The 72089-nt window shown below is 36.9% G+C and overlaps 2 protein-coding genes across 4 annotated transcripts in view; both read left to right on the top strand.

Moving 5' to 3' along the window:
• Positions 1–21335: 21335 nt before the first annotated feature.
• LOC110099535 (DNA replication ATP-dependent helicase/nuclease DNA2) lies at positions 21336–70677 on the top strand. Of its 3 annotated transcripts, none has more exons than XM_020826727.2 (34): positions 21336–21873; positions 21975–22133; positions 22216–22419; positions 22561–22623; positions 22718–22918; positions 23011–23064; positions 23161–23222; positions 24251–24380; positions 24617–24727; positions 24828–24924; positions 25160–25242; positions 27650–27715; positions 28534–28689; positions 34004–34059; positions 34445–34505; positions 34563–34673; positions 34751–34807; positions 36989–37123; positions 37207–37458; positions 49678–49752; positions 49905–50023; positions 50121–50193; positions 50297–50401; positions 50554–50721; positions 63521–63590; positions 63681–63826; positions 63977–64054; positions 64130–64222; positions 64317–64454; positions 66887–66926; positions 67004–67077; positions 68087–68221; positions 69927–70046; positions 70316–70677. In XM_020826727.2, the coding sequence occupies exons 1-34, from the start codon at positions 21511–21513 to the stop codon at positions 70475–70477; spliced, it is 4017 nt and encodes a 1338-aa protein (XP_020682386.1). In that variant the 5' UTR covers positions 21336–21510; the 3' UTR covers positions 70478–70677. The 3 variants fall into 3 exon arrangements, with proteins under 3 accessions (XP_020682386.1, XP_020682387.1, XP_020682385.1); XM_020826728.2 differs by having other exon boundaries at positions 21963–22133; positions 50121–50178; XM_020826726.2 differs by having other exon boundaries at positions 21963–22133.
• Positions 70678–71961: 1284 nt separating this feature from the next.
• The window catches only part of LOC110099529 (haloacid dehalogenase-like hydrolase domain-containing protein Sgpp), a 5766-nt gene continuing 5638 nt past the window's right edge, over positions 71962–72089 (top strand). The window contains exon 1 of the mRNA XM_020826720.2: positions 71962–72089. This exon is cut by the window's right edge and continues 6 nt beyond it. Coding sequence (XP_020682379.1) covers positions 72049–72089 — 41 coding nt within the window. The 5' untranslated portion in view covers positions 71962–72048.

Below are 72089 nucleotides of genomic sequence, written 5' to 3'. Positions count from 1 at the left end.
TTAATAAGAGTACACGTTTTAGATATCTTGGATCTATTGTTTATTAGAATTTAAGTTGGATGGTTAAAGTGGAGGAATACATCCGTGTATCGAGCTTGTTGTGTGATAGAAAAGTCAGCCCTCAAACTTAAGGGAAAATTCTATAAGATGGTGATGTAACCTGCAATGTTTTGTGGTGCCGAATGTTGGCCATTAAAAGAGAAGCATAATACTAAATTAAGTGTTGCATATATGATGTTGCTCATGTGGATGAGTGGCTTTACCCTTAGAGATCGTATACGAAATGAGCATATACGTGAAAAAGTTGGAGTAGCTCTAGGTGGTAGATAAGATTAGAGAGAGTCGCCTTAGATGGTTTGGTCACATGAAATGGCGGACTTCCGATGACCCGTTTAGGAAAATAGAGGTAATAGATTTTACTTATATTAAGAAATGTATAAGTAGATTTAAAAAAAAAAACTTGGTCAGAAAATATTAGAAATGATTTTTCTTTATTAGATTTAAACTAGAATTTGACTTTTAATATGACAGAATGAAGAAAAAGAATTCATGTAGCCAACCCACGCAGTTGGACAAAGGCTTGATATTGTTGTTGTTGTACATTATAATTATATAAAAAAAAATTATTCAAATCCAAGTCTACTTCTTGTATGTTGTGATTTCCTGAGACCTAAGACTAATTTTTATGATTTATTTAAACATTTATTAGCTTCATATCTAAATGTAATTAACTTTAATTTTAAATTAACCCAACGGCTAATTAATTAATTAATTAATAATTGTATGCCTTAATCAGTTGCCAGTAACAAACAAATTGGAATTTATGATTGAGTGGAACTCTTTCAGAAACTTTACTTCCATTACAATTAAATAGATAGTTGATAATGATAGCTGCCATAGGCTTCCTTCTCTTAATTATTACTACTTCGTCAACCGTTTTGCTGTCGAGACAGCATCAGCACACTACAGCAAATGCTCGTCTCTTTCCTTCTCAACTGTGTGGATTACAATAATAAGCAAGGAAAGCGAATCTTCTCATCATTCTTTTATTGTTCTCGTTAGGTGGTTTTTGTAATATGGGGGTGTAAGTGAGTTAAGTTGATTCTTGATTCGCCTCGAGCTCGGATCAGTTGCGAGCCGAGCTCGATGAGCAAAAAATGAGCTAAGATTAAGCTAGAATCGACTCAACTTGTTAGCTCGTGTGTCGTCTTGTTTAAAAAATATTACTATAAAATAAACCTTATTATTTCTCAATTTCTTATTGAATTGATTTTTCACTCTTTATTTTCCTTTTTTTTTATAATTTTATTATAATAATTGATTGAATCATAATCGTTTTTCTCTTTTATTATAAACAAACATGACGTGAGTTGGTGATGAGGATCATCTCCAGCTAAGGGAATACTTTACCTTATATTATTACTACAGTATTATTACTTTTATTTTAGCCTGCAGTAGAATTTTCTCCACTACTTAACTTTCTGTTTTTATGTTGCTGCCGTGCATAAAGCACTTTAGTTAGTTATTCCTATTTCTAGTACAGAGGAGAAAGGCATATATGTGAGTATACAGGCAAAAGAGAAGATAGAAAGAAATATAGAATTTCCCTTTGAGAACCCATTTCCAGTGTTCTTGTGCTCTTGTGATTTCATTTTGCTTGCTTACTGATTCCTCCACCGATACCCTACGTCAGTTTTGGTATCAGAGCTCAGTGCTTGGGGGTAATGACGGAAAGCAGCAGGCGAGGGGCCGGCGACGACGTTCGCAGCCTTGACAATCTTTGGGAGCTCCATAGTAACCTTGAGCAAAGGTTAGATGAGCTAAACACCGATGTGCGACGGCTGTCCCTGGAGATGCGGAGAGAGTTCCAAGCTATCCGACGGGAGCTGGGTAGAAATCACCACAATCGAGCGACGGTGCAACCAACATAGGTCCAGGAGCGACGGAATCGGGGTCGCATACAAGGGCGTCGGCGTGAACCCATAATCCCAGACTTAACCGATTCTGAGGAGGATTGATCAGATCAGTTGAATGCAGAATTGTCGACCGACTACGAGGAGGACCAATCGCCCGATCAATGTGAAAGAAGGCGGCGAGGAGCAACCTATGGACGACCACACAACGAGTTTCGCGTAAAGCTCGATATACCGTTTTTTTATGGCCGCCTACACATTGAGGACTATTTGGACTGGGAGAGGTCAGTAGAAACTTTTTTTGAATACATGGACATCTCACATGACAAGCAGGTGAAGTACGTGGCGTGCCGACTGAAGGGAGGCGCTAGTGCGTGGTGGCAACAACTCCTCCAGTCAAGAAGATGAGAAGGCCGTGGTGCTGTTCGTAACTGGCCGAGGATGAAGCAGTTACTTCGCTCTCAGTATTTACCCACAGATTATGAGCAGATCCTCTACCACAAGTACCAGCATTGCATTCAGGGCAATAGATCTGTCAGCGAATATACTGAAGAATTTCATCGACTTAGTGCTCGCAATGATCTCAATGAAAGCGCCAATCATTTGGTTGCTCGATATATTGGAGGACTCAAGGATGTCATTCAAGATAAGCTGGAAATGAATTCAGTTTGGTCACTCTCACAGGCAGTCAATTACGCTTTGAAGGCCGAACTCCAACTGTCCAGAGGAGGCAAGCAGTATGTAAATAGACGCCAGTTCTTGGAGACCTCACCCGACCAGGCGAAAGCCAATTTTAATCAGAACAAGCCAGCAGTGAAATCTCTCAGTCCAAACATGGCTAACCAGGCCTCGGCACCAAATACTGCTCTGGGAGGGTCCAGTGACCCGAAGATGGCCCCAAAGTGGAAACAGACTGTTAAGGATAATCCTTATGCTAAACCAAATACTATCAAGTGTTTCCGTTGTTTTCAGGTAGGCCACAAATCCAACGAATGCCCGAGTCGTCCCCAATTGCAGTTCACCAATGCTGAGAATGAAGAATTGCAAGATGATATTGATGAACAAGAGAGGGAACCGGAAGAGGAACTGGCACCAGATACGGGCGAACCCCTTGTGTGTGTCATGGGAAAAAATTTATTGGCACCCCGTCAACCACAGAACTCCTAACGGAATTCAGTTTTCAAAACTCGTTGCACTATCAGTGAAAAGGTCTGTGACTTATTAATTGATAGCGGCTGTACCGAAAATGTCATTGCATGGTCTGTGGTGCAAGCACTTCAGCTCAAGACATCCAAGAACCCTCATCCTTATAAAATCAGTTGGGTGAAAAAGGGGATGGACATTTTGGTCTCCGATATGTGTCGAGTCACTTTTTCTATAGGGAAGCAATACGTGTGTGAAGTGCTTTGTGACATATTAGATATGGATGTGTGCCATATCATTCTTGGCCGTCCATGGCAGTACGATGTGGGAGCCGTGTATGATGGCCGATCCAATTCGTATTCATTTGAATGGAAGGGTAGAAGGCTCAAACTCCTTCCTTATCATATTGAAAGTCAGGATCAACAAAGGAATAAGGGGGCTGCTCTGAATTTTGTCACGGGCTCGGCATTGTTGCAAGACAGTAAACAAAACAGAGTATTGTTTGCATTAGTGGTTAAGGAGAATACCCACTTGAGCAGTGAAGGAGTCATGCTTCCTGAAGTGCAGCAGTTGCTTCAGCAGTTTCCGGAAATTGCCCCCAATGCATTACCAGCTACGCTTCCTCCTCTACGTGCTCTACAGCACCAAATTGACCTCATTCCTGGGGCCAATTTACCTAATCAGCCACACTATAAGTTAAGTCCAAAGGACCATGTGACCTTGCAGCAACTTGTGGACGAGCTACTGGAGAAACAATTGATACAACCTAGTCTGAGCCCTTGTGCCGTTCCCGCACTACTGGTACCGAAGAAGGATGGCTCATGGCGGATGTGCATGGATAGCAGAGCCATCAACAAAATCACAGTCAAGTTTCGGTTTCCAATTCCCCGACTAGAGGAGCTGTTAGAACGGATCGCGGGATCAGTTGTATTCTCAAAACTGGACTTGCGCAGTGGATATCACCAGATTAGGATACATCCCGGGGACGAGTGGAAGACAGCATTCAAAACTCGTCAAGGACTGTACGAATGGAGGGTCATGCCCTTTGGGCTCTGCAACGCACCAGCCACTTTCATGAGGCTCATGAATGAAATTCTGAAGCCATTTTTAAACAAATTCTGCGTCGTATACTTCGACGATATCTTGATCTTTAGCAAATCCTTATCGGAGCATTGGCAGCATCTGCACCAGATTTGTGAAGTGCTACAATCAAACAAACTGTATTTGAATTTGGCCAAGTGTGAATTCGCTACCAGTACTGTTTATTTTCTTGGATTCATTATCTCGGCTGAAGGAGTGCAGGTAGATCCACAGAAAGTTAGAGCCATCACTGATTGGCCCACACCCTCGTCTTTCTTTGACGTCCACAGCTTTCATGGCCTTGCAAATTTTTATCGACGTTTTATACGTGGTTTTAGTATCTTGGCTGCCCCCTTAACCGATTGCTTAAAGAGTAAACAATTTATGTGGACCGAAGCTCAGCAGGCCAGTTTTGAAGCAGTGAAAACAGCATTGGCAACGGCTCCTGTTCTTGCTTTGCCTGATTTTGAGAAGTCGTTTGTTGTTGAAACTGACGCTTCATTAGTAGGAGTAGGCGCTGTTTTAATGCAATGCGACAAGCCCATTGAGTACTTCAGCGAAAAATTATGCCCTGCACGCCAAAAATGGAGTGTCTACGAACAGGAGCTTTATGCGGTGGTGCGTGCGCTTAAACAATGGGAGCAATATCTGTTGCACCAAGATTTTGTTCTCCACAGTGACCATAAGGCTTTGCAGTATATTAATACTCAAAAAAACACTTAACCGGATGCATGCTAGATGGATCTTGTATCTACAATGATTCACTTTTGTGCTCAAGCACAAGTCTGGGTCGCAGAACAGGGTAGCAGATGCGTTAAGCCGTCAATCAACACTCTTAATTCAATTAAGTACCGAACTCACAGGCCTGCAGTGTTTAAAGGACTTGTATGCAAACGACAAGGACTTCATGAAGATCTGGGCAGAGTGTCTGGAACAACCAGCGGTGGGAGAATACTCCATACGCCATGGTTTCTTGTTTAAACAAAATGCTCTTTGTGTGCCTGATTCGTCTTGGAGGCAACAGCTGATCCGTGAGTTACATTGTGGGGGTCTAGCCGCCCATGTTGGCCGTGACAAGACCGTCGAGCAGTTGCAGCTCCGTTTCTTTTGGCCGCACCTGCGGCGGGATGTCTCCAAATTCATTGAAAGATGCTCTGTGTATCAATCGTATAAAGGCAGTGGACAAAATATCGGGTTATATATGTCATTGCCGGTGCCTGACACAATATGGGAGGATCTCAGCCTGGATTTCGTGCTCGGCTTACCACAGACTAGACGATGTAATGACTCTATCATGGTGGTAGTAGACAGGTTTTCTAAAATGGCGCATTTCATAGCATGCAAGAAAACCTTTGATGCCCTTAATATTGCCCGTTTATTTTTCAACGAAATTATTCGTTTACATGGCATCCCACGGAGCTTGACATCAGATCGTGATGTCAAATTTGTTAGTCATTTTTGACGCGAATTGTGGAAGCGCCTTAAGACTGACATTAAATTAAGTTCGGTGTATCATCCCCAAACGGATGGCCAAACCGAGGTGGTCAACCGTACTTTGGGCAATATGTTGCGATGTCTTGTGCAGGAGCAGCCGAAAATTTGGGATGATGTTTTAAGTCAGGCGGAATTTGCCTATAATAGTATGCCCAACAGATCAACTAGATCATCACCATTCCATGTCGTATACACTAAAGCGCCGAACCATACAGTTGATGTGGCGGTATTGCCTAAGTGCAGCAACCGGAATGCTGCTCAACTTGTTGATCAATTTACAACCATGTTAACTGACATCCGTCATAAGCTCGTTGCATCTAATGAACACTACAAAGCTGCAGCTGATTGTCATCGCCGGGAGAGAATTTTTAAGCCAGGAGAATTGGTTATGGTGTGCGTACGCCGGGAGCGCTTGCCTCAGGGTGCTTATTCCAAGCTCGGTCCCAGGAAGTTGGGGCCATTTCCTATTTTGAAGAAGATAAATGAAAATGCTTATGTCATTGATCTTCCATCTGACCTGGGAACAACGTCTACTTTCAATGTTGCTGACATCTACCCGTATTTCCCTGCGGATGAGGCTGATATCTCTACTTCTGCTGAGACAGCAGATCCTTCGCCGGCGAGGGACAACTGATGAGGATCATCTCCAACTAAGGGAACACTTTACCTTATATTATTACTACAGTATTATTACTTTTATTTTAGCCTGCAGTAGAATTTTCTCCACTACTTAACTTTCTGTTTTTATGTTGCTACCGTGCATAAAGCACTTTAGTTAGTTATTCCTATTTCTAGTACAGAGGAGAAAGGCATATATGTGAGTATACAGACAAAAGAGAAGATAGAAAGAAATATAGAATTTCCCTTTGAGAACCCATTTCATGTGTTCTTGTGCTCTTGTGATTTCGTTTTGCTTGCTTATTGATTCCTCCACCGATACCCTACGTCAGTTGGCTTGAATCCAAACTATATTAATTAATCAAGTTCAAACTCAAGTTAGGGGACCGTGCTCGACTCGATTCGACTCATTCGCTGCATGAATGTTTTTATACAATAGGTTATAACAGAAGTAAAAGGAGCAGTCTACCTTGATATGATATGGGTGTAAAACTTTCAATATCTTTTGCAATTTCAATGTTGCAATGAAACTTCAAATATCTTTTGCTGCCAACTCTTTGTCTTTGCAGGGATAGTCATTTAAGTTTGATACTCGATCATAAAGGATTATGCTCTCTACTCAATGCAGAAAGCCATATATTATTACAAAAGGGGGAGTCCAAGTTCAGATATAAGAAAAGATTAAGGCACCAAGCCTGGCGTTTGGGATGACTTTCTAACAATTTTTTTAAAGTAATTTTTTAGTATAAAAATTTTCTGTTCTAAAACTTTTTGTATGAAAAGGCTATTTTAAGAAGCTGCTTCATTTAGAACGGCTTTTTTATTGCTTATTAAAACAACTTTTAGCATAAATTTTTTATTTTTTTAGTCAAAAGATGCTTTAAAAAACAGTAAGAAAACCGTCTCAAACGAAACCTGAGTATCACCAAGTCTTGGAAAACCTCTTCTTCTATTTCATTGCAATATCAACATCTTTGAAAAAATAGTTTGCTTGCTAGTCTTTTCCACTTAGCTAGTCACATTGCCCCTTGATTCCCTTCATCTAAGCCTCCTTTAATGCATTGTTGGACCATTCTCTCATTTGTCATCATCATGAAAGAAAAGAATCGATACTATCATCATCATCTTAGTTGTTAGTCTTATCCCATCTATTTATATATTGTTGGCTTTATAGAATTCCTCACCTACTCATTCAATCTATGTGCTCCAATATGTAATTGCTAGTTTTATTCATTCAATCTATCATTCATAATTTTTCACATGTTTATTTATTTATTTTATTTCATTGCCACACTCAAAATGGCTTCATATTTATCCACAACTTCGAATAATATAGGTTTAAGTAATAGAATATCATCATAAAATATTCTCAAAATAATTATCATATATAATAAATTAATTTAATATCTTTTGCTTACCACACGATTGTTTGAATGAATAAAATAAATCATTAGGGCTTCGTTTGGGATAATTTTCTTACTAATTTCTAGTATAAAAAAATATTTACAACTGTAAAAAATAATGACAAAAAACCGTCTCAAACGAAGTCTAGATAGATGAATAAAATGAAAAATTATATCTATTGAAAATGTTGTATCGCAGAGAGAAAAATATTCTGAATTCAATGTATATATAGTGAAGCATAAAAGTAGTCCAAGTAGACACTTTGTCCTTTCTGACTTTGAATATGATACATTGAACATAGCATCCAATCTTGAACAAATGGTTATGTATTGTCACCAACATCTCTCCTAAATGTCTTCACAATTTCAAATTTTCAAGAATCACTTATTGAAAAAATGCATTGAAGGGAAAAAGTAGAGGACATAGAAGCAAAAGCTTTGTCTAGTCAGCCTCCCATGAGTTCAAGTTGGTAAGGATACATTGTCATGAAGACCATGTTGAGTTTGATTGAGATGAAATGGAGGTTTTTGAATTGCTAAGGTATCAAAAGGACATTTTGTTTTGTAGTTTTCTAATGTATCTATAGAAGATGGGGCCCTTATTTTATGCATTGCTTACAATGAAGGTTGAAAGTTTTCCAAAAGGTAAGGGTTAGTACAAATGATGCGGTTTTTTATCCTTTGATGTATTCAAAAATTAAGGTCGGAATGATACTTTTCTCATAACAATTTCACAACAAATTTTATAAAATGATACAGTCCTCCCAAATAATCCTTAAAATAAGCTTATAAAAATGTTAAGCACAAAAAATCTAGAAGAAAGAAAGTAAAAAAAAAAACTTCATTCATAATCTTTATTTATTTATTTTTAATTATATTATAGTTTAGCAAGTGACCTCTAATTTTACATAAATTCCTCTAATTTTCTATGGAAATTTCCACCAAAAAATTATAGTATTTTTTAAATTTCCCAAACCAAGCCATTGATTCCATTAGAGCCAACCCATCTGATGATTTGATCTGCCACCACCACTCTTTTATGTTATAGCTTCACATGTTCGAAGTGCAAGTGATTGAATATTTACTATTTTTATATATATAGAAGATATTAAATTAGGTTATTTTATTTTGAAGTTAGGATATCTTACTGTAGCAAGTGATTAATTAAAGCCTTAATTAAGAATTGCTTAATGATTGATTAAAAGTTTAATAACGTTGTATTCAATTTGCTAAATTTTGATTAAGATTTCATTGTAAAAAAACAGAACTTGGATTGAGTATTATTTAATTGAATTTAATTAATGTAACTTAGGCTTCGTTTGGGACGGCTTTTTTATTGCTTCTGAAAACAGAGTTTTAGTACAAAAATTAAAAAATTTGTACTACAACTCCGTTTTAAAAAACAATAAAAAAGCCGTCCCAAATGAAGTCTTAATAAGATAGATTAAAGTGCTTTGATGAATTTTAAATTTGTTTAAATTTTGATGTTTCTTAATTTTATGAAATTATAAAAATTCTTTTTTTGAGAATATAACTTTTTCAAAATTATAAGCATTTTGAAGCAAAAAAAAAAAAAAAATTGTATCCATAAAATTAGTCAGTTAGATCTTTTTTAAGATGAGAGGGATAGATTCTTGCCCACTTGTTAAAACCTCATAACTTTCATATTTTTTTGGTGGAAAATTCTGATTAGACTATGATTTTGAAAGTTATGTGGAACCTTTGAAGTTATGTGGTTTTAAAGGTTTCAAAAATTTTTGGTGGAAAAATAATTTTGAATCCTTTAAAACCACATAACTTTCATATTTTTTTGGTAAAATTTTGGCTTCAAAGTTATGTGATTTGTGATGAGTGCAGATGAGTATTATTGAAGGTTATGTGATGCCATCATATTCTGATTTTGATCCCACATGTTATATGCAGATGTTCGAGGTAGAAGGGAAGCATAAGTGGAAATAAGTTATAAATATTCATTAAAACATGTCTACTATATTCATTGCATTGCATATGTTAATATTTTAAAAACTTAAGCATAAATGAGGTTCTAAATTGAATGATTGAAGTTTTTGAGTCTTGCTCTATATAGCTCTTAGGGGTGTCAATTTCGGGTCACGGGTCGGGTTCTTGTCGAACCCGGAACTGACCTGGGTTTAAACGGGTCGACCCTAACCCGACCCGGTTAGGTAAACGGGTCGGAAATGCCAACCCGGCAAGACCCGACCCGGCGGGTTGCCGGGTTGACCCGACCCGACCCGGGAAAGCTGGTCGCGGGGCGGGGGCGCGGGGTCGTCGCAGCGGAGCGGTCGCAGCGGGGCAGTCTGTGAACGGTAAGGGAAGAAATCTATTGGGTTAGTTGTGCTCGTTCTTTTTATTTTTGAAAATATTTCACGAAAAGAAAAGTGTTCGGAATAGTAGAAAAATGCAAGAGCAGGATATTCTAAGTCCGGGTAATCAAAGAATTAAAATTTTTGTAATCCAATTTTATTTATTCTGATATATAGATAATTACAAGCTAATTAGATTATGATGTTTATATTTTGGTGAAATGAATCATGTCAATTTGCTTTTGTATTTTGTATTTTTGTAACTCTAGTTGTTTTTTGGTTAATTAATGAGTAAATTAATTATAGGTTTCAGAAGATCAATCCTTTCATTAGATCCTATGCCATCACAACGAGTCCATGAATCATAGGTAGAGATCATCATCAATCTAAGTTGCGATCGTTATGTTAAGGTCAATCCAAGGTTTAAGCAACCAATTAAGGTTCATAAGGTTTTGAAAGATTAAGATTGCGTTTGGGACGAGTTTTTTACTACATTCTAAAACAATTTTTTAGTACAAATTTTTTAAAATTAAAAATTTTTGCACTAAAAAGTTGTTCCAGAAAGCAATAAAAAAGCTGTCTCAAACGAAGCCTAAATAAAGTTGCTTGAGTTTATATAATGGAGAGCGCTATAATCGTAAATCACATGCACAAATAGAATTAATATTGAAGAAAAATATATACATCAAATGAAACATTGATATAAATTGTGCAAAAAAATAAACTTTAGAAAAAAAAAAATGTTATCCCAATAATATTTTATCGAGAAGCAACACTCATAAAGCTAATCTTATAAAGTTATGATAATGCTACTAATGATGTTGTTGTAAGTGATATAATCAAACTTTATTTATTGATGATGATGACAAAATAAGACTATGATCCCATAATAATCTTATTTGATATTGAAAGGGAGAAAATCTTACTATAAAGGAAATCATGGGGCAAATTGCTCATTGTGATATTATTTCTTTGGTTGAAATATTAGACTTTTTTGCCCCAAAGATGCTGATAGTTACGGGCTGGGCTGAAACTGCAATAAATGATCCATAGCTATACATTCAGTTGGGGAACTCTTATGAAACTGTTTTCAATCAATCAGTATAAGTTCATAGCCTTATTTGTGGAATAAAAGCAGAGGTAAAATTATGAAAAAAAAAAATTATATCTAAATTTATCACTAATCTCAAAATAAATTAGATGATTTGAAGCCCATTTGATGCGTTCCGTATCAGAGTATATTTATATTTTCTTCCTAGAATTATCTGGGCTTTGTTTGGAATAGAAGAGTTCTTAATATTTTCTTAAGTATTTATTAAGTACAAAAAGTTTTTAAACCTTAAAATTTTTAACAAAAAAACTGCTTTAAAAAGTAGGGTGTCAGAATCTGACACGACCCTAAAAACGATTTGGATCCGACACGGAAAATTTCTGGCTCAGGTCAACTTGTTTACAATACGGGTCGGGTTTTGGTTCGAGTTTTTGACCCGTTTGCAAATCGGGTATGGTTCGGATTGACCCAGAAACCCGAAATCAACCTGATTTGACCTGGGGAAATGGTTGTCGAGTGCTGCGTTTGGTGTGTGAGTGTGACCTTGTCTGGACGTATGGTTGCATTCATCGTTCGGTCTGTTGGCGCTCACGTGTCACATGACCGTGTCTAGTCCAGTAGTCCAGTCCCTGCCATTGACCATCATTGTCGCTAACCCGCTATGCCTCGTCTCGTGACTCTCACGCGACCCAGCAGGTCCCCTGCACTTTGCCACTTCGCGCTCGACGTCGACCCCACACCTACAGGCTGCACCGGCACCGCCTGTCACCATGCCACCTCGCTGTGCACTTGCCCATTTTTTAATTAAATAGGTCAGTGGGTCATGTCGGGTCAACCCGATAACCCGCACGAGTCAAATCTGGGTTGAAACAACTGACCCGTTTATAAAAATGGCCAGTATTTGGGTTCACCCATTTAGATCCGGGTCAACTCGGGTTCGACCCGAACCCGACCCATCAACCCGTTTTGACCCCTTATTAAAAAGCTGTCTCAAATGGAGCTAAGTCAACATCAGTTCGTATTGAAATCCTACAAAACTATGCACAAATTAAAGAATCAAACCTAGCCCCCTGCTACCAAATTCTGTCAACTGGTATATGATGTGCAAAATTTATTTATTTATTTTTTATTTCTCATATGGTTTCACCAACAAAGACAACAACCGCAGAGCTACATAAGCTAAATATTTAAAAGGCTTTCTGTAAAGTAATATGACAAAGTGAAAGTTCTGTTAAGTAAAGCATTTACTTTTCAATGTTTGTATTTTCTTTTCATTCAGCAGGAGAAGGAGAATGATGGGAATCAGACCGAATCAAGAAGAAACATAACACGACAACGAGCAAAGTTGGAACATAGCTATTAGCAAGCAGTGCGATGATCTAACTTCAGAGAATGGCTACATCAATGATAGTTGCAAAGCAAATCGGAGACCTCCTACAACAAAGATATTTTACTTGGTTCACAGCATCGACGGTGGTACACGTTAACATCTAATGAGTGATATTGCCATATATTTTTTTCAAAATTGTAATTTTAATCTATAAATATTTTCGAAGACTCATTAAATTTTCGAACTAAATTTATTTTGACATTCAAAAATAGGGGCAAACGATGCATCATCATCTGATCAAGCATGTATGTGAATGCGATATTTGAGTTGAAAACTTTCTTAATTGAATTAGGAATATCTATACTATGATTTCAACAAATTTCCACTCCAATTGAAGCATCAATGAGATGAGTCCAATGACGAAAAGATTCAATTGAGTCCAAATAAGTTTAAGGTTTTCTTTGGGACGACTTTCTTATTGCTTATGAAACCAACTTTTTAGCATAAAAATTGTAAATTTTTAACTAAAAAATTGCTTTAAGAAGCAGTAAGACAACTCTTCCAAACGAAACCTAAATCAAACACTTACATTATAATTAAAAAATTGTGAAGCTATTTAAAGAATGAAATGATCTATAAACATCAAATGTCAATTTCTTTTCAAGTTAACTTGAGTTCAAACCATCTAAAGAAGGACAATTAACCGAGAGTATAATTAAGGCTTCGTTTGGGACGGCTTTTTAATTGCTTTCTAAAATTGAGTTTTAGAACAAAAATAAAAAATTTTGTACTAAAACTCCATTTTAGAAAGCAGTAAAAAAGCCGTCCCAAACGAAGCCTAAGCAACCAATCATGATTTATACCACTCAATAGCTCCATTTCCTTTTATTTTATCGTTTAAACCCAATGAGAACCATTTGCACTTTTACTTTATGATAAATGTTGAAATTCTCAAGTATTTGTTTTATTAAGGGGGTGTTTGATTGGCTAAACAAAGAATGCATAGTAACATCTAAATATATATATAGTGAGCAAATCATTTGAGGAGCATACCTAGCTAGAATAGTGAACTCTGTCTTATATTGTATCATAGATATGAGTTTGTTTATCACACATGAAATATAAACATATAGAAAATAGCTTTAGACTGCCCCAACTTTCTCTCAATTATTTGTAATCATTTCCTACAACTATAGTTATAATTCAATTCTTCCAAACAATTGCTCTAATACCAACAATTATCATCCCCAAGATCTAATAAAAGAATGATTTTTATTCCTAATTAGTTTCATTGTCAATAAATAAATTTAGAGCCAACAAAAACATCCAATTACAAAATTTTAAATAACACACATTCCATCAAAACAATAATCTAATATGTCTTTTTCCACATCTCAACTTGCATATATGAATGACTAGATTGAAAAAGAATAACTCCAAAAATAATCACACACTTACAACATGAAATTTTGACAGAAATATTTTCTCTACTTAGCTTAGGCTTTACATTTCCTTGAAATAATATGTAAACATATATAGAGTGAGAAAATCACTTGCTTAGTAAGTTATTCTAAACCTACTAAATATTTTAATATTTATAATTAAAATAAATTGCATTAGAAATCAATAGAAAGTTTTATAGTTTAGTTAAAGGAATATGATATCTATGCAATATTTTGATCATAAAATAATTAAAATAATACACTTAATTGATAACAACAATTAAATGTCAATAGTTCACATTTATTGAGCTTATAAGTGATAACATCATGAACTTGTAAGTAGCAACAACATGATCAGTTCTTGAACATGTATGTGGTAAAATCTTGAACTTTATTTAAACTTGAACTTAACTTTGGGGTGCATGTAATGCGATTTGTATGCACATTATGCAAAACATGATTCACATGCATGGCTCGTTGGAGTCTTATATCTCCTCTTCCACTTGATCATCTGACATATGTTCATAACAAATGACTGAATTATGCATAGCCAAAATTTTCTTATAACTCCACTTCCATTTATACCTCCACTTATTCAACTCATATATATTCAATATAGATGGAGGAAATACATGTATACATAGGCCCTTGTAACTCCACTTGTATTGCACATAATATAAAATAGCAGCCACTTGTATCACTTCCTTTCTCCCCAAAAAAATATCCACCATATGAACATGATATGTATATGTTATGACATAGAAACATCAGCATATTCACATGTATTAATGACATTTAGCATGATGCATGAATGCATGCATGTATGTCAATTTCAATAGTATACATGGAATAGAACTTGTACACACTCAACAATAACAATTTAGAAAATTATTCTTGGAAAATATTTATAATATCACTTTGGGGCTTTTACTGCTCTATAGCACATTCAATTAGAATAAAACTAAGTAACAAAACACATAAAAAATTGCAAATTTAGAACTACTTGGTGAAACTTTGAGTTTTTCCCATCAAAATATTCAGAAATATCTATTCTACAACCAAACTAAGAAGCTACACAGTGGAAAGTTTTCCAAACTTATTTAACTCAAATAAAATCTTATAACTTTCATCCAATGTATCTAAATTGAAAACTAAAGATGGGCAAGAGAAGTCTTCCTCGAGACAATCAATTTGTTTATTGGCCAAATTGACAAATCAGGCTCCATGGCTAACTTCTTTTCTTCTATTTCCTTTTTCCTCCTCTCTATCCCTCTCGATGTTTCTAGTGAATAAAAATGGTGAATAGTGAATGTGTAAATGATTTTACATATTTATATATAAATCTCGAAATTTGCCTAACGCTGTGAACTTTCCCAGCATCGTTGCACTCCCACTAGATTTTCGTTTCTAGAAAATTCCTTCTTAATAGACCTTTGCATGTCATGTATTTCGTTGGAGATGTTGGTCCCAAAATTTTTGTGCACCAATTGTGGTGTTCTTGCTATGAATATTTTCAAAAATCTCATACTGATGGGAGGGCTTTCATTGGAAGCGAATCATTTTAGGGCACTCCTATAATAAAATAAAAGACAAAATGAATATTGTGAAGAGAAAAAAAAAATAAAGTAAGATTTTTAATAAAAGAATTTAAGGGGTTTATTTGATTTGAAGTAAAATAGGTATAAAATATTTTAAATACAGGGGTTTAGAAAATATTGATATTTGGTGTGAAGTAAAAGAAACATTGAGTAAAATTTCAAAACATTTGGAATACATCATCCAGTCCAAATTTCGTGTATTTGGAAACCATTAGATTTAGCTGATTTCAAATGCATTGAAAAATTCATTGCCATTATCGATGTAAGTTGTAAGTTGTCTAAAATCACCACCTACGCCTCGAGCTATAGTCGACTGCCAAAGCTGCCTCACCTGTCGCTAGCTATCGGTGCCATTGTTTTCCATTATCCATCGTCGTTGTTATTGGCCACTATTAGCAACCACTAGTCGCAGTTGTTGTCGCCGACCTCCTTCAACCACAAATAACAACGAACACTAGCAATTGTTGTCGCCCCCTTGTTCTCGCACTGCTGCTTCTTTAGACAACCACTTATCGCCAACGCCGACCACCTTTTTGCAATCGTTCGCTGCCCATCATTATTAATCGTCACGTGTCTACTTTTTATTGCTCTAGCCACCATAATTTATAAGTTTTATGTTACATTTATTTTTCTTCATATAAACATTCAAATAACATTTCAATAAATCAAAGATTTACCGTGAAATAAGGGAGAAATGGCATTTAAGCTACAATTTGATTTAATTTATTTGGCTAGGGCCACTTTTGGGCGAACAATTATTACGTCTTCTGACCGGACGTAGAGCTACGTTCGGCCGCCAATAACATGTCGCCACGTGCTCTTACTGTTTACCGCGCGGCCCGACGACTTGACCCGGAGCGGAACCTGGGAATGCTATGTTCGCGATTTTCTCGGTATTGCTCGGTTTTTGCTCGGTATTGCTTTGCAAAAATGAGAAATACCGCTATGTGAAGACCAATACATGCAAATACCGAGTTGTATCGAGTTTTTTTACAACTCGGTACAACTCAGTATTTGCTTAGGATTTGCTCGGCATTGCTAGGGATTTGCTCGGTATTGCTAGGTATTTGCTCGGTATTGCTAGGTATTGCTCGATACAACTCGGTATTTGCTCGGTATTGCTAGGTATTTGCTCGGTATTGCTAGGTATTGCTCGGTATTGATTATTGCCGAGCAAAATAGACCAATACCTAGAAATACCGAGCAATACCGAGCAATCTTGGGTCCGTTTCGGGTCGGGTTATTGGTGTTAGCATAGGCTTATACCGGCTGGTCCTGATGTATAAAGGTCAATGGTCATTGTACTTTCTTGTAGTTAGTTTTATTTATTGTCTTCAGCTTTTTATTAATACCTCACTGTATCTATTAGACAATGTGAAAATACAATCTATCATATTTCCTTTCCACCTGTTTCTATCTGGCTCTCGAACCTTACATGGTATCAGAGCAGGCAATCCTTTCCTCTGCTTTCTTTCTTTGCTTTCCTTCGTCAAACAAGAATCATGGCCGCCACCTCCAACGCCTCCTCCAGTCTCTCTTCCACGGAAGAAACCCCACCCTCCAATCCACCATCAATTCCGACGTCTCTAAAATTTCTTATGAGCCATCTCAAAAGCGTCGTCGCCCAACCTCTCAGCACCGAAAATCACCCACTATGGCGCTCACAGGTACTCAAAACCTTCAAGGATAACGTCTACCAAGGCTTCTTGGATGGGACTTCCCCTCCTCCGCCACCAACGACGGCCGCTGACGGCTCCATCACACCCAACCCCTTATACGAAAACTGGCTCTTACAAGATCAAAATCTTGCTGCCGCCATGTATTCCATCATCTCGCCTACAATCTTGCCGTATGTACTCGCTACCGAACACTGCTCAGAGATCTGGGCCATTCTTGATCGTCGTCTTCAATCGAGCACACGGTCAAGAATCATTCAACTCTGGCATGAACTCCACTACCTCACAATGAAAGATAAAACGATGTCTCAATATCTACTGGACATCAAGGCCAAGGTAGATGCTCTTGCTGCTGCCGGAGCCATCATTCCCATCGAAGAAGTCATCCATTACACCTTGGACGGTCTCCCTCATACGTATCAAGCCTTTAAAATGGCAATACGCACCAGTCGTCAACCCATCGATCTTGACGAACTGTATACGCTACTTTGTAGCGAGGAGCTCAACATTGCTCATGAAGCCACCCGTGAGCTTCAATCTCTTCAAATTGCCGGGAATGCCACAGCGCTTGCTGCCCCTCGCGGTCGAGGTCGCGGCAGATCTTCATCTAATCGCGGACGGAACCCCAGCAATCGATCCAACACTACAACCAATCGCGGCCCAAGAAATGCAAGATCCACTATTACTTGCCAAATCTGCGGCAAGAACGGTAATTCCGCCGTTAAATGTTGGTATCGTCATGACGAAGACTACAATACCGAACCATAGTCCGCCGCTCTCTTCACTTCTCCGGCCGCTACCTCCTCCACCGAATGGTTCCTCGACAGTGTCGCGTCTTCGCATCTTACCTCCAACCCGAGCCATCTTCAATACTCTCAACCGTATACTGGCACCTCTCAAGTCACTCTAGGGAATGGTCAACAACTCCCTATTCAAAACACCGGTAAAGGTCTACTTCCCACCCCGCAAGGTAGCCTCCACCTATCTCATCTTAATCTCGTTCCAAATCTCTCATTCAACCTCTTATCCGTTCACAAACTTACTCATGATAATGACTGTCTTATAACCTTTTCATCTCATGGTTATGAACTCAAGGATCGGAAGACACACCGCACTCTACTCAAGGGTCCGTCTATTAACGGTCTCTATCCCATTTCGGTCAAGCATCACACCGCCAACGACATCTCTCAACTGGCTCTCCTCTCCGTCCAGTCCATTCCCGATCTATGGCACCGCCGGCTCGGACATCCTTCCTCCGCCACGCTCTCTCATCTTGCTCATCAAGATCCACACATTTGTATTTCTTCTATTAAATTTCACTGCAATTCATGTAAAATGGCCAAGAGCCACCGTTTGCCATTTAATACATCTCAAACCACTAGTTCGACTCCCTTCTCTCTTGTTCACTCGGATGTGTGGGGACCTTCCCCCTTTGTCTCTACCTACGGTTACAAATATTATGTTAGCTTTATCGACGATTACTCTAAATTTACCTGGGTTTATCTGTTTAAAAAAAAATCTGAAGTGTTTGCAAAATTTTTAGAATTTCAAAACATGATTCACCGCCAGTTTCAAGCTCATATCAAAATTCTTCGTACCAACGGCGGAGGCGAATACATTAACAATCACTTTAAAATTCACTTAACAAACCAGAGCATTTTACATCAGTTTACCTGTTCCTACTCTCCACCTCAAAACGGTACTGACAAACGCAAGCATCGGCACATCACCGAAACCGTTCGGACTCTTCTTCTCACCGCTTCTATTCCAAATCACCTCTGGGCCGACACTCTAGTTACTGCAGTTTATCTTATTAATCGTCTACCTTCGCCGAACACCGACAACAAATCTCCTTACACCATTCTTTACAACGCTAGTCATAATCTCAGTCATCTCAAAATATTCGGTTGTCTTTGCTATCCGTGGCTTAAGCCACACGCAGCACACAAATTCTCGCCTCTCTCACAACCTTGCGTATTCCTCGGTTACGCCTCACATCAGAAAGGTTATAAGTGCCTCGATCCGAAAACTAACAAGATATATGTTTCACGTCACGTCGCCTTCAATAAAGACATCTTCCCTTTCTCCCAACTCTCTGATTCCTTTAGCACACCTACGTCTCCAGCTCCTCACATACCTCCTCTTCTACTTGTGCCCACTGCCCGTATTCCCCTTTTCCACCAATTCTCCACGGATCTCTGCTCCCCACAGCACGGCACCAACTATCACACCCTACATATCACACAACAATCCTCCTACTCCTATTGCTTCCATCCCACCCGATTCCCATACCACCAAACACAGAGCTCAGCAAATCACTTATCCCATGTTAACTCGCTCTAAGTCCGATCACGCCAAGCCAAAACCCATCTTCAGTCTCCCCCGCATCATTCACAATAATGATCCAACTACCTACAATCAAGCTGTCAAAAGCGAACATTGGCGCGCCGCCATGTCCCAAGAGTTCCAAGCGCTCCAAATGCAAGGCACTTGGGACCTTGTATCGCCCGAACCCAATCAAAATGTAGTCGGCTGTAAATGGACTTACAGAACAAAACTTAAGTCGGATGGTACAATCGCCCGATACAAGGCTCGCCTAGTCGCCAAAGGATTTCATCAAGAACATGGGCTCGATTACACTTAAACTTTCAGCCCGGTGGCCAAGATTCCAACCATACGTGTTCTTATCCTCCTCGCACTTCATTTCAAATGGCAGATTCATCAGCTGGACATCTCTAACGCCTTCTTGCACGACAAACTCTCGGATACAGTCTACATGGAACAACCACAAGGATTTCAAGATTCTCTCCACCCGACATACGTTTGCAAGCTCAACAAAGCCCTCTACGGTCTCAAACAATCTCCCCGCGAATGGTACGCAACTCTTTCAACTCATCTTCAAAATTTCGGGTTTATTATAAGCTCCGCTGATCCTTCTCTTCTAACCTACAAATCTAACTCAACTCGTCTTTACATTCTTATCTACGTTGACGACATTTTACTCACCGGCAATTCACCAACCGAAATTGAATGACTACTATCGAGCCTTCACGATCACTTCCAAATGCGCAATTTAGGATCGCTCGCTCACTTCTTGGGGATCTAGACTGTACACACTAACTACGGACTACTACTTCATCAACAACAATATGCCAAGCGGATTCTGGACAGAGCCGGCATGCAGAATGCAAAGCCAGTTGCCAATCCTACGTCCGGGACAACATCCAGCTCAAACGCTCCCTCCAGCACGTTTGAAAATCCGCATTTGTACTGCCAATTAATTGGCTCGCTTCAGTATCTTACACTAACAAGGCCTGATATACAATATGATGTTCATCAACTTAGTCAATCTATGCACAAGCCGCTGACCAGCAACTTCACTGCTCTAACACATCTACTCCGGTACATTCAAGGTACAACCGATCATGGCTTACCTCTTTATCGTGATGAGCTAACCTTACAGGGCTTCTCGGACGCTGACTGGGCGAACAACATTCAAGACCGGAAATCCATTTCCGGGTACTGCAATTTCCTAGGAAAATCTCTAATTTCCTGGCGTGTCAAGAAACAAGCAACGGTGGCACGCTCTTCCACTGAAGCCGAGTACATAGCATTGGCAGTAGAAGCATCTGAAGTAATGTGGCTCCGACAACTTCTTGAAGAACTTCACATTCCTCAAACGGTTCCCACAACCATCTATTGCGACAACACCTCCGCTATTGCACTCTCCAACAACCCGATCTATCATGCTCGCACCAAACACATCGATGTTGATTGCCACTTCATCCGTGATAACATCCGATCCAAACATATCACCGTACATCACATCTCGACTAACGATCAACTGGCCGACATCTTCACCAAGCCTCTTCCTACACGGCGGTTTAAATTACTATGCAACAAACTGATCGACGCTCCCCCTCCATCAGTTTGAAGGGGGATGTTAGCATAGGCTTATACCGGCTGGTCCTGATGTATAAAGGCCAATGGTCATTGTACTTTCTTGTAGTTAGTTTTATTTCTTGTCTTCAGCTTTCTATTAATACCTCACTGTATCTATTAGACAATGTGAAAATACAATCTATCATATTTCCTTTCCATCTGTTTCTCTCTGGCTCTCGAACCTTACAATCTGGGCGCACGGTAAATAATGAAATACGTGACGTGATTTTACTGGGGCCGAACTTAGAATTGCGTACGTTCACCGGACCAAATAAAAGTTCCTTTTGGGCACTCTTTAGGTGTACACTGCGTATGTCCCGTATAAGTCGGTACCGAACAGCCCCTCGGTTTCGCCTCAAAAGCCAGTTCGTCCATTTGGGCGGGAAACTCTTTCGCATTCCTTCCTTCACAGTGTACATTATTATCTCGCCGCTGAGCTTCCCATCTTACATGAAACCCTAAACCCTTTCCTTCCCTTCCCGTAATTCCAACTCCCATGGCTCCAAGGAAGAAACCTGCATCCTCTTCATCTTCTACAAGAAAAGCAAACCTCAGCCGCCAGCAACTTCCAACTTCTAAGTATGGCATCCAGCATTTCTTCGAGCGGCACTCGCAGACGCAGGCGGCTTCTAGTTCTTCCTGTACCCTAGATGTGTCCAAACCCGTCCTTAACCCCAACTCTAAGCCCGCTCCAAACCCAAGTTCGAATGTCGATCTCAGTCCCACTTCGAGCAAGCCATCCCCTGCAGATCTGCCACAACCAGCCGCCATGGCTGACAGTGAAGAAAAGTTATCACCGGTTTCTCCGGAGTTCACCAAGAATGTCCCTTTTAAGCGTTTCAAGTTTTCCCCCAGATTGGTACTCTTACCTTCTTAATTTTTTTCTTTTATCTCATTTTAAGACCCTCTGGAATGTGACATCAAAATTCCGTTTTGATGGACGTATAGTTGATAAAGCAGAGCCAAGATGATGGCGGAGACGATATCACATGGAAAATTTCTCCGCTAAATGAAAGATTGAGACCACTGAATGCGAAGCAGTTACCCACAATTACGAGCATGCTTTCAGATCAGCCCAGACCGATTGCCTCCTTTATCCATCCTTGCATGCAGAAGCAGGTGAGGACCTCATAATCGTTGCCTGTATCTGTTTATATAACTTATATAAATAACCCGTCATGATTCATTTGCCAAACTATAGAATTCGTCTTGTTCTCCCGCTGCAAGACTTGAGAAGTGGCTCTCTTCTCCAACAGTAAAGGATACTGGTGGATCTTTATCTTCCTCTAGGAAGTTATCACTTGAGCAAGAGATTGAGATGTGCCATGGAAATGAGAGCGCTTGTATGGAAACTTCAAGCAAAGTATTTCAGACTCCCCCCTCTGCTTTATATGATGGCAGCAAGGTACAATTCGTTCACTTTAGGCAATATGTAGTGACAGTCTAGTGAATTTTATAAATTCACCATAATCTATGAATTGTAGCGTTAGCGTTTCTATAAATCCACCATGATATAGTTTGTACAGTGATGTTTGTGTGGTTGTAGTGTACGGTTGGTATGTTCAGTAATGGCGAATCAGATGAACTGGGTTTCGGGAAACACCACAAGGTTTGTCAATGCCATTCTAAATGGTTCATGGTCGATTACTCTTTGGATGGGTGTGAAGAATATGTTTACTGATTTTTGACATCTACATTTCCAGGCATTTATTGAACTACTCGATCAAGTTGAAGATGTGATTATTGATAAAGCAGTACCGAACAGAAGAATGCAACGTGAGAACTTTTGTGATCCTAGTGGCCAGAAAAAAGAAACATGTAATTTGAAAGAAAACAAAGCTGCTGTTGCCGCATCACAAAAGGTCGACAGCTATTTAAACGACGAAGTGTTTCTTGTTTTGGAGGTTTGATTACTTTCCCCATAGCAGTCATCTACTTAAAAATGCTCATGTTGCCTTTTGTTTTATCATCTGACCTGCTAAATGAAATGCCATAGGTTTCTGAAAAGCACGGAACTGCTGATTCTTCTCATGTTCATAATCCTTACAAGGTGTCACTTGGGACTTTTGTTTGATAAAAATTCTATTCTGAAATGCGTAAGGCTTAACTGATTTGCGGTATCTTTGCTATTTTTTTTTTCTTTCAGGTTCTTCGTTTGCTTCATGAACTTACTGGCGAGGAGAGGGCGTTATATCTATGTGATGAATGGTTAGTATGTTTAGACTAATTCATATGTTAGTTTAATCAATTAACACTTTGGGGGCAAAAAAGATTTACATATTTAACCCTTTGAATGACTTCAGCAGTCAAACTTCTGTTTTTTATATAGCTGTGCATCTACAGGAGTAAACATTAGGTGTGGCATGAATTGAGTTATAAGAAATTTAAATTTGCTAATGACCAGGAATCAATTTTTTGAACACTATTCTCAAAAGAGGCATGTACAGTTCTAAACTCCCACTTGTGTTTGAAGACTTAGGTTTTGTTTGGGACGACTTTCTTGTCGCTTGTTAAAGCAGCTTTTTGGTACAAATATTTTAATTTTTATACTGAAAAGCTGATTTGAAAAGCAACAAAAAAACCGTCCCAAATGAAGCCTTAGTTTTATAAGACATACGACAATGTGCACTTCAATTTGCGGCGCTTCTATTTGGTTCTGTTTTGTGGATACCATGGTTGGTTGTGTAACACAAAATGAAACATGATTTTGTGTTAATTTTTATAAAACCATTATCGTGGACTGCTATGTGCTATAGATCTTAGTATTGTGTGGTAAGAAAAATTGTTTTAGCCAAGTTGAATGGTAAAAGTGAGATTGTTAAGAAGTATGTTTGGTGAAATCAAGAAGAATATAGTTATAATCAAAGTGATAGTGAGGGTGACATCTATTTAAAATAAATGATAAAAATAAACTTCAGATTATTGGGCACATGCAATGTTGGGTTAGATGAATCTATAAGATGAGTAGATGATATAACTAATGTGAAAATATTCGGAGGAAAATAGGTAGTTCAAAGATAGCATGGCTAGCAATTGTGAAAAAGATTTGTGCAAATAGAGGTAATATATAGGGAATAAGAATGAGTGGAAGAGGGTCTGTTCGGCCAACACCAAATTATTGGGATATAATTACTGATTATTTTATCAATTTGATTGGGATGAGTTGTCTCATTGCTTATTTATTTATTTTGTTGTACGTCACTGCTGTACTTAGCATACTGTGCATCTCTTCTCAGGTTTTACAGCATAATTGGACCTGGTGATACTGTGAATGTTGTTGGAAAATTTGATGAGGGAAAATGCATTGTTGACCATAGTAACAATCTCGTTATAGTTTTTCCTAATATACTCATGTCCGGGACAAGGGTAAGTGCCTTCCTGTTTTTAACCTTCTTGTATAACCATTTGCATATACTTGAACACACAAAGGCAACAAGCTTTCATTATATTTAACGTTTAGGACATGATTTAAATGTTGTATACAGTGTGGTTCATTTTTGTTTTTTATTTCAATTTTTTTCTCTTTTGGAGCCTAAGTTCATGTTTGGACAAGGAGCACATTGTTCATTTTATACTGGATGTTGACCTGCTAGCATATCTAGGTTGCCTCTAGTTTTAGTTGTCCGCGACGTGCTGTTCTTGATGAGAGGCTCAGAGCTAGTGAATATTCTTCTCCGGCGTTAATTGGTACCATGCTTCATCAGATCTTTCAGGTTCACTTCTGTAAAATTCTGTATAAGTTAATGGAAGGAGTGGTCACGGATTATGAAAACCTACAATTATATTTGTTTGAATTCTTTTATATTCTCTTAGGCTGGTCTTCTCGAGGATTCGCCAACCAGGCATTTCTTGGATGAGCGTGCTGCCATCATACTGCAAGAAAACATTGAGAACTTGTACGCATGTGGTGGTAAGATGGCAAGTAAACTATCTGTAGCCAGTGATAGAAATAATTAAATTTTATAACATTATGCCACACCATATATTTGTTTATGCCAGACCTCATTAATCATCTTTTTCCTTAGATAGTGCAGCATAAAATGATCTGATGTAAAGTCTGTCTTATGATTATGAACCTAAACTTGCTTGCTTTGTTCCTCATACTTACCTTTCATTACTTGCTGCATTTGTGCATTTCTATGCAGCTAATCAGAGTGCAACATTTGCTGAACTTCTACAAGCAATCCCCAGAATAATAAACTGGATAAAATGCTTTCGAGGTCTAGAGGTACTGAAGTATATCATGATATTACTTTAACTAATTAAGATGAAATAATTTTCCCCAGTAGTCATGTAAAGCTCTTTATTATTATTATTTTTCGTTGTGTTCTGTGGTAGGCTGTTTGAGATAGTCTCACATTTGAATAATGTCTATTTGTTGTTGTGGATATTTACATTGGCTGAGCATGTCAGGGTTGACCTACATATATCATCCAAAGTAGACTTGAACGAGCATAACAACAACAATGAAAATTTGATATAGTTTTACAAGCATGACCCAAAATTATTCTGAATTTGCCACCCGTGTCGCTAAACTATCTTGTTGTCTTTAGAAAGTCGAACAATCTAGGGAGGTCCCTTGTATTGCTCTAGTTGCCATATGAATAGGGGAAAAAACATTTTTTTGTGCGCTAGGGAAAAGAAAGTTTGAAGGGGGAGTATGCACGCACATACATCTTGCAAGTGACTGAATGACATTCTCCTATGGAATTCCCTATCTGAGGTCTGATTTCTATTAACTTTCTATAGAGTTTTTTTTGGAAGTTAGCTTTAAAAAAATGTTAGACAATGAATTTAAGATCATAATGCCTTAAAAAGAATTAAAAAAAAGATACAATAATAATACATAAAAATATATTATTGTAATATAAAAATGTATTTTCTTTATAAAAATGAACAACATGGACATTTTTTTGCCCCTTATTTTCAAAAATCAATAGTGTTGATCAGCACCCTTCTTTTTTAGGTGTCTTTTTGGCGCCTTAAATGGAGGCCATTTAACTTCTAATTTTAATTAAAACAAGTAAGAGAAGTTGAAAAAAAAAAAACAGTAAATCCGCCACTCATCCTTGTCTCTAATTTTTTGCTTCCTCTCCTTATGCCCCAGCCACAGGAGCCTACAATCGTCATCATCTTTACCTCTTTCTCTTGTATCGTCCTGCATTCTTTGTCGTTCTTATTCTCTCTAATCTCTCTCAAATTCTCCTTGTTGAATGTGCCATCCATCTTGTGCAATTTAATATGGAGTGATCTTGTTGCTTTGCATGCTCTTTGTACACATTTATCTTTACTTGACATGAAAATCATATTATTCTATTTTGTGTTTCCTTTGTTTGCGAAAATTGCCTCAAATTTCATTCCCATCTTTCTTTGCTTGGTGGACTCTAAAATGTCTTGTTTAGATCCCTCTACACATCACACATACATGTATTTGTTTATGTTGCTAGGGATTAATTTTTAGTTGTGATGCCTTGTACACTGTATGTATATCCTTTGTTGTTGTTTGTAGTATGGCCTACCATATTTTGTGCTATCCTATTTGTGTGTGTGTCGCAAGGGGGGTGAGTGTTATGTTAAAAAAGCCTTCGTGATCAAAATAAAATGAACAAAAATAAAAATAATGAACTAAAAGCCTAAGTATGGGATTATGAAAACACTAGAATTGCATTTTGGTCTCATAGAAAAAGATATGAACTCAAGTGCTTGCCAACGAGTGTGAATAAACTTCTCATTTCCTCCTTACATAGAGTCATAGGATATTGATTGCGGTTGTCATCATTTTCTCTGTCATATGTTTTGATCCAATTGCGGGATATTCTTTCCTTTAATTTATATTGCAAACCATCATAAAGCCTATAGATTCTCTCTCATGATTGAGAGGGGTTAACAATTATAGGCTTGTGCCTATGATTAATCTCAAATTAGATCACAAAGTCCTCACAGCACTAGATAGTGTCTTCTGTCTTATCTAATATCAACCTACTTTCTGAAGAATTAACCTCGAATCACTTTAATATGAGTAAATTTGAGCAAGCCAGATTTAGGAAGGCTTGCCTTTTCTTTTGGGTGTGCCATGCTTCTAATGTTCATACTTACTGCTAGAAACTTGTAATAATTCTTTGGTACTTTTTATAAATAGCCTCTTTGCATGTTGCTATTGTTTGCAACTTAGATCTTGTGTTGCACTTGCCTTTGTTTCCACTTCAATATGAATAATCATTTTGCTTTTGCTTAATATGTGTTCTATTTCCTTCCGCGTTACTCTTAGAAAAAATTGTAGATTTTTTTTTTTTTAAATTTTAACAATTTTGTATCTCTCACTTTAGCAATCCCTCTACTTTTCAGTCCTTCAAAAGTGAATATAATTTGATGTCTTCAAAGTTATTCTTAGAAACAAAACATCTCTTCTCTCACCATGACTTTCTGAATTGCCCTAATCAAAATGACGCATAAAAGTTCAAAAATTTGCAAAAAAGCGTTTCTGGGTAACGGCATGACAATTTGTTAAACATGTTGCATGGTAGTTTTTAGTAAAATATACTCTGCCATCTCAATTATCCTTGAACTGTCATTTTCTTTTGCATCGTCTGATTGCTCATGGAATCAGCTGATGATCTTCTTGCCATTGGCTTTAGGAAAGAGAAAAGGCTGTTGTTGATTTTGGACACAATGAAGGACAAAAGGAAGTTTCAATAATTGAGGTAGGGTTCTCACCACCAAATTATGCAGATAATGATAGTCCGTCGACTTGTTGAAGAGTATTCATTGATTTTTTTTTCAGAAACCTGATCACCTTGAACAACCTGAACTAAAATGAGTGGTAAATAGTCTCCAATAACTGTTATATTGTGATCTGATATGGCTTTGCATTAGCTTGTCCAGTTTTACTGCATCTGATGAGCTTCAGGTCGGGGTCCTTTAAATGTATTACATGATTTAATGTATGTAAGGTATTTGTTATCATTCAGTTAACTTAAATTTAATTTCTGAACATATCAATTGTGAGGATTTTTCGTACTTTTTTTTTTCAGGCTATCAAAATTAGGGAGTAATACTTTTTTGTGTTAATTGCTTCTCAGAGATTTGTGTTAAGAATAAATGTATTGATGGAATCCTTTGGCATTGTTGTTTTTTTTTTCCTCTTTCATCTTTCTCTACTTTAGGCATGGGCTATTTACTGCAACTTTTCTCTGGTTTTTCTGCAATACAACTTACCTGATTGAAATTGATATGGTTAGTTGTTTTTTATTGAGCAGTTGAGTCAATAATTATATGACATGGTTGGTTTATGAGTTAATTTTTTCTGAAGGGTCCTGGTATTTGATTATGGGAAGCCGTACAATGTGGTAGTAGGGAAGAGTCCCGTCACCATGCCAAACATGCTCTTCAAGCGTTCATCCTTATTATGCTACAATTAGTGATAAATATTCCATTAGTATTTAAAAATTAATTTTCTTCCGATTTAGAACTTTTTAATTTTGAGCCTCTTCTATGTGGTCTATTTTTTTGAATTATTTAGGTCATGGATATAGAAGAGATGGCATGGGCTCCAAAATACGGCTTGAAAGGGATCATCGATGCTTCTTTACATGTTAAGAGGGGTGTAGGCGTTGGTGATTCAATGGAAACAATTATTCCATTAGAGTTCAAATCTGGGAAGGGAACAACTGGTCAGGTAGTATAGAGCATTGAAAATATTTATTTTTGAATATATTTTGCATTTACTTTATAATTCTTTTTTTTTTCTTTTCTTTGTTGAAATTAACTTTGATCTTCATGTGATGTTTCTTAGAATGTGTTCTTGCAGTTTTTATTACTTATTTTATTTTTTATACTTGTTGTTTTTCCACTTCTTCATTTCCTGAGATTGTTTTTGATAGCTGTAATGAGAATTGTTGACTTTATGATCACTGGCATGGTTTAAAAATTCGTTCGAGGCGCACATATTAAGGTGCGCCTTGAGGGTTAAGCCCATTGGTGCCAATGACGCTTATGCATTTTTTAAATAAGTTGTATGCCTCATGGCGTTTTAAATAAGTCGTATGTCTCAAGGCTTTTTGAGGAGGCATCTCAGTCAAGTTCAATTTTATAAAATCTTAATTATATATTATTATTATTATTATTATTATGAATAATATATATTTTGTTTTTTTATATAAAGAGAGGTAACCGATTGACTATAGGATGAATTATTTATATTATGTGTATAAAAAATTGAGAAAAAAAATTCATGTAGTTGACCCCATGTAGTGAGATCCAAGCTTATTGTTGTTGTTGTATGTTTTATAAAAAATTAAAAGATAGACACTTCGAATTATAATGGTAAATAAGTATTGATGATGAAATTGATTTTTTTGTTATAGGTGATATACTATATGATGATATATATATATTACATAAAAAATAGTGAAAGATTTGAACTTGAAGATGAATGAATAACTTTTAATGATGAGAAGAATGAATATATTAATGCTAATACTGTAAGGGCTACTGAATTGAGATCAATTTACACTTCACAATTATTTAAAAGAAATAAACAAAGTGGTGTTGGAGCTTAAAAAAATCAGAAGACAATTTAAATATAATATATTATTTTTTGTATCATTAATTTGCTATTTTATTTTAAATTATATTGTGTTCATTGATAACTGATACAGGGAGTACAACAACAACAACAACATCAAACCTCTATCCCACTACGTGGGGTCGGCTACATGAATTCTTTTTCTTCATTGTGTCTTGTTAAGAGTTGAATTCTCATTTAAATCTAAAAAAGAGGTCATTTCTAATATTTTCTAATCAAGTCTTTTTTAGGTCTATCTCTACCTTTTTTAACATAAGACAAATCTAATACATATACTTTCCTAACCAGGTCATCGAAAGGCCGTCGTTTTATGTGATCAAACCATCTAAGGCTCCTCTCTCTAATTTTATCTTTCATTGGAGCCACTCTAAACGTATATGCTCATTTCGTATCCTGTCTTCAACAATAAAGCCTCTCATCCACCTAAGCATCCTCCTCTCTGCAACACTTAACTTAATATTTTGCTTCTCTTTTAATGGCCATCATTATGCACCATAAAACATTATAGGTCTCAATTACCATCTTATAGAATTTTCCCTTAAGTTTGAGGGGGACTTTTCTATCACAACAAATTGGATGCATTCCTCCACTATAACCATTCAACTTGAATTCTGCTAATACTATTCCCATCTATTGCACCAGCACTCTAAACAGTAGACCCAATATATCTAAAATGTGTACTCTTATTAATGATTTGATCGCCCAAAATTTCAAACCCTCCACTAGATCTATTACTACTAAAGTTATTGAAGTGGTGTTGTATTTGAAGAAAATCTTAAAGATGACAATAAGATAGAATTCGAGGATGATATAATTATACATACGAGGTCTTTTGTGAAGAATATGAAATTGAGAATAAAACCACTATGAATTCTAATCTTTGCACCATTTTTAAGTTTTAAGTGAGTGTTTGCCATAAATCTTGTTTCAAACTTTTGGTTTATAATAACATTTAATAATGAGATTTGTGGTTTATATTTTTATAATGATGAATTAAGTAAATATGTTGATAATTATTTTACTTGTCATTTTTATGAATTATTTGTAATTTTTTGAATATATTATTTTTATGTTTAGAGGCTTACCACTAGATCTATCTTCAGGCTTGCTCCTGGCCTCACTAAGACATCGTCTTGATTTTTTCTTTCACCTTTTTAAAACGTGATCACTGGTATTCATTTTCAGATATATTTCTTTTCATTTGACAGTAAACACTTCATTTAATTTCTTTTCTTAATTTCTATACTATTTGCGTGCTTAGTGGCGACTCTAAGATGCCTAGAATGCCTGTGATATGATCCATCTCTTATATGTTTTATTATCAGTGTCTTTTCACTTTATGATTTAACTGGTTAAAATGATTTTTTGATTGTGTAATGGTCATATTGTAGTCCGTCTCTATGCTAATAATTCCATTGATTTCTCTCTCAGAAAAAATCTGCTCATTCAAAATTTGCATTGATTTTTTTCCCCTTAATTATTGCTTAGTAGATGTATTAAATTTGACTTATATTAAGAACGGTAGAGGTAGACCTAAAAAGACTTGGTTATAAAATATTAGAAATGACCTTTCTTTATTAGTGGAATAAATGCTTGTTGTTGTTGTTGCTGCTGCTGTTGCTGCCCCCTTAATTATGGCTTAGTGATTAACATTAGCATTAACATTGATGCAACATTAGTTTTGTACTTTAAAACCACTTGTACATACCAAAACAGTGTGCATGCTTCATGAACTCCAACGGTTTACCCTTGAATGTTATTTTATAAATTACTTTCCTTTTTAAAATGAAAATGTTATTTTGATGAATTACTTTATGAGATCTTGATAGGAAAAAATATTTTGGAAGAACAAAATTGTGTGCGTTGAATTTCATCCTTATTCTGCACGCATGGGTGGATTTTTCCTTGTTTCTCTTGTATGGAAATCCAAGCAATATTGTTGCCTTTTCTAGTACTTTCGACGTTTAAGACCCCTTTGAATGGATGGCGTGCAGATGGTTTTGTGCAAAATCGCATCCATAGTTGGCTGTTTTCAATAACATTTCAAACTAATAATTCGATCCATTTTCCTCAAGAAGTAATGTTTTGAAAATTTTGCATGGCGTTTTCGTCGTTTGCCAGTCCTTGTGATTGGTTGGTTCAATTTTGGAGTTCATGTTGAGATCAATAGACCTGTTAAGTATATCACTATATTTTGTTCACAACAATTTTTTGCTAGTAAGCTATGATGCACAGACGCAGACATAGAGACACATATACGACAGAACGCAGACACGTCAATTATTGAAAATATATGGCACAAATACGGATTGTACATGATATTATAATTTTATATTTTAAAAATAGTGTATAAAAATTGAATAAGTATACTATTAAAATAATTTAGAAATAATAAGCCATTTAACTAAAAATTGTTCTTAAAATGATTAAAATTAGAATATTGAGAGTCGGGCATCGATTTTATGCAGTAAGTATTGGGTGTTTGTTGTCGATGTTGAAAGGACGTTGGTCGTCATTGTTAAGTCGACGTTGGACAAATATGAACTGTCAAGTTGTGCGTGTAGAAATTACTAGCGTCGAGCATCATGTCAGGACACTAAGACTTTGATATTGAGATGATTTTGAAATGTCGGTGTTGTAACGAATCAAACTTCATTGTTGAGGTGATATTGGGCATTGTTGTGAAACTAAAGCCGCGATCCGCCAAAGGGAAATAAAAATGAGAATATTCTATGAATGAGGTATTGAGTACGGGCGATTGATTTGGTGTTGTTGATATAAAATAATAAATTTAGTTTTTATATTTTAAGTAAATAAAAATTTTAAATACAACTTATACAATACATTATATTTAAAAAACATTCATAAAATATTAAAGACATGCATGTTGGACACATTTCCAATTTATATTTAATTTTTTTTTAATCGAACGCATTTTTGTTGTGTCCGACACGTGTCAGAGATGTGTCGCACGCGTGTCATGTTGGATACGTGTCAGACACTGCACTCATTTTTTAGAAAAAGTGTTGGTCCATCATAATAGCTAGTAAGGTTGTAAAACATGTCATCTGCCAGGGTTTTTTGTTGCTAAATACTTGTATCTAATTGTTTATAATTGGGGCCCTTTGATCCTATGGTTTTGCTGCAAAATGACACCATTAAATTACGGTCATGACCAGAGCCCAAATATTCCTCAATGACTAAAACTCTTGAGTAATGAATTATAGGGTGTACTTGATGGCGCATAAAGCCTTTTGTCAGGTACGGTTGATTTTAAGGTGTCCCCTTTGACAAATTTTCATCCCAGGTCTATAATGTTCTTTTTGATGAAGCAACTCATGCATGTCAATAAGAATTCTTCAATTGGATTCGGTTGACTTCTTCCTTTGACTGAGCAGACCAGGGCCCACGACAACCTAGGATGACAAAATCTTGAGATCTTGATTAGCTTCGTAATTATTCTTCGCAACATTCATTTTAAGTTTAAAGTGGTAAATTTATCAACTTTAAACTAAATTATTGCTACTATATGCTAAGCATTTAACTCCTAACTACTAACCTAAATTGAAGTTCTCTCTCATCATGTGATGAGTAATTAATTCGTATGAGAATCTTAGAATCAAATTATAAAGTTTTTGTGAAATAAGGGTGATATTTTAAGTGAACATGCTAAAACTCTTTTAGCATAATCGGCACAAATTTTGAAGCCCACAATTGTTAAGCTTGTAAAAACTGTTATCATCTTAGTAAACAATTCCATGCTCTTCCAATAGAATAATATCTCTTAAAGGGTTAATAAAGTTGTATAATACAAATCAATAATGGCTTGCACATTTCCTTTAAAGTTATTCATGACATGCTAAATCTTTTTTCTAGTTTTGAGTGAATTGCAACTTCGTTTACAAATCTAAGGGATGTCCCCATGGAAAACCCTAGATAGTCAACAGTTGTTTCATCACTCATTTTGCTGTCTTTTTGAATCTGAAATGCAGGGTTGGCTTTGCAAATTTTTTCTTGAATGTAATCCTGGGTATTGTCATACGTACTGTATGTTTCTAATTTTAAATGAATTGCAATTTGCTCTATTTATACTTATGGATGGATTTTTTTTTGGACATTTAGGCCTATTTAGGCAGAGTCACACACACATCGTATACACAAGATTCGAATCCATGACCTCTTAATTGATAGCCTAAGCTTCTAATCAACAGATCAAGATGAGATATATAGAATCATGCATGCATGCATGTTTCTCATTTTGAATGACTTATAACTTGTTTTATTTTAACACTAGGTATGCTTGAATAGAACTAGTACTAGATAGAGTAATCATTAATTTTTCTTATTTTGTAGACTTCACTTTTCTTTTTTGCTATCTTAGCTGCATGCGTTTCTATTGGTTCAGATTGCTGTGGAACATCGTGCTCAAGTGATACTGTACACACTTCTGATGTCTGAGAGGTGATCCTGTCCTTGTCAGTGTTATTTTATGATTTCTATTATTCTGTGTGGAGTTCAAACATAGAGAATTTTTCGGATTTCTGCATATCCTATGCGTAAGTTTTGCCTACGTTCTGCATATTTACTGCGTATATATTGCGTATTTTTAGATACGTAGTAAATGAGCAGCAAATAATTAGATGTGAGGATTTGCTGCGTATCTACAAATACGCAGAATGTAAGCAAAGCGTACGTAGTGCGTCCTCTATGTCCGGAGTCCACACAGAATACTGTCTCCTTTTTCATAATTTTATACGAACTCCGGAGATAATACACGCGAACAAAATTGAGATATGATTCACCAAATATTTTATTGCTTATCCTTTACGGAATCTTTCTGTTTCAGATATCTTCGCAAGGATGTTGACTCCGGCCTTCTATATTATCTTCATACCGATGAGACAAGGGTAAGTGCAGCTATTTGTATTTTGCAATTGCTAAGGTGCTGACCAAAGTGTGTTTAGGGTATTAAAGTTCAACGATCAGACTTGGTTGGGTTAATTATGCGTCGGAATGAGCTCGCATCTGATATCTTAAAAGCATCAACCAGCCAAGTTCTGCCTCCAATGCTAAAGGTACTTTTTGTATTCACCTACACGTACATTTTGATTTTAATTCGGGAACACTAATAATATTTTCTCCTCACGAATAGAATCCCACGGTGTGCCAAAACTGCCGTCATCTGAATTCTTGTTCAATTTACCATAAGGTAAAGTAAAATTTCATCATTTTTAATGGCTTTATTTTCTAACTTTATTTATTCCGAAATCATCATAAATTATTTCATGTTGTTTGATTTATTGATTTCTCATTCCAGCTGCAATAATTGAGTTCGTAAGACTTTTTTATTATCTCTAATTAGCTGTTAAATGTATAGAAGTGAGTTTCATTTTTTATAAAAGACAATTATTATTAATTCATATATATTCTATTTACTTATATTTAAAATTTTATTTATCACTTATCATATTACTAAAATTTTATTCTTCTCTCTCCCTCTCTCTCTATATATGTGTATATATTAATAAACATTTTAAAATGAAAGGAAAATCATATTCTAATTAGATTTATTTCTGATATAAATTTCTTTATCAAGATATTTTAAATTTATAAATGTAAATTTTCATCTAAAAATGCATTAATAAAATCACAATTTAAAAAGAATTCTTAGTTTTAAATTATTCCTTAAATATTAAAATTATTTTCTAGATTAAAAAATAAAATCTTAAAATAGAAATTTTTGTCCTTCTTGTTTTCATTAAAATCATATTACATTTTATTTAAAAAAAAAAACTTAAAATTATTTATAAATTCCTTATAAGGAGAATCCTAACATTTAGACGCTCAGTCTTCCTTTCTCGACAACACAGTGCGTCGTTGGCCTCACGCACAGCTTCGTCACCTTCAGGCACCACTGCCGCTTTCGATTGCACATCAGTTCGTAGGTTCTCTCTCTCACTCTCTCTTTCTCTCAGTATTTCTCGGTCTCTTCCGGTCTCCCTCTCTCTTTCGGTTTTAAAGAGACGAGGCCTTTCATTTTCCTTGCGACTACTGGAGACGGAATTGTCGTAGTTATTTCGAATACTCGTTCCATCTCCCCCGACACCAAGCATTGAAAACTACTCACTTTATCTTCTGTGACTCCAAGATATGGGAGCCATACACTTAGGTTCGAGATGTTACAGTTTTTCTTTGTAAGGGAATAAAATGCAACTAGCTTTTCAAGGGCAATAACAAAAATTGTGAATGGAGTGTATGGTTAGTTCTTAATGATTTATGAAAATGAGTCTAATTGTTCCGGAAGGATTTACTGCATTTATTTTCGAATATCTGCCAATGGTTCATTTGAAATTAGTAATTTATTATATGAATTGTTTTCATTAAATACCATCCAGGGATTTTCTTGCTCTATTTTTTTTTTAAAATCCTGAATTGAAGTTTTCAATAAATAGAAACAATCAAAATAAGATCATTCCATGAGACTGCATACATTTTGGTAGTTATTTTCATTTCCTTGGGCAAACATGCTAAAAAGGGAGCAATTGCTAAATATTTGGCAAAGGGTGAACCTTTCATGTCACTTCATTTGCCACACCAGTATTTTAATGTTGACCGTTAGACAACATCATTTAATATCAATTGGTAAGGACATTGACATGTTATTTATCTTATTGAATCATTCACACCTTGTGGCAACAACATGCATATTTTGGCAAATGGCCTTGGTGCATACCTTTTCAGAATCTTGGCATGACCATCTTCAAGTAAAGGCTACCCAGCAATTGTCATCGTAGCTTGGTCCAACCAACCTTTTGAAAAGCTTTGCTAGATCTTCCTTAAAAATTAGTGGTTTGTCCATGCCAAAACTATGTTCAAGCTGGTTAATGTGAATGTATGAAACTTTTGCACAAGTATATTTTGGTGGGCTGCCATTGAACATATGTTATCTTTGACGATAAAACTCTTCTTTATTACTACATTGATACACTTTTGACAATTTATGTGGTCGATGAAAATAAAAATCTATTTCTTATTTTCATTTATTAATGAATCCAAGTGCAACAAAAATTGCGAATGGTTCCAAATTGGTTTGCATGATCATGCCGAACCTATTAGCTCCTAGGATGATATGTGAATATATCCAATAATCATTTAAATTGCTCATATGTGTAGCACTGGACCCCTTAAGATTCTCTTAGGCATTGCCTGCATCTTCAAAAGAACTTTAATTAAACTATAGTTTACATGGAACTTTGGGCTCTTGAAGTTCTATGTGACACTATATTTAGAAAGTAAAATTAATTACATTAATGCATTTTACCACCGTATTGCAGACCTCCTAAGATTACTTGTTTGAAGTAACCTTCTTTTATTGATTTACATATTACAGGCATATGCCGGCAGTTACGAGACTAGCGGCCTTGGTGATTTATATGATAAAAAAACTGGACATTTAAATATCGCCCACTTGGAATTCCTTAAGCATTGGGATCGCTTGATTGACCTGGAAGCAAAAACTTGTCAGGTCTGTTACTTTTTTCCAGCCAAGATGCCGTTATTGCATGCACAATGTCATGTTCTGAGTTAAACTGACCATGCAGATTTCAGGTAGCTAGCAAAGAAATATTTCGAGGTCGGCATCTAAGAGAAAACAACTCAAGTTGTCTCTCTTCTCTAGTTTTAGATGTCGCACATGGAGTTTCAGTTCATGGATCTCTTCAAAATGGCAGATATGTATATCATTTTGTACGCCAGAGGGCATCTCAGCATGATCATGAAATGGTTAACGTAGATATGAAGCAAATTTCGGGAGCAGAAGATGACAGCCTGGTCTGCTCCCTTAGATGCGGGGACTTTGTGGTGAGACACTGGTCTTTTTATTTCCATTCTTTATTTATTGTACTTTGATTATCACTTTATTAATTTTATGAAATCTTTAATCTCAAAAATCAATCGTTTTTCAATTTAACAAACTATAACAGATTGCATGCACAAAACAAACATAGGCACGCTAACTAATGTACGGGAGCATGGTGTGTTGGTAGATGAATGCCTGGTTTCGATTGGATCATATTCATAGTTTGTTTTGCCCACTTTTGCTTCAGTAATTTGGCTCAATTTATTTGGAGGTTTTTCTTTTCTTGAAGAGGCAACAAAAAATATGCTTTAAATGTATTTTTTTATTAATATATGGTTTACTACAAGCACATGCACGCCTCTTCTCACTGAAACAGACACTCTAACTAGTCTCCATCAGATTGTTCTTAATTGATTTCTTTCAGCCTGGGTAAAAAAATAACATCATTTCTTTAGTGGTTTATGCAAATCTTGTTCCCAAAGTATAATCCAATGCGAAGCTTCTAAATGTTCTATATTTTCTAGCAGATGAAAGTTCCTCATTGATGAAATACTATAATCCAGGATGAACAATTTATGTACAAGCATCCAAGGTTTAAAATTGCGCAATTGGGTATTGAGGCGCTTTTTGTTCATGTGGCGAGGCATAAGCCTCAAGGCGTTTTGAGTTGTAAACCTCAAAATTCAAAAATTGCGTAAAGTGAAAATTAAGGTTGGAAGTGATTTTTATGTTATACCCAAATCACATGTTAAATGAGGACTTTCTTTTGAACAATAAAGTAACAAATTGACATACATGAAACAAAAAAAATACATAAGACGGAAAGTGACATGTGATAAATTATGTGAAATAGTGTTGAAATTCAAATATTATAAGAGTAAAATAACATAAAATAACTAAATATAAAAAAAGTATCTGATAACCCAGTTTTCTAATCATTGATATTTAATTCTTAAAAAAGTTGAAATAGTTGGCAACAACATATAAATAATTTACACTGTCATCACTGAGTGGGTTTTTTTGTAGTTGTCGTCATAACAAATTGGTCTCTTCTTTGCCTCATCATGTGGAATCCAATGTTCACAATCTATTTTTTTCTTCATTTATTTATCATCTTTCTTTTTTATAAATGTTTGTCATTACTGTAAAAATTTGAGTAATATTTCAAAATTTTTAGAGGAGGTAGAGGTGGTGGTGGTGTGTGACTTCCAAGTGATCCCCAGCGGTAGTTACAACGGTAGTGGCTGCGGTGGAGGTAGCGGGTTGGAGGTCGAGGCAATTGAGAAGAAGCTATTACAACTCAAAGTTGCATAACAGTGCGATTTGTCCAAGGTTTTAATCTAGGATTTAGATAAGTTTTAATAAAAAAAAATATAAATAGGGTGAGGTGTACGCCTCAAATCTGCGAGGCGAGGTGCAACTCAAGGTGCACTTTTTAACTAAATTGAGGTGCATGTTCCACATGTGCTATGATCTTTATGTCGAGCTCTAAAATGCAAAGATTTGAGATGCTTTATGGATTCTCTAAAAGTGCTCAAATTACCTCGATGATGGTTGTGTTGAATGTTGATCTCAATCAGAGGGGATTCTACCGTTTCAAATGCCTCCAAATTCTTATAAAATACAAATATTTTCAAATTACTATAATTCTCCCTTAATGATAGTTGCATTGACAGTAAATCTCAATTGGAGTGGACTCTACCTTTCAAATACCCATGAACCCTAATGGAAATAAATAACTTTAACAACACCCCATAATGGCCGCATTGAATATAAATCTCAATTGGAGGGTCAATCCTCTGTGGGCTCCGAAAATTCGGCCCCGGCCTCCCCGCCGCGCGATTTTCTTCTTTTTTATTCGGCGAGGGAGTTTTAACTGATAAGTTCCGAGGTAAATTTTGGAAGACAGATGGGTTTGTAGATAAGACACTACCCAGAGATTTCGCCCTCATTTTGCGAGGACTTTATGATCTGAGTTCTGGTTTCCTATAGGCGCAAGCTCCTATAGTTAATTACCCCTCCCGATCACGAGAGAGAACTTTCAATTCAAGCTAGTCGTCAATCAGATAAATTATATCCATAGATACGTAGTATCAGGTGTATAGTAGCAGCATGGGCATAGATTTGGATTTGGAAATTTGAGGAGTTGAGTTTGGATTTAGGTATTTGGAAAGATTGAGAAGTTTGACTATTTAAAATAGAAATTTTCGTCATCATGCCACTTAAAAGCGGATGGTGGGGAGGATTGGATGCATGGGGCCGATCAAGATCCCATGGTTCCGTGTCCCGGGCCATCGTCGGTCCCTGGTTACTTATCAGATGTGGTTAGTCGACCCAACTGACAGAAGGATCCTTGTCGCAGCCATGAGTTGCTTCGAGCCAAGGGACTTGTAGCCTGGGGTTGGATTTTTGTCTAAGGGGACAAATTTGAATCCACCTTACGCTGACAGAGGGCTTTGTGCCCTATCGATCTTCTAATGCCGTATTGATTCATATCTCAAGGATTTTGATGCCAATAAGAACGTATTGGCTCTGGACCATAACCGGTATATCGTGGGTGCCATTTCGGCGGCAAACCACTCGGTTCAGAGGCCCCGGGGCGTCATTAACCGTTTATTCCTGCAGGTTTGCCATTGCGGCTAACCGCGGCCGGTTTAGAGGACACGTCCCACGTCAAAATTACTGCAGGAGATTGTTTTGAGAATGGATCCATGTGATATTTTCGACTAGGCATTTGTGCTCTTTGTACAATGAGCTGAAGTAATTTCTTGATTTGTCCACCCGGCAACGGTTCGGAAGCGGATGGATTTTGCCTTTAAGAGTGATGGATAGATTCCAATTTTTTTAAATATTTTGAATTTTTGGGATTTGATTTGGATTTTGGAGTATGGGTGGCATTTAAAGTATTTGAGAACCCCTCCGGTTGAGATGCACACATCAACAACGAGCCATATCATTCGGTACCTTGAGGTTACTTGAAAGAATTCTAGAATTTTGTAGATGTTTGAGGGCATTTTTTGAAATATATTGGGCCCCTCCGGTGAGATAAGCAGATCAACACGGCCCGATCGGGGTGTTCTGGGTCCATTTCTATTTGATTGAACCCTGTCGACTTCATCAACTTATCGATGGGGATCGGCAGTTTCTCGTGGCTTGTGCCTTTCGTTCATGAATTTTCTTGATTTTTAGGCAGTTGAAGGCCCCTAAAAGGATGTGATTTAAATAATAACAGTCGGTCACTACAACCGTGTAGTCTATTTGATAGTTGACCTGTCGAACTACCTATTGCATCCGTAATAGAAGGATTCGTTCTTTAGGCTTCATTGCCTTTGTTCATGAACTTTCTTTGTTGAGGCCTTAAAGGCGAATATGATTGCTTGGAGACAGCTCTCTGTCTGCTTATATCAGTGTTGCAGGATCGGTGGCGTCTGCTTGTGGATCGTGGGTAGACGCCTTTCTGTCTGCTGCTTCATTAGTGTTTGCAGGATCCGGTGGCGTTGAGATTGTTAGATCTGTTAGGACGCCTATCTGTTGCTTGTATTGTGTTGCAGATCAAGGTGGCGTGGAGTGGTAGATCGTACGAGCCTTTCGTCTGCTTAGTATATGGTCTTGTTGCAGAATCCGGTGGCGTTGAGTTGTAGATCGTAGACGCCTTTCTGTCTGCTGTTATATGTGTTGCAGATTCCGGTGGGTTGGATATTGATGTTGACTCCCCCTTTCTCATTACCTGGGATTCTTCTGGATTATTGATATTTGTTAGATGTGAATATCGTCTCTTCCTGAATTGATTAATCAAGAAGAGAATTGTTGGAACACCGGGAAGTTTGCGTTCTAATTTGTCTCAAACATTTCCTTCCTTCTGTCAGGGGGTGTCCTTTTCGTACATCGGGTTGTCTTGTCTGTACGCGCTTGCCCCACAATCACGTACTTGTAGATGTTTGACCATCGCTTATCGTAGGTGGTATCAATACTTGTGTCCACAGTAGCTCGCTAAGATGCTTACGAACTCTCGCTGTTGTTATCACAGAGTGATTGTAGTATTTGCAGGGACCCATTGTATTCACTACGAGAACTGGAACTGTTCGTTAGGAGACCCATTGTTGCCCTACTCAATTGCTCACGTCACCAATCCAGGTGGTTGATTAGCTATTTGTAGGGACGTTGTACTCACTACGACTTCCTGAAGGTATTTCATTAAAGAAACCCATGACCATCGCATTGTGTCCACCTTTCACCAATCTCAGGGTGGGTTGTGTGCTGTTATTATATTTGTAGAAGGATGGATTCTTTAAATTGCTGAATTTTCCAGTATTGCTTTCTTTCCATGTCAGCAGACATCGTAGGATCGGTCGTAGGAGAGACTTGTACTTGTGCCTCAGTGGCCTGATGTGCTTACGATATGCCCACTGTTGTTATCCACAGTTGTTTGTGGTCATTTTGGAGGGACCCGTGGTATTTGCTACGATCTCCTAGAGATGTTCGTGGGAGAGTCATTGTCACCTTCAATCATATCCACCTTTCACCAATCTCAGGTGGTTGTTGTTGGGTTGCACTGTTTGTAGGGAAGGCGATCCTTCTATTATTGGTCTCCGCTACGCCACTCAATCAACAGGCGGCCGTAGGAGTTTGTGCATCGAGTCTTGTAGCGTACTTTATGTCACTTGACCGTTCGAGTGTTCTTGTAATTGTGATTTTTCGTGTATGATACGAGTTTTGTTCTTCTGTGTGTTTGAGTCCGGATTAAGTCTCATTCAGACTCGGGTTCATCGAATTCACAACTCCCACTTGATGTTGTATAGCACGCATTCAAGAAACGGATTCAAGTTCTTTTGCCGGACTCAAGTGCAAATTCTTATCTGGATTCCTTGTTCCCCTCTTGATTTTTGATTTGAGCTCAAGTTTTGTTCAATTCGAGTACTCGTTCAAGTTCAAATTGATGGTCCAAGGCCCTTTGAAGTTCTTGCAAGTTCAATCTTGTGTTCAAATGTTATAGATTTGATTCAAATATGATTTTATTTCATTTGAATTTGATCTTCAGTTCTGGCTTGATTTTATTTGGATTTGAATTTTAGAAATCATTTGAACTTTGTTTAGGTCTCTGACATGTTCAATCAAGTTCAAAAAGTTCCACTGCTCTTTCTCATTTGGTCCAAATATTTTATTCTTTTGAGTGCGAAACAGGTCCAGTGTAGTAACATTTCACCCGAAAATTCGGCAGGCCTCCCGGCGTCTCCCCGTTTTAGGGGAAAACTACAGAGAAAACTGGGCCTTCCCACCACGGCAATAAAGGCGTGCATGGTAGGTGCCTCTCTTCAGAGGAACCTCGGCCGTGATTTTTACCTTTCCCACCACGGCAATAAAGGCGTGCATGGTGTCTTTGACGGTACCTGTTATAAGAAAAGAGCAGTTGCTTTCCCCCTGCCCGGGGGTACTTATAAATCATTCCGGGCCGCGCAAAGAAAGGGTACACCAGGCTCGCCTGGCCTCGCCGTGTGCGTCGAACCGGTTTCCTTCCTACCACGCTCACTAAAGGCCGGTGCTTAGGTGGTTTGCGCGGTCCGACACGCATGTCGAGACAGAGGAGGGCATGGGGTCGCTTGCTTACCTCAACATAGTGTCGTGCCGGTTGCCCCTCTACCACGCTCAATAAAGGTGCATAGGGTAGACCGCCGGCCCGACACGTTAGTCGAGATAAGAGGAGCGAATGTTGCTCGTTTACCTCGACAGTAGGTGTCGTGTCGGTTGCCCCTCTACCACGCTAATAAAGGCATGCATAGATAGGACGCTGGACTGCACGTTAGTCGAGAAAGAGAGCGAGGGTTGCTCGCTAACCTCATCGTAGGTGTCGCGCCATTGCCCCTCCCACCACGCTAAGAAAAGCGTGCATGGATGGACCACTGACTCGCCATGCATGACGAGGTAAGAGAGCGAGAGGGGAGGCGACTGTCCGCCCTCGTCGTATGCGTCGGACCGGGGTCCCATCCCACCACGCGCAATAAAGACATGTATAGGCGGTATTCTGGTCCGTTATACACGTCGAGGACAGAAGCTTGAGTTTAGGGGGTTATACCTTCGGGGCCGGCGGACCGGCGGTCGTCGGCAATGAGAGCTCGCGGATCGAGGGCACAGAGAGCATCTTCTTTCTTTCCTTCTTTCTTTTTTTTGTAATCTTAATTAATTAAAATTAATAATAATTAAGTTTAATTAATTATACTTAATTATAATTAATAATAATTAATTAAAAATAATAAATTAATTATGATTAAACTTAATTAATTAAAAGATATTTTTAATTAATTATAATTAAAAATAATTAAGTTATAATTAATTAATTAATTAAAATTAATTCCTATTAATCAAAATTAATATACAAAATTTATTTACGGGATTTGGTCGAAGAAGCGCTCGGAAGGCAGAAAGTTACCTTCACAAACGGCGGGCTCCCGTTGATGCTTTCGATCAAATTGCTGCAACTTTCGGTCCAACAGGTAGGGAAAGTCGGAGGAGCGAGGTCGATCAGCCTTGGAGGAGCCGATAAAACTCACGGAAGGGAGAAAGTTATCTTCCCAGCCGAGCGAGCTCCTTGTTCTTGTGTCCGATCAAAATGTTGTGACTTCCGAGCCGACAGGTAGGGAAAGTCGGATGAGCCAAGTCGAACAGCCACGGACGAGGAAGGGGAAGCCGCACGGAAGGGAGAGAGTGACTTCACAGCGAACGAGCTCTCCTTGCTTCCGATCAAGATGCCTTAACTTCCGATCCTACAGGAGGTGTCGTCGAACAGCCACGGAGGTGCCGAGGAAGAAGCGCCGAAGGGAGAAAGTTAACTGCGCGGCGAGCTCCCGTCGTTAGCTCCGATCAAAGTGTCGTAACTTCCGATCGTACATGAGGGGGGAGATCGGAGAAGGTGCGAAGTCGGGCGGCCTGCGATCTCTACGCCTCCTGTGAAGCACCGAAGCCGAACAACAACGAAGGGGAGAGGGAGAGAGCGATTGCGAGAGAAAGAGCGGAGGCCTCCAGCCTCGTTCCCTTTGCCTCTTTTTAACAACGAGCTCGAGTCGTGCGCACGACGTGGGGAGAAGTGACGTCGATATGGTCTGGACGTGCGAGATCGTGGCTTCAACGTGCGATGACAGAGAGGTATGAATTTTTTTTTTGTTACATAGCAAGTCAACATCCTCAAAGCCTATTAAAATTTTAAAATTTAAAATCCAATCAAATGCTAAACATTTAAATACAAATTTAATCACCGAAAATCTAAAACAAAATTCTATCCACACTTCACAACAGTTTGACGATGATGATGAATTGAAGGATAGCTTCAGCTCACAAGAAGCAGATGTCCTGTAGAATACATTATTACAATTTATTCTCAGTTGATTCACCACCAACAAGAACATGACACGTGCCCTTTCACCAGGTGATTTTGTTTTAAAATGACCACTATATTACAGTCACGGCCGAAGACCGTCTATTTCATAATGGTTAAAAGTCTCTTGAGTAATGAATTAGATGGTGCACTCTATAAGATATAAAACATTTTTTTTTTAACTCTTGACTTAAATTCATCACTTTAGACAAACATTCACCTAGTTCTATAAGATATTTTTCGACAAAGCAACCCATTGTTGTCGACAAGATTCCTTCAGTTAGGTTAGGTTAACTATCTCATCTGATTAAGTAGACCATGTACCATGAGAACCCGGGATGAAGGAACCATGGGATCTTGATTGGGCCCGTCATTATTCCCCCATCACCTGTTTTAAGCATATGGTGATAAATTCAAATCATAAACTCTAAAGTCCTATATCAAATTCAAACCCTAAAACTATTGCTATTATATGCTAGGTAATTATTGTGACATACGTAACGTCTAATCCTAATCGAAAGTTCTATCTTGTTATCAAGAGAGGTAATTAACCATAGGGGCTTGCGCTTATGGGAAACTAGAACTCATATCGCAAAGTTCTTGCAAAATGATGGTGAAATCTCTGGGCAGTGTCTTATCTACAACCCAATCTGCCTTCTCAAAATTTACTCGGGAACTTAAATCCGTTAAAACTCTTCTCGTCAACAAAAGAAAGCAGACGTGAAGAGGTCGGGGCGCGAATTTTCGTAGCCTACAAAATTACCACACCATTAATCATGGAAACATCCGATCAAGTGATATCCATATATTAGCTTAACAACTAAGTGATAATGATGAGTGTTTTCAAAACATTCCTCATAAATAGAATCTTGTGAACCATTCGTATCAAAGTCTTCTTGTTTGCTCCCAGAGAGCCCCCCATGTCATTCTTTTGGAAACACATGTACCATCTTTGTTATATGTAATATGGATGGCAAGAAAATACTTGGGAAGTTCGAAGTTCTAGTAACCAATATCTTCTAAATGTATTGCATACTTTCTTCTACCCTTGAGGTATTGTTTTTAGTAAGAAGCATGCCCTTAATATATATCTTAAGAATCAACTTTCCAATGGATGAAAGCTGGATAAAGATAGATTGATTGGTTGTACTCTTCATAGATTGGCATTGTTAAAGATCTTGCATAATTTATTAAACCATGTCTGATAATTTTTCTAAAGCCATATATTGTTTTTCAAAGCTTAAAAAATTTATTCTTTCTTTGAACAAATACTCAGGAGCTTGCTCCTTATAACTAACTCCAAAGAGATCACCATGGAGAAAGGCATTGCTCACAATCATTTGAAGTAAAGTAGATGCCAACCTTGATTAATGGTGATTGAAAGGAGATGAATGAAGATCAATTGCCCCTTGGTAGTGAAATTAGATCCCATGTTTATCAATGCCATGAACTTGTGTTGTTCTTAAGTATGCTTTGCAGAAGTCAATATAATACCATATGAAAACTTCAACGTGAAAGCTAACTGAGAAGTAATTAGTTTGACATTATTTGGGAGTGAAATTAGATCCCATGTTTGTCAATCAAGCAGTACCTCTATTTCAATATCCATTAAACGTTCATTATAAGTTTTGGAAATAAAAACAATGAAGAGAGACAATGTAAATCAATGAAACAAGGAAGATTCTTGGTCATTAACTATCAAGTGGAGTAAAAGATTGTATCAAGTGGTGAATGTTGTATAGTTTTTCTGAATAACAATTGAAAGATGGAGATCAAATATTTTAGGTGAATGCATTGCCAAAGATGATGAAATGGTTGGAGGTGTGTCAAAGGGGGTCTATGATGCATCAACACTTCTTCTCAAAGAGATATGGAGTGTCCGACATGTATCGGACACGACACGTGTTCGACAGACCTCTGACATGTGTCGGATAGTCGAAGATGTGTCCAATTAAAAAAATATTAAAAATAAACTGGACATGTGTCTAAAATATTTTATGAATTTATTAAAATATTATTTATTATATCTCAAATTTTTATTTAGTACAAAAATAAAAACTATATTCTTATTTCCTCTCCAAAGCTCCAATTCAATTGCCTGCATTCAATATCTCATTCTGTGAACATTCTCATTTTCATTTCTCTCTTGTAGGTTACAGCTAAGGTTTCACAACAATGCTTGAAGTCATTTCAATATCGACACCAATGCTGTCATAACATCAATATTTTAAAACTATCTCAAAATCGAAGTTTGAAAATGTGTTGACATTGACACTCGACGTTTGCAATTTCTACACCCACAATCACACCCATATGCCATCTGGACACCTCAACTTTGTCCAATGTCATTGCAACAATGACAACCTACTTTATATCGAGATCAACGATTGACGTCATCTCGAGATCGACGACCGATGTCTACTTGACATCAATGTCTGATGCCCATTACACAACAACGATGACTGACTGTCGAGATCATTGTCGTCTTTTATCTCGATGCCCAAAATGACATTAATGGTTGACTCTCGACATCCTAATATTAATTATTTTATGCACAAATCATAGTTAAATTATTTTTTATTTCTCAAATATTTTAAAGATTTTGTTTGTTCAATTTTATACACTATTTTAAATAAATTAAAAAATATAATAATGTGTCCAACTCGTGCCCGTTCCTTAATTGATGTCTTGTGTTCGAGTCGCCGTGTCAGTGTCTATGCATTCTAAATGGGAGTTTGTTGTAGCTGATCAATATGCAATTAAAGTGGAGCCAGAGCCAGAGCCAGAGTGGGTAGTAGGGCAAGTGATATCAATGGAATAATGGATTAAACTTTTGTAGCGGAGGAGACAATATTACAGCTAGCAGTGTTTAATTAAAAGCTGATTTCCACAAAGTTATAAATCAATTGATAGAGAGATTCACATGAACAATAACATCAAAAGTTTAGGAATAACCCTTAAATACACACTTGATAGTATGAGGAAAGAGTTTATCCTTTATAGGCTGAAGAAGGTTGACTCAAACACAACTGAAAAATTGATGGGTTAAGAACAAAATTGGTTTCTAAGAAAAAATGAGAGAAAAGGGTTTAGTCTCATTCAAGTTTGCTCTATGTCCCATTAAGTAGAAGATTGTTAGAATGGTATCAAGGATATTTCATTATTTATTTTAAACCACATCATTTTGTTGGGTATGATGACTCATGCATGATATCATTTTTAGCAAAGAATGAATGAAAAGTAGGCTGTATCTATTTCATGGCATTTTCAGAATGTAAAACTTAAGAGAATTAGAGAATCTAAAATTTATTTCTTGATAAAATTTTTGAAGACAAAATTTTAGATTTATGTTTTAGTAAATATACTCACATAATTCTAGTGCGGTCGACAATGAAATAGACAAAGTAATGAAACTCTAGATGTGTAAATGTAAGACTTATATCCTAAACATTTAAATGCCCATAATCATAGGGAGTTTAATTACATGATGACTTTGAAATAGGAAAAAGAATAAGTGTGTTCTTTTCAATACACACAGGCTCATATTCAACATTGTGGGTGGCAGGGGTGAGATGAGTAAATCCCAAAAGATAGTGAGGAGAATGTTTGAGTTGATAAGTCCATTGATGAGGAGAGATTCTGGGGGATAGAGCAGTTGACATAATATTGAAGAGATACCATGCATCTCTAATTGAACAATGCCACCAATTGTATTTTTCTATTGAGATCTTGAAAGCGCATTGAGACAGAGAAAAGATTATGGAGTATTAGTGCGTTTTGCTATGACAGTAGATAGATCACAAGTTTATAGCGAAGTTTGGAAGATATAAGATATTCTTAAGAGTTATTGAGGAGAGATGGATGGATCCTTTTCTAGGATCATGAGGAATTCTATCAGGAACAATTACAGGAACTGGAGTTTGCATGGTAGAGGTATAATTGTGTTATTGAATATATACAAATATTATAGAGTTTATTCTCAATTAAGAAAATATATTATTAGCTAATGACAATTAATGGCAAAATATCCCCCGTTGACTTTTCTGTCTGGTATGTTAACCGTTATCATGATATATTGCTGTTGACCTTCATATAATATCCAGAGGAACAAAAGAGAGGAGAAATCAGAGCGAAAAAAAAGTCCTGCGTACAAACCTCATAACCGTTGGATCCACGAAACATGCCTAACTTCTCCAGGAATTCCGCTCAAATCCCGCTGATTTCCTGCCGATTCGGCGCCATTTGCGGTCGTATCCCGTAAATCTTGCGGAAATTCTGCGAGCTTCCTCGCACAATGATCCCATTCGCCTTTATAAAATGCGATCGAGGCTCCCGTTCGCTGGACACGAACTCTCAACCTCCACAAGCCGCAAGCTTTCTCCCGTAGCTCCCCCCACTCTCACGACCTCTCCTCCGACTACACACAATCTCCCTTCTCCCTATGTCGACGCCTCCAGTAGCTCTCGCCACTCCCACAGACGCGAATCCTCTGCCATTCCACTCAACCCGTCGCCTGTCTCTCGTGATCGGGAGGGGTAATTAACTATAGGGGCTTGCGCGTGTAGGAAACCAGAACTCAGATCATAAAGTCCTCGCAAAATGAGGGCGAAATCTCTGGGTAGTGTCTTATCTACAAACCCATCTGCCTTCCAAAATTTACCCCGGAACATATCCGTTAAAACTCCCCTCGCCGAATAAGAAAAGCGAGTGGAGGCTGAGGCCGAATTTTCGGAGCCCACAATTGCATGGTTATTAGCCTCTTTGCCATTTCTTAACCATTAGTACTGCTCATTGAGTACCTTTTGCTCTTTCTACAGCTTTGCTTTTATACTTTGTTTTGTATATTTGTGTTTAGGTAATCAGCTTGGTGAATGGACGTCCAGCAATTGCCCATGGAATCATATGCAGTATTAATCAATTTCGTGTCTCTGTAAGGATCTCGTTCAAAATACTTTTTGGCTTCTCATTTATATCAAATTCTTGGTACTTTTTTTGTCATGTCATACTGATTGTTTTAATATTGCCGGCTACATGTCTATGTTTAACTATAAAATTTAGTTTGCTTTGCTGTTATGTTGTTAGATCTCTCTTTCTCGGCGCCTAAGGATTCCAGGAAGCCATCAGTCTTCAGAAACTAATCTAAATCTTGCTGTGTGGAGGATTGACAAGGATGAGATTTCTACCTCATATGCAATGATGAGGTAGTGTGCCAATTCCCACCTATTTTTGTCAAATATCTGCACATAGGTTCTCCAAGTGCAGTTTTTTGACTTCTTGCATACTTGTTCTATGTCAAAGATTCAACCTTCTGGAGTTGTTCGTTCCGAATTTACAGATTTCCCGGCTTAGAAAAATGGTTGTTGACCTTGAAGTTAGTATATTTTTATTGTTCCATTCTTATTTGAACTTGAAGGTTATACAATATTAGTTGAGTAACTTGAGTTTCCTTATTTTTTTTTGTTGATTTCTTACAGGCACCAAGATTTGACAGTGGTGGATTGCTTAGCCAGGATCCATCTGTATCTTACGTACATTTGGAAAATTGTATAAATGATGACCAACGTAGAGCTATCAAAAAGGTGAAAATTTCTTGTTACCTTTTCTGTTATGTACGATCTAATACTATAACTTGTCGTCTCTTTCTTAAACTTTTTTGAAGTTGTAATTTCTGCAACGGAGCCAAGCATTAGTTTAATTCCCTCCCTTTCATTCACTCGACTTCTGGTTCCAGATACTTTCTGCAAAAGATTACACACTTATTTTGGGAATGCCTGGAACGGGGAAAACTTCCACAATGGTTCATGCTGTTAAGGCGTTGCTGATCAGAGGGGCATCCATTTTATTGACATCATACACCAACTCGGCTGTTGATAATTTGCTTATCAAGTTAAAAGCTCAGGTTATTGCTCTCTAGACATATTTTGAAACAGCATCTTGAGCTGGTTTTACTATTTTAAAGTTATATACATAGCATATTCAGAGCACTTTTAAGAATAAGCATCTCTCCTTGCATTCCCTTCGCCTGTTTTGATGGGCCAGATTCTTGATCTGAGCGGATCTGCTCAGACCCCACACTTTGGGTGGTATCCATTCATTTCACCATACCTCACATTTTTGTAGGAGCCAGCAGGATTCCTCTATTCCTCCACCTTTTTTTTCCTAAGTTAATCACGGTGCTCCCTATGATATCAATATGGTATATTGTCACCATATTCGTACTTCATCTTGCTATACGTCACCTGTTGCTCATGCTTTCTTCTTCTTTTTCCATTTCCTATTGCATCTTTCAGTAGGCTTTACCCACCCGGCAGCCTTTTTTACATCACAGCCCCATTTTTTCTCTACTCCATTGTTTAGTTCCCTTCTTGCTCATTTTTTCATTTTCTATTGCCTTTGATTTTTTAGCGTTCGAAGTGTCGTTTGTCGGATTATCCTTTTCTTGTACTAATTTGTCTTATTATAATTATCCAAGAGGTTCTCCAACACTTTTCTTAGTCTTCTTAAGGTTTTTTAATAAATAAAAAATTTATAACCAGTTAACATGAAGCAGTTATAAGGAATTACTAGATGTAAATCTAAAAATTAAAGACAATGAATGTTAATATAATGGCATAAGAGAAAGTATCCCTAAAAATGAGAAGATTAAAGAAAAAATTGTCATTTGTAGTGCCTTGCTTGCAGCCTTATGAATCTTGGTAAGTGACATTAGTATTTTTTTTATGATGTACTAACACTTGTTCTCAAAGAGACATGCAGTGTCCTACAGGTATTCGACACGACATGTGTTCGATATGCCTCTAACATGTGTTGGACATGCCGAAGATGCGTCCGATTAAAAAAAAAATTAAATATAAATTGGACACCTATGTCTTAAATACTTTATGATTTAAAAAAAATATATAATTTCTTGTATTTAAATTTTATTATTTGAATTATAGAAACTAAATTTTTTATTTTCTATCTACAACACCAAATCAATCGCACGCACTCAAATACCCCATTCATCGAATATTCTCATTTTCATTTCTCTTTGGTGGGTCGTGACTTTGGTTACACAACAATGCTTGATGTCATCATAACATCGACATTTGATGTTGCTACACATTGACATTTCAAAACCATCTCAAAATCAAATTCTGACAATGTCTTGACATTGATGCTTGACGTTAGCAATTTCTACACCCACAACTTGACAACTCATCTTTGTCCAATATTGTCTTAACATTGATGACCAACACCATCTGAATATCGACGACAGTCGTTCTCTTGACATCGATGCTCAATACTTACTGCATAACATCAATGCCCGATACCTACTGGATAACATCGATGCGCAACTCTCGATAGCATTGTCATCTTATCTCTTGATGCCTTATACATGACATCGACTCCCAACTCTCAACATCTTAATCTTAATTATTTTGAGCACATATTTTAGTTAATTGAATTATTATTTCTAATTTATTTTTAATGTTATACTTATTCAATTTTTATACACTCGTTTTTAAATATAAAAATTATAATAACGTGTCCAATCCGTGTCTGTGTTCTATATTTTCAATAATTGACATGTCTCAGTGTCGCCGTGTTCGTGTCTATGCATCATGGCTTCCAAAAGAATCATAAAGCTGATTAAAATTAGGGCCATCAACATTTACAACAATATGAAGTGGAATAAGGGCCAACTCATTTGAAGAATTTTAATCGATTTTCTTGGATGTAGATCAACTTTCCCATGGTGTTTAAGACAATAAATATTGGCTTTGAAGGCTTTAATTGCATGTTAAGATCCAAGGTTGGTTTCATGTTTTTTGTGCTTAGTTTGAATGGGCATAGGTGGAATTTTATCATTTGTGATGCAACTGAAGCTCCTAAACCTTTTAGGAGAACACTTAGGCACACAATTAAAAAACTTACTTTCAATAACACAAACAAATACAAATCAAGAGATACTTCATAGAAAATAAACATTAGAAGCTGTTTAGAAAAAAATCACTTGGGAAAGAAAGATAAAAAACACAAACAAAACAACCCTCATAATAATCACGACTGGTCACCTCACATGCAATTCATAAAACTAGGAAAAGGTGCTCAAAAGAAAGATCTAACCAGTAATCTACCATTTAAATTTTGATTTGACACAAGTCTGCACTCCTCAGACAAATACTAATCGAACAGGGTAACAACACCACCTCATAACTCATAATGTTAGAGAAGAAAAATATAGATGGAAGGGAAACCGTGGAGAGAAGTAGAAAGAAGACCGAGAGGAAGTATTAAGGGATAGGGGAAAACTAGCTCGCAAACAACAAAGAACCCTAATGTTGAGTTTTTCTTCTTCAAAAATTGTCCTCCACAGGGGAATTTCAGCCACATTATATAGGAGGGGAAATGAGTATTTAATTATTCAATTAAATGAGCCAACATTTCAGCCAGTAAAAAATAAACAAAATCAGCTCTCAAAGAAGAACTTGAAGCATCAATCATAGGAATCAACAAAAGGGGAAAATCAAACAACTAAAGAGGGAGAGGGGAAGAATCCTAAGCGGCCAAATCAGCAAAGGGGAAGAACCAAACAACCAAAAGGGAGAGATGAAGAATACCAAGAAGCCAAATCAGAAATGGTGAAGAACCAAACAACTAAAAGGGAGAGGGGAAGAATCCCAAGCAGCTAAATTAGGAAGGGGGAAGAACCAAACAACCAAAAGGAAGAAGGGAAGAATCCCAAACAACCAAATCAATAAGGGGGGAAATGGGCCAAGCCCACTAAGGAAAAAGCAACCCATAACTAAATGCCCAACCAGCCAACAAGGAGCAAGAAAGGAAGATCAAACTCAAATGAAAAGTCAATGGTATGAACCAACCCAAGAGCACCGAACCTAGCATGATCATTAGTTGTTTTCCATCATAGGGCAATACAAAAATGAAAAACATAGCGCCCAATATCATGAAAAATAAAAATATATTAGACGTAAATTCTTGACTACATCAATTTTTATGCTCTATTTGTTAGGATGTTAGGATCAATAAGACATGACTTCCTCAAATGCAGGCGGGGCATGAAACTTTCAGCGTTATCATTCCATTTTTTTTCATGAAGAACAATAAGTAGAAATACCTTCAAATTCAACCTTTTGCCTATAATCATGGGAAGAGGAATCGTTCCAAATTTGCTTCTCTAGAGAAATAGAAACATCCAATTCAATTATAACCCTAGCCACAATTGGCCTAGAAAGTCGAGTAGCAGTATCCACTTGCAATGGTTTACAAAAAAACGGATCCTAAAAATATATGATAGATTGGTTGAAGTATTGTGAGCGAAATTGAGGAAAAACAACGTTATATTTTGAACTTGAAGTCTCCAACTCTCCAACAACTTTAATGAATGACTGAAGAGCAAAGGCAATATGTGAACCAACAACCAAGATGCTCTGAAAGTGGGAGCAGGAGAAACTAGAGGCCATCGGATTAGATAGCTACAAAGGATGAACCACAATGGGGATAGCAATCTGACTCAGTTTATGTTTTAGCCATGCTGTTTCTGCTAACTCAATTTAAGGCTAACCATGTTAAACTAATTCTTTTAGGCTTTTATATCTAGGTCCTTGGAATTACGTGAAAACATGATCATGGATGAAATAATAATCCAGCATCAACGCAGTTGATAGTCACCATCATCATAAGAAATTATCGCTAAGATTTCATAAAAATAAATCCTAATCATTCATCAGGTAGGGGTCAACACCCCTTAAGGATAGGATTAACATTGTTGTAAATGTTTGTTAACTTGTGGATTATTAATTCTTTTTAGGTGCCTTGATTTAGAGATTAGGACTAAATTTGTTTTAAATTTAAAGTCAAATCTTGTCTTTAAATTTGACATATTATATAATTAACCATGGTTCTATTGGAGGAGATGCTGACTTTGTAGCAATAACTTTAAAGGTAGCCATATGGCCATTTGTTCCCTCATCATGATCATCTTTTCCTTCATGCTAAGAAATTCAGTTGTTTGTAGTTTCTCTTCATATTTGTAGTCCCCATGCTTCATAGAATTACCAAGAATATTTTTCTTACTTAATTTTAACCATGGAAAATTTTTTTCTCCTAAAAGTGGACTTAAGCTCTACCATATTATGATAAAAGATTGGAAGTGCTGAATAAATTTTGGAATTGATAAGATTTTTTCTTGGATTAGGATTTAGTTTAACTAGAAATTGCTTGAAGAAACTAGGCTTTTCCCACTATGTTTTCTTCATGTGTAATAAGTTTTCTTGTTGCCATTCTTAGAATGGCCGAAAACGATAATTTTAGACCGTGTTTTCCTTATTTTTAAGGTAGAAAATAGTTGAATGGCTGGTTGATGCTACTGAAGGAAAATTTGTAGCTGTAAGTAGTGTCATAGTGCCGAGGAAGGACTGCTGGCATTATAATGTGTACTGGACTTGGATGGTTGTGATAGGAAGTGGATGCACTTTTCACAAAAATCAGTTGATGAAACACGAAAAATTGGGAAGAAGAATGCCCCAAAACAAATTTTATTGAAAGAACTATAAAGAGAAATGCAAGATACAATTTGATCTTCAATTGGAGAGGAAGATCCGGCTCTCTCAAATCTTTAAGTGCCGGCTAGAGCCCAAATTACCTAAGAACAAATTAAATTCAGCAAACTCCCAAAACATCTTTTGAAATAGCCCTATTATTATCCTTAAATAGCCCCCCCCCCCCTAATTCCCTCTCAAATTAGCCCCCTTTTCCTAAATAATTTCCTCTCAAATTTGAATTTAAATTAGACCTATTGCCTTAATTAAGTCCCTCCTAATTGAAACTTTCATAAACAATTTCCTCTTGATTCCTCCTCCCTTTTTTCTAAATAATTCCCTCTTAGATTTTGAATTCAAATTAGATCTCTTGCTTTAAATATTTTCCTCCCAATTATAATTAAAAATTTTCCTAAACAATTCCCCTTTGATTACGAGCCTTCCTAAATAGTTTCCTCTTGATTAGGAAACTTCCGCCGGTTCATCAGGTTTGTTACTTCAATTTTGCAGCATACAAATTTTTGTAATCCTAGAGGAAAGAGGAGATACAAAAGGATTGGAAGAATTTCTGATGTAGGCGGGGGGGTCAAATCAAATCCTAATATTTGATTTTTGACTTATCTAGCTCATTAATGTCAAGTGGAAGTTTAGCTCATTATGAGCTGATTTTTAGTTCATTTATTGAACTAAAAATTAGCTCATTATTTCTTAAACTTGTCTTTTCTCCTTCCCCCCCTTTTTTTTCTCATTTCTCTATAATTTATCTTGCCCTTTCCTCTCCCTTTTATCTCTTGGGCTGTTGCGGTTCCCTGCTGGCTTTGACCTCTCGGTTTGCTCCAGAGTTAATGCCCTGTGGTCCCCCTTTTACCGAATTTATGGTGGCTTTTTGGTTCTCTGTCTGGGTTTTTTTCCCGTAACAGCTGGGAGGCTTTTTCCCATGGAAATGAAGGCTTGTTTCCTGTGCAATATTAGGGCTGCTGTGAAGTGACTGTTGGTCTTTCAATTCCCTCATTTATTTGAGTATATGAAGAGATTTTGGGGCTATTTTTGGATAGAATTTGAACAGTTTTATGGGGACTGTTTGGTGGCTGTTTTGGAAGGAATTCCAAGTGACTTTTACTGATTTCTAGATAGATTTCTACTGCAGTTTTTAGGTGCCTTTTGGCCTTCTATTTTTAACTTTTAATTAATGTTTTGGGGCTGTTTGTATTCCCCTCTTATGTCTAAAAATAATAGTTGTTTTGTAATGTTTTAGAGAGGTTATGATGATACTTTTTTGGAACAAAACCTGAGAGGTTTTCCTTGGAAAAAGCTTGAGAGCTTTGTTCCACTTCTTCTTCTACTTCAATGGAAATCTTGCGAGCTCTTTCCAACCTTAGTCTTGGCTTCTAATCTCTTTCTTCTCTCCGCAAGTGCCACTCCACATGTATCTTTCTTCTCTAAGTAAAACAACTATAGGGTGTCTTGTTTGAGTCGTTTGTAAGAGTTGTAAGGTGTCATGTTATGTCAAAAGTTTGTAAGTCCTTTTATATGATATAAAAAGTTTGTGTTTGTTTTAAGTTGTCTAGTTTTATGAGTTCTTGATATTTTCTAGATCCTAGAAAGAGTCTATTTTTGTGATAAAAAATTTGGGTCCCTCTCCCAAATTTTTGATTGCATCAATTTCTTAATGCACCTTATTGCAGGCATCGTGCCTATTTGTAGGAAAAAAATATGGCAGAACATTATTTAAATCTTCTTTAAACTAATTCCACAATACAAATAAATGAATTCAATTATTAGCTCTTATTTTGAATATAGAATTCAAGTTGTAAATTTATTCAAAATAAATTTTAGGCTCAAAATTCATCTTAATCATGTAGTCATTTGGATGACCATCCAACAATCCATATTTCTTTTCTTCTGATCTGGCCTGCCAAGCCTCCCAGTGATAGTTGGTCTTCATTTGTTAACTCAGTGACTTGATCTTTTTCTTTAGCAATTTGATATGTGAATCTCCAACAAGAAATTGTCCCGGATTATAGGGAGGGGTGGGAGTGGTGATTAGGGTTAGGATAGCTGATATGATATACTTGTAGATCTCTAGTATTTCCTATCAATCTTCAGAAAACAACGAGAATTCTCCACAAAAATTCACACAAAACCACGAAACAGTAGGTAATTTGTATTATTTGATGAACGGGAAACAAAAAAAAAAAAATACCAAGATACAATTGATCCTCCATTCGAGAGGAGGATCTTTCTCTCCCAAATCAATAGACGCCGTTAGATCCAAAAAAAACTAAGAGATTTCAAATTTTAGCCAAATTCAGGATGCCCTAACCCTAGGAAAACAAACTATTTTATGCATACAAATCAAAAGGAAATCCCTAAACAGTCCCTACATTCAAATTTCCATCATAACTCTCTCAAAAATCCTACCTAAATAGCTCACACACGCTCGGGTGTGCGTTCAACGCGTATAAGAGGCGGACATTTCCGACTCTGTTCATGTAAGTTGGTCCCGTCAAACCGGATGGACCGGTCTAACAATACTACCCTCCCAAAGATCCACCTTGTCCGCAAGGTGGAAAGACGACACCCTCCTCCTTTCCTTCTTTAAAAATGGTAAGAACTTGAAGAGTTCAGTCCTTACACCTGTGGTCCTGTGCCCCGGCGTATATCTCTCGTCACACGTACAACACAGCCCCTTCGCCCTCTTCTTATGTAATTCTGTCTCTTTGAGCTTCTTGAAGTTGTCCCCAGGTCTTCCTCCTACAGTCTTTTCCTTCGAAGTCCTCTGAAGAGTATATGGTGTTGGCTCCTTAGATTTCAATAAGGTGGTGGTCATCTTGTACTTTCCTCCTCTCTCTCTCTCTCTCTCCAGGTGCCTCTGATCCTCTACCAATTGAGTTAGCTCCATAGCCTCTCCCACGAGGCCTCATTACTCTAACTGTTGCTCGGTCCCTGGTGTCAATCCCTTCATGACGTTCCCCTCTAGTACTGTCTCAGAAAGGCAGTTCAATCGACTAGCAAGGTACTCTAACCTTTCTCGGTACTGTATCACTGAATTATCCAGCGTAAAGTCGACGAACTGCTCGTAGAAGTCTCCTCCCGTGTTGGTTTGAAAATATTCTATCAAATAATCCTTGAGCTCCCTCTAACTCCGTATGGGTCGTTGCATGTCCCTCCATTGGTACCAAGTCAAAGCCTTCCCTTTCAAACAGAGGTCTGCTGCCATCAGGCTCTCCTCCTCCGTCAACCCATTGATGGCTAAATGTCTTTCATCCTTGTAGATCCACCTGTGCATATCCTCCCCCCTCAAAGATTGACATATTCAATTTCCTCACCCCGGATCGCATATGTTCCCTCCATAATTTCCCATCCCCCCCAAGTGTCCCAATCATCCCTTCTACGTTCATACCCAAACCTTTCATCAAATTTTCACCTCATCCTTTCAAATTCAGCACCCATTGGATCATCTCAAACTCCTCTTTCCAATTCAGCCCTCCTTTGGTAAAAAATTTCTCAATCCCTTTCAAATTTAGCACCCTTCCACTCATGTCCAACCCCCTCACTCCTCCCCATATACCCTTTACCCGACTCCTCCCTAGGAATAAGCCCTATGGGAGGTATTTTTTCTGTTCCTCCCCCAAGCCTCTCACTCCCATGCATCTCTCTCTCTCTCTCCCCCGCTGGAACACTTCTTGCTGGAGTGAAGGCTAGACTTTTTTTTTTCTCAATTTTCTCCACAACTTAGTCTACTAAAAGCTGAGAATTTGTATCAGATTTTTGTTAGAAACCTGAGAACTCTTCTCAGGATTCTTTGTTGAAAATCTGAAATTGTTTTCAGAATATAGGAGAGGAAGTTTGGGCCTCACCTAAGCTTGCTGTCAGATTTTTGGAGAGGAGTTCCTCTCCCTTGCAAAGCCCCCTTTGTTTGTTTTACATTAGTTTGGTATCAGAGCATGGACTCGGATCGACTTGGGAGGACTCTAGACTGGATAGTAGGTCAAGTGGGCGCCATTAGTCAACATCTCAAGGAGACTCAAGCGGACTTAGCCGACCTCCACCGTCAAACAATCAAACGACTCGATCACCTAGAGCGAGGTAGGACTAACCCACGTTTCTATGCAAAAACCCCTTCATCAAAAGAGAGAAAGAAGGCACTAAGAGACAGAGAGAGAGTAGAGAGAGTGGACAAATGGATGGAGACCAATGAAGCATTCCATTTCCCACTCACTATGAAAATCAAAGAGAAACCTAAGGTGATCAAGGAAAAACATGAAGAAGAAGATGAATTGGTTGACAAGGAGAAATGCGCAGAGAAAGACTTGGTTGAGTCAATTGCAACTCCTATAGAAGCAAAGGTTTCTCCTGACCCAGTGAACACTCCTATAACAGTGAAGGTTGAGGAAGCTCTGGAAGTGATAGCCATAGAACTCCATATTGCTCCTATCGCCAGTGAAGCCATCGATGAGGGTGAATAAGTTCCTGCAGGCGAAAAGAAGTGCTACAGTTTGGAAGGTGATCCCTTGACTATGGTTAAGGAAATTGGCGAGCTTAAGTGCCAATTGGGTTTAGTACCCATCTCGGAGGATAAAACTATGTCTCCAAATAACCATCCAAAGTTGTACCTGGGCAGTTGTTATGCTAACTCGACGGAGTCGAGTATTCTCCCACCTGGGGAGTGATGCGGACATCGGTACGAAGATTTGGCGCATCTATCACAGGAGGCGTCGCAAATCGATGGCTATCATTTAAACCTTCTATTATGATTTATTTTTCTGAATTTTAGTTCTAAATTAATGTATTTCCTGTTTTACCCCTAGGATAGTTTGTTTGAGTGTTATGGCACAAGGGGCAATTTTGTAATTGCGAATTTTCTCATATTGGGGCCTATAAATAAGGGACTTAAGCTATTGTAATGGATGATTATTGATAATGAAAAGTTTTATGTTCTTGTTGATCTCTTAGTGAATTCATGTGATCTCTTAGTGAGTTCATGAGAGGAGAAGCCCGAGGAGGGTAACTTGTAATACCCGTCAATCTTTGGAAGAGTCTGAGGTTCGCGGTTCTTACGATCTCTTTGTGAGTTCATTATTTATCTCTATCTTTCTCGTATATTCTTGTTCATCTCCTTCCTCCCCTCTTCATACACCCAAGTATTCCCCCTAGCTCCACCTCCTCAACCCACGACCGACACTCCACCCAACCCCTCATACCGCCGGCCCAAGCTCTAGCCGCCGGCCACCTTCCACCTCCTTCTCCCCATTGAAATCCTTGCCTAATTTGGGTGTTCATATTTTGGGCTGATTTCAAATTCAAAATCATGTATTTTGAAATTCGAAATCTTTCCTAATTTATGAAAGCTATTTTTGGAAAGTTTTCATTTTCAGTCCGATTTGAATTTCAAATTCAAAAGGGGTTTAATTGGTTCTTTTCTTAATTCCTTAACATTAAGCAAATTCCATTAAGTCCCTCTTAATTTAAATTCATTTGAATTTTAAATTCAAATTTAGAAGCATTAAACCACTTCATTACTCCCACCTCAGTTTTAATTCCTATTCTAATCCCCCAAATCAATTCACTGATTTTGGGGAATTTAAAATCCATTAAATTCCCTATTCCATACACAGCCGGCCCCCCTCTAAAGAAAAGAATTGGAATTTATTTACCTAACTCATTTCACGGCATTAGCTTTTGAGAAATAATTTCAAATCTCCCATATCTCTGCTTTGGCCGAATTTTTCCTCAAGCCTCACCTCTTAAGTTATTTCCTAAGACCTGAAATCAGGCTTGGAAATAAAATTCCCTCACTCCCTCTCCATCCCGCCAACTCCCTCTCCCTGTCACCGTGGAAATCCCCCTCATTAAACCCCCTTGCTGGCTTTGAAATCCACAGGCCCCTTGTAATGATAATTAGGATTTATTTCCTAATTTATTACTAAGCTGCCGCCAGAAAATTCAAAGCCTCTTCAGGTTCCGGATTGCTTCCCTAGGCAAGAACCTGGGATGGGAATTTCTTCTCAGTTTTTTTTTTCTTCCTGGACATAAAACTGTTTCTGTTTCCTGGACAGAAAACTTGGAGTCCCTCCCCCAAGCCTCTCACTCCTATGCATCTCTCTCTCTCCCGCTGGAACACTTCTTGTTGGAGTGAAGGCTAGACTTTTTTTTTTTTTTTCTCAATTTTCTCCACAACCTAGTCTACTAAAAGCTGAGAATTTGTCTCAGATTTTTGTTAGAAATCTGAGAACTCCTCTCAGGATTCTTTGTTGAAAATCTGAAATTGTTTTCAGAATATAGGAGAGGAAGTTTGGGCCTCAGCTAGGCTTGCTGTCAGATTTTTGGAGAGGAGTTCCTCTCCCTTGCAAAGCCCCCTTTGTTTGTTTTACATCAATAGATCTTTCTCGATTTTCTAGACGCCGCTAGAAGCCAAAGGCGATCTCAAGTTTTTCCTATCAATCTTCAGAGAACAGTGAGAATTCTCCACAAAAATCCACACCAAAACCACGAAACAATATATAGTTTGTATTATTTAATGAAAGGGAAATGGAAAATACCAAGATACAATTGATCCTCTATTCTAGAGGAGGATCTTTCTCTCCCAAATCTTTAGATGCCGCTAGAGCCCAAAGAAACTAAGAGATATAAAATTTCAGCCAAATTCAAGATGCTCTAACCCTAGGAAAACAAATTATTTAATGCATACAAATCAAAAGGAAATCCCTAAACAGTCCCTACATTTAAATTTTCCTCTTAACTCCCTCAAAAATCCTTCCTAAACAGCTCACGCACGCCCGGGCAGACATTTCCGCCTATGTTTGCGTGAGCCGGTCCGACAGGACCGCCGAACAATAGCCCTGCTCTAATTGTATGCTGATGGGAATTATTTTATTTTTCATAACCTTTTATTCAATTGGACAGCCCTTAATTATGATAGCGGTTTTGAATACATTTTCCTGAAAGAAAATAAAATAATTTTTAGTAGATATGAAACTTTCCTATAATAATATGCTAACATTAACATACATGCAGAATATCCTTTATAATTATCCGATTGTCCGCAGAGTGTAAGCCATAGTTGTTTCATTTCTTTATTTTTTTTTTTTGGGAACCACTCAATAAGTTGGTGTTTCTCCCCTCAGCACACTTTGTGAGATGACGGCATAGATGTGGAATGTTCATTTATAAATGCTGAAGCTTTCATACCGATTGAAGCCCACGTTGCCTTATTAAGAAGTGGTGCCCTCAAATCAATATCACATGGCAATCTAATTGTTGAGGAAAAGCATAGTAAGGCACAAATCAAGAGGAGCTTACACCCTAGGCTTAGAAGTGAGATAACAAAATAGTTATCGGAAAAAATGGCATAATGTTCCACTTGGTTGCATACAATTTAGGGTTCGGGAAAGGGTTACTTGCGCAACATTTGCAATTCAAAGAGTTTATTTTTTCTGTGATTCGAACTCATGACCTTAAGACCACAATGGCGACTACTTGAGCGTTGGCCCAATCTGCCTCCATATGTATTTATTCAACCGGTTGTCAGATGAATGGAGAAACTAGATGTATTAGATTTGATTTATGTTAAGAAAGGTAGAGGTAGACCTAAAAAGACTTGGTTTGAAAATATTAGAAATGACCTTTCTTTGTTAAATTTAGATTATAATTTGACTCTTAACAGGACAAAATTGAGAAAAAGGATTCATGTAACCGACCTCATATAGTGGGATAAAGGGTTGCTGTTGTTGTTGTTGTCAGATGAATGGTGGATGTTTTCCATTAGCCATTACTCGGCTGAATGGAAACTCACTTTAATTACTGTCAAAGCAGTTTTCTGTGTTTTCAAAGCAGTTCATGAATTTGGACTTTGTATTGCTTTGAGCAATACAAACTACTTCTGTTAAGCAATAAGATTACATGAAATGAGCGGTAAATTTTATTTAGAGCTTCTTTAAATGTTGAAGTTTGTATTAATATATTGGATTTATTATTGTCCAATATGTTTTTTAATGGCTTGGGGGCTTCCCCTGATGCACTAGTCTGATAATTTCATTTGCATGCCAGGTTATTCTGACCTGATTGTGATTGGGTCCTGGCTTGCATTGATTGAAGCTATATCTAAGTTGATTATTTGCAGACTTCCTACGGTCCTTAATATTATCATCTTCTTAGGGCATTGATTTTATTCGGCTTGGTAGGCAGGAAGCTGTTCATGAAGACATTCGTCAACATTGCTTTACAGGTCACATTTCTTTCTGTTTTCTTATTTTTTTTTCTCTTAAAGCAAGAGGACTAATGTGACATTTATGTTTACTTCTCATCGTGGCAGCAGATATGCACTCTGTTGATGATGTTAAGCAGAGGATGGATCAAATCCGTGTTGTTGGAGTAACATGTTTGGGCATAAAACATCCCTTGCTTGTGAACAAAACGTTTGATGTCTGTATAATGGATGAAGCCGGACAAATTGCACTGCCAGTATGGGCCTTCTTTTATTAGTATGGTTTATGTAACTGCATCTTGCAATATGTTTTTAATGGTAGCTATTTAAAAAGTTTTCATAATATAATTAACATTGATTAAAGAAATAGTTGCATTAAGCTCGCTCTTTCTTTTACCTAATCTCAGGTTTCTTTAGGGCCACTTATGCTGGCTTCCACATTTGTTCTCGTCGGAGATCATTATCAGTTACCACCACTCGTTCAGGTTATTAACGGTTGTACACTACCCTTATCTTTAATTTGCATTTCTTAAATGTGCAAAATTACTTCAAAATTGTAGAGCACAGAGGCTCGTGAGAATGGAATGGCTGTAAGCTTATTCTGCAGGCTTTCAGAAGCTCATCCTCAGGCTATATCAGCCTTGCAGAGCCAGGTTTATCTAATTTATTATACTTGTTTGCAATAATTGCAATATGTTGTTCTGCTTCGCATATTTACTTCTCCTGTCAACATGTTCCTTCTGTCAGTATCGGATGTGTGCTGGAATCATGGAACTATCAAATGCACTTATTTATGGGAACAGGCTCCGATGTGGTTCCCAGGAAGTAGCAAATGCAAAAATAAAGTTGACCACTGTAGAACCTATAAAATGGTGGCTAAAAGAGGTGATTATTTTCAATGCTTCTTAGGGGTCTTTAAGCTTCTTGTGTTTTTATATAACTCTTAATCCATACCACAGACACACTTTCCAAATTATATGCTTATGTTTTTATATAACATATGATATCATCATCATCAATGCATATATTTATGTATTGAAAAATGGCTTTGTCATGCTAACGTTGGTATGATACTTAGCTATGATGCACATATTTGGACCATGGAGGCAAAGAAGACATGACACAAACATGGGGCATTTGTTGGAAGTTGGAACTAACATGTAATGTATTTAGTATTTACATACATTATTAAAAGCATAACATCAATTTCATTTATATTAGACTTTTAAATCATCTATAAGGTATAGAATATAAATAAAAGCATACTTTTTGTTATGAGAATTTCATCTTGTAATAATGTGTCCAACACATGTTCATAATGTGCTAGGAACCAAGAAACAACAATTTTGAAATTTACTAGTTTTTGAGCTGGGGTGGAACCATGTATATGTCACAGGGGGGAAATTGCCTCCCCTTAAAAAAAATAATTATAAGAGTGGTGCATTTAAATAATTTTTTTCGGGGGACGCTGCCCGAATCACCCTCACTCAGTTGAACCCCGCCAGGGGCGCTACCCCCTTGGACCCCCGACATATCTAGGAAGCATATAACGATCAAGGATATGAACAAATAGTGATCAAGCCTAATTCAAGGCAACTCTAACATATATTTTGTAGAAATTGAATGATTAATTAATTACATCATTTTGATTTTTTTTTTCAAACAAATCATTAATACTTCAACCTAAATTTTCTTTAAGAATAATTGTCATTATATAAAATATTAATGATATTTTTAAAATGTGTTATGTACTCAAGTACAAAGAATCTTTAATCACTAAAATTATTGATGTGATACGTTCAAGAATTGCACATGAAACCTTTTAAGATTCACAAAGTTCGCTCAAGTAAGATTAGGCCTTTCGTAATTTGAGATTCAAGCATTCTCTACACTTTTAGTGATAAAATTTGAAGCAAAATTTTCTTTTTGGTAGCTAATATCAAACTTCCTTTTTGGTGACCCATTTTCTTGTAGTTAATGGTCGAGCCAAATTTGAGGCAACACCAACATTTATTTATAAGTTCCCCTCCCCCCGAAAATTAAAACTGGATCCGCCCCTATTTTTGAGCATGCAAGTGTTTGACGGTGACCATTTTAAGTATCCATCCTTCATTTTCAAAAATACATTAATATGATACACATATCATACAAGAATTTATGAAGAACTTTGATAGGAAACACTTGTATTCACAAGTGTTCCTAGCCAAAATCAGTAAACTGTTGCAGTTTTAGTGCTGTCCACAGCAGAAATCAGCCACAAAACAGTGGAAAAATAGCAAATCGGAGAGAAAACCGTGGAGAAAAGACTTGTATTTTTCTAATAGATGCAACAGAATAGAAAAGATACAATTGATCCTCAATTCGAGAGGAGGATCGAACTCTCCCAAATCTCTAGACGTCGCTAGAGCCCAAAGAAAACCTAAATCTAAGAGATCTCAAATTTCAGCCAAATTCAAGATGCTCAATCCCTCGGAAAATCAACTATTTAATGCATACAAATCAAAAGGAATTCCCTAAACAATCCCTACAATCAATTTCCCTCCTAAAATCCATTCAAAAACCTTCCTATTCGGGCGTGCAGTTGAATCGGCGGGCGTGCGTGTGGAAACGGGAGGCGGAACTTCTGCCTCGTTATGGCTGGGCCGGTCCCACGTGGACCGGCCGGACCGGTCTAACAAACTTATTTGCTCCAAAAGCAACATCGTGGAAGCATTTATTATTATGCACTTTGTTTAAGTGTTGTTAAGGGCAATGTTGGTGGCATGGTTTCAGTAAAGTCTCTGATTGATACTTATATGCCATCTTGTAGACCATGACGTCATGAATCTAATATAGTTGATGTATCAAAATCTTTGTTGTCATATTATGGGAGTAATTCTGATGAATTTAGTGCATCAAATTTATGATAGGTAAATGTGGTTATAGGCCTCATGAAAATGTGAAAAAGAAGCAAGTACTCAAGCTTAGGTTCTGTATAGGGTTTCCTATTTCTACCTAATGAATGTGACAACCGATGGAATTCTTAGGTTTTGTCTCAGTTGTAGTGATCTAAAGAAATGAAATGAAATTTTGTTAATTTGTTACTTGATTATGAGAAATTCCACACCCTTATTAGAGATTTCATCCACTTTTTTATTTTCTCTCTAATTTTGTGCATATAAACAGACCATAAGGAATCATCAATTTAATGAAAGCATTATACTAATGCATTTTTGATCCTATACTTTTTTAGCTTTATCTTTAACTACCTGGGGATTCTTTTCATATCGCCTTGAATATTGATGTAACATGCAAACATCTGTTATTGGCAACTGCAGGTTTTAGATCCAAATAAGTCTGTTGTCTTTATCAACACAGGTTTGTGGTTTTTCTTGTTTGCCTGTTTTAAATACCTTTAGCATATTGTCATTATTCTTCTAATTTTTATCTTTCAGACAAACTTCCTGCGCCTGAGGTAAGGGAGAAAAACAATGTGCATAATCCAGCCGAAACTCGTATTATTTCAGAGGTACGAGCTTTGTTAATGAATTCTTGTATTATCCTATCATAACACTCATACATATGAAATGTTAAAAAAACTTATATTTTTTGCTTCCTTTAAAAGTAATGGAAAATTCTTGAATTCAAATATCAAATAGTATAATACACTTATTGTTTGCATTATACTCGTATTTTTATAAGATATTATATTTAAAGCTACGTCATTTTGGCACATCAAGAGTGAATTTTAATGAAAATAAATTAAATTTTAATTAAATAATACCTAAATTTTATTTTTGAATTCTATAATAAATTTTATTTGTTTTATGCATGCATCAATATTCATTTATTATCTTTCTTGAATTTTTTTAAGAGTTGTAGATGCACTCTTTGGCATCGTTGCTTGACCAAGAATATGTTCTACGTACCTAGATTAATGTATAAACTGTCAGTATAGTGGACTTCATTTAGAAAGGATTTATGACAAAAAATTCAGGCTGTAATGGAAAGCTTTATTAAATATAATGGTTCCATTCTTTAAAATGCGTCATGATGACTATAAAGTTGCTACTGTTTTGGTACAAGTTGGAATTTTGTTGTATTCTGATTCTATAAATTAATTTGAACCATGTGCTATGACTGGACATTAATTCCTCAACTGAAACAAATTAGTTACATCATAAAAAAAATATAATTTAAATTATATTTTTATAAAGTTAAATTTAAACTAGGAAAATATCTTTGACTCCCTAGTTTCTTTTCTAGAAATGCCAATACCGATGGAGTGGGAAAATGTAAAATAGGCCTCACTAAACCATTCTATACTTCATGGAACTTTCCCAAATTATCTTTACAAGCTTTGTCGTTTTTTAAAACTAGTAACATTAACAAAATTTAAAAACTTTGCAACTGTATCCTAAATCCTAATAAGTTCGCTGATACGTGATTAACATGATTTGCTGTTTTTCTCGTAAATAATACCAATTACGAACTTTTGTAACATTTTGCATCATTGAGACTATTTTTATTTTTGTTAGATAACTTGGGGGTTACTTGAGAGAGAAGTTTCAGAGGATGAAGTTGGTATCATAACTCCTTACAATTCTCAGGCTAGCCTCATTCGGCGTGCTATCAGTGCTTCTGTCGAGATCCATACTATTGATAAGTATCAGGTTGATTTTTTCTATTGTTAATTAATAACTTCCTATTTTTTGTAGGTCTCTTTTTTCTTTTTATTGATAGTGGTGCTTGCATAGCTTTTTATTAGAAAAAATTTAAAAAAACATGCAATTTTTTGCACCCAGCAAATTTCACAAAGATAATTCACACAATCCAATTAAAAAAAGACACCAAAAAGGACAAAACTACATGAAAAACCCTCAAATTCGTGTGAAAATTCATGAGGGTTTATCCGGCCTAAAATCTTCCGTCATATCTAGTAGATTTGTAAGATTTTTCCTCTCTAGAAGAGTTTTAGAGAGTTGCAAACATAAATTAATACAGTGGTTGGAACAAAGTACTCTCTAGATGAGAGGTTCATAAATCTATCAATCATCAATAAGAGTCGGCTCATAATGAGAACATCTCCATATGGTGGATAAATGGGAAGGCTAAAAGTGAAGAAAAATCGTCTAAATTAGGCTTTTGGGAATTGTGCAAATGAGGAGATTCCTCATTAAATGAAGAACATCTTCTTGTTGTTATTATGTGAGTAACATGATGAAATTTGAGCTAAATAAGATGAGAAATAACCTTGTATGGCTCTCTCCAAAATTTATTTTTCTTTCTTCTCCTTTCCTGTTTATGGCTCCTTCTATTTTCTTTTTTCTCTAGTTTTGGTAGCTGGCACCTTATGAAAAATGTCTTATAGCATGGATTATAAGACCAATAAGGTTTGGGGCTCCATAGCCCATATAGGTGGCATGTGTTGACCTCCATATCCATCCCATGATCAGTCAATTTAAAAGCTATGAAAACAGCAGGCAACAAACATACTGTTGCATTAGTCTTGTTTAAAATGCCTTGACCGCATTGGGAAGTACCCGATTATTGTCCGTTTCTCAAATATGAAAGAAGCGGACAGCAGGAAAGGGTTGAAGGGAAACAGGAAACTTGTTGAGGCAAGGGGGACTGGTTCTTGCGGCAGAGAAAGCAGGTTGTGCGGCTGTTCTTGTACGGTGGACAGCAAAGAGACGGCTGGAAGGCTGAGTGGAGGGGAAGGAAAGGATTACTCAACGAGAGTACCAAATTGTTAAACCCCTTGATGGAGCAAGAAGAGACATCTTTCAAGTAAGGTGCAAGCTCCAAAGCATAGAAGAGAAAGAGAAGATAAAACATAAATTTCTTATTCCATATCCAAGTTTTCAGCCAAATTAAACTATTTATAGACAAAACAGTGAACCAATCTCCTTGGGTCATTTATTAGCCCTGCTGAGTGAATTGTAAATAAAAGAAAACGTCTTGTCTATTTAGGTGGAGTTGTTTTTGTCCTTTTGTTTTGTTCCTCTTCATTGATAAACCTTAATAATCGTCTTATTGTCTTTTGTTTAGTCTTCCAAGTATTTGATCCAATTGTTGCAATATTCCTGCACTGTCTGTGTCCAATGGAAGATGTTGTTGCCTAACATACTGCTTTCCATATTTCAATGAATTTGTAAGTGTTATCATAACAAAGATGAGAATATTTCAATGTCTTTGATTCACATCCAACCAAATAATTCATTTATTTCTTAAAGGCATGCATTCTACTTCACAAATATTGTATTTTGAAAACATATCAAACATCCCCTTAAGCTTATTATTTACGCCATAATAGTGAACCTTCTTTACTGAAATGTATTGCAAAAGGTTTGTTTTTTGACCTTGGTTTTTATTCAGGGACGGGACAAGGATTGTTTAATAGTTTCCTTTGTTCGATCTAGTGAAAGCTCCAAGTCCTGTTCTTCCTCGCTACTTGGAGATTGGCATAGAATCAATGTCGCTCTCACCCGTGCAAAGGTATGATTTTTATTGATATATTGAAACTTCCTGGAAGTAATTTTTTGTCAACATGAAGCACTTCAAATGAACCAGGTCAATAACCTGTTACTTCTAAACTATCCAAGACCGATTTGGTAATAGTCTCTAGTGCAAGACAAACATTTCTAATATCTGAATCACTTATTTGAATTTTGTGCCGTTAATGCAAATTAGCCAGTCAATGCAAATATATTTATGGTATGCGAATCCGAGGACTAATGGTGCTGTAATGTTTATAATGCGTGCAGAAGAAGCTGATTATGGTGGGGTCATGTGGGACCCTTTCCAACGTTCCACTGTTGAAGCTTCTGATAGATAAGGTGAATGAGCAGGGTGGTTTGCTGCATATTTCTAATAGTGATTTGGGCCAGTTTAAAGAGCTCGAGAAATGTCCGAACGTGACTGTATAGTTTCTCTCATATGCTTAATTTTTTTTTTTCTTTCCTATTGCGATTCAAAGGGAAACTGTATATTCTTAGGCGGATGCAGTTGCCTCATGTATATAATTCACTGGGTTATTGAGTTGATTTTAAGCGTTCCAGCTCAACTGCAAACTTTAAAATTAAAGTTGCAGCTTTCTGAATTTGAGATGAATTGGGCTTATTTTTTTTTTATTTAGAATTCTTTTGATATTTTGAAGAATTTTGGGAAATTATTTGAAAGTTAGAAATAACTTATATATATATTATGATGTTAAAAAGTTTGGTATAAACTCATAAATAAATTAATAAATGAATGCAGTTATAACTATTGTCCCTATATAGGTTGGATAATTTCATACATCATAAGAAATCTCCTGACTCTCTCTTTCTGTATTATCATGATTAGGTTGTTAGATCCAACATAATAAAGTGAGTTGTTAATAAAAACTCTCATGCCTCATACTTGAATATGTTAGCCATCACTGTACTTGATCCATACAAATCAGGTCACCTTGTTTACTTGGATCACCTAGGGATGCAAGCAAATCAAACGTTTGACGAGCTACTCGTTGCACGGTTCAATTAAAGCTTGTTTGTGATCGTTCAATTAACTAAACAAACAAACTTGAATAATATTTTAAATCCTCGATCCTTAAATAAACAAGCTTGAACACTAATTTGTTTGACTCATTTATGTTCATGAACAACATCATTTGAAGCTCGTGAACAAGTTCGACATTAAGTCAATAAGAAGCTCGATTCATGTTCGATTTAAAACTCGTGAATAAGCTCGATAAAAACTCAATTAATATTTAATTATAAAAATAATGAATATACATAATATAAATATTATATATTTATTATAACTATATAATTTTTGTTAAATAAGAAAATTTAAAAGTAATGAAATATTATAATGGAGAAGTCTTTCTATGAATGCAGAAGATAATCTTTTAGCTGTTGTACGGTTGTACCAATTGGTGAGAAATGCAACAAGTAAGTTTCATTTGAAAATATATTCATATAGATTAATCTTATTTTCATTTTACATAGACAACTGCTTTTATTATAAATTTAATTTAGTTATATTTTATACTTTCAATAGAATGAATTTGTTCATGAAAAAGAGACATTTCACATTTGTCCATGTTTACTAGATTGTTTGTTTAAAATGTTCATGAATAAATATAAGATGAATCATAGATCACTTGTTCGTGAATGAGTCCATTTGGTAGCTCAAAAAATTTAGTTATATATGTTCATGAGCTTGCTCATTTATAGCTTAAGAATACTCGTTAGATATGTTCATGAACTTGCTTGTTTGATAATTTAAAAAAAATCGCTAAATATGTTCACAAACATGCTCGATATAATTGTTTGTTAGGAGGCTCGAGAACTTGTTTGTTAAGTTATTGAACATCTAGAAGTAGAGCTTATTTATAGCTCATTAAGGCTTGTTTGTTTAACGTAGGATTTCCGAGAATGTCCATCCTTCCTTGCGATTGAACTTCTTCTCTTTTCGCTCTCATAAATCATCTCGCCTTCTCCGTTTTTCCTCAATGGGAAGAGAGATGTCGATCTCAACCAACGGTCACACATC

This window comes from Dendrobium catenatum, unplaced genomic scaffold, assembly GCF_001605985.2.
Source record: "Dendrobium catenatum unplaced genomic scaffold, ASM160598v2 original_scaffold_62511, whole genome shotgun sequence".
Lineage (NCBI taxonomy): Eukaryota > Viridiplantae > Streptophyta > Magnoliopsida > Asparagales > Orchidaceae > Dendrobium > Dendrobium catenatum.
The sequence above is the reverse complement of the archived record's forward strand: the minus strand, read 5'-3'. Positions and strand labels throughout refer to the sequence as shown.

Coding starts and splice junctions, on each gene's coding strand:
- LOC110099535 (XM_020826726.2), top strand. CDS start 21,511: ATGGCTCCAAGGAAGAAACCTGCATCCTCTTCATCTTCTACAAGAAAA. Junction 25,243..27,649: donor AATGCTTTCGAGGTCTAGAG/GTACTGAAGTAT, acceptor CATTGGCTTTAG/GAAAGAGAAAAGGCTGTTGT. Junction 67,078..68,086: donor AAACTCGTATTATTTCAGAG/GTACGAGCTTTG, acceptor TATTTTTGTTAG/ATAACTTGGGGGTTACTTGA.